The 70,356-nt window shown below is 40.1% G+C and overlaps 2 protein-coding genes and 1 long non-coding RNA gene across 3 annotated transcripts; 1 reads left to right on the top strand and 2 right to left on the bottom strand.

Moving 5' to 3' along the window:
- Window positions 1-11,808: 11,808 nt before the first annotated feature.
- On the bottom strand, window positions 11,809-13,346 carry LOC135463566 (uncharacterized). The gene is made up of 3 exons (XR_010443558.1): window positions 12,990-13,346; window positions 12,183-12,251; window positions 11,809-11,914 (listed from the first exon to the last, which is right to left on the bottom strand). It is a non-coding gene; the product is annotated as an uncharacterized LOC135463566 (long non-coding RNA).
- Window positions 13,347-23,790: 10,444 nt separating this feature from the next.
- Window positions 23,791-26,380, top strand: LOC135463564 (uncharacterized). Its single transcript, XM_064740865.1, has 5 exons — window positions 23,791-23,801; window positions 24,816-24,998; window positions 25,687-25,760; window positions 25,916-25,991; window positions 26,278-26,380. The coding sequence occupies exons 2-4, from the start codon at window positions 24,817-24,819 to the stop codon at window positions 25,966-25,968; spliced, it is 309 nt and encodes a 102-aa protein (XP_064596935.1). The 5' UTR covers window positions 23,791-23,801; window position 24,816; the 3' UTR covers window positions 25,969-25,991; window positions 26,278-26,380.
- Window positions 26,381-27,681: 1,301 nt separating this feature from the next.
- Window positions 27,682-69,270, bottom strand: LOC135463507 (multidrug resistance-associated protein 1-like). Its single transcript, XM_064740766.1, has 30 exons — window positions 69,160-69,270; window positions 67,446-67,622; window positions 66,993-67,121; window positions 65,956-66,084; window positions 63,793-63,918; window positions 62,972-63,033; window positions 60,528-60,665; window positions 58,997-59,275; window positions 57,072-57,264; window positions 56,155-56,475; window positions 55,004-55,141; window positions 54,104-54,250; window positions 53,197-53,281; window positions 52,744-52,810; window positions 52,181-52,307; window positions 49,797-49,973; window positions 49,450-49,617; window positions 48,732-48,921; window positions 42,810-42,903; window positions 40,176-40,281; window positions 39,419-39,653; window positions 38,416-38,726; window positions 37,248-37,447; window positions 36,613-36,739; window positions 35,270-35,371; window positions 33,194-33,340; window positions 32,585-32,743; window positions 31,023-31,189; window positions 30,378-30,572; window positions 27,682-27,930 (listed from the first exon to the last, which is right to left on the bottom strand). The coding sequence occupies exons 1-30, from the start codon at window positions 69,190-69,192 to the stop codon at window positions 27,819-27,821; spliced, it is 4,641 nt and encodes a 1,546-aa protein (XP_064596836.1). The 5' UTR covers window positions 69,193-69,270; the 3' UTR covers window positions 27,682-27,818.
- Between the last annotated feature and the right edge of the window lie 1,086 nt (window positions 69,271-70,356).

The following is a 70,356-nucleotide window of genomic DNA, read 5'->3' as shown; positions in this document are numbered from 1 at the left end:
TGTCTCTCAGATTGATTACGTCTCAGTGATGTTTGATTGTGTTGTGTCTCTCAGATTCATTACGTCTCAGTGATGTTTGATTGTTGTGTGTCTCTCAGATTCATTTATGTCCCATTGATTGTTTTTTCTCTCTCCAAGATTTATTTCCTCTAGTTAACGCCTTATCTTTGTGTCCAATTTAGTCCATTGTGCCCAATTAAGTGTGCTTTATTTTTATCAGATTTATGTATTGTCTTGTTAAGATTTCTGTTAGATTCATTTACTAGTATTTGTCTTGTTAAGCTCTGTCTTATTTGTCTTTTAGCCTCAGATTTATAATGTCTCATTTAGCTGTAATAGTTTTGTTTTGATCGGATTCACCATTTATTTTATCTCAGTGTAACTTTGGTCGTGATCATTAATGTTGTTTCTACTGCCAGAGATTTTTCTTATTTGATTTCTGCTTTTCGTTAATGTTTAGATGATATTTTCTGATTTTTATAAATAAATAATCATGGTATTATTATCTGGTAATGTTAAGAGATTAACACACATAGGTTTTGCTTTCATTTATTGTTGGTGGTTTGAAGAGTGCATGTGTTCCTGTTCAGCTGCAGATGGCACTAGAATTTTCTAAATTCTGGATAATTTCACATGCTACACTTTGTTTATAATAGATGACTTAAATTGCTTTGAGTTGTAGATTCTCAGACCCATAGCGTCTGTTAACTATTGTGATTTAGGACTTTCTTAAGGCCACAAAGAAAACGATGGATATAACTGAGCCTGTAGTTTGAAGTCTTTGTGTGCAGCGTATTCAGCACGGTTTTTGCAATTCCAAGAAAATGGGTATCACAAGCGAGATATTTGGGATTTTGGAAAGGTTATGGAAGCAGCCCTCATGGGAGTAGGCTGTTGCTTTTGAACTGGAGTTCTCCAATGTGCCGGACAATTGCAGTCTAGCCACAGATCCAGTGTTAGAGGTCTTTTGTATCCAGACTGAATACAAAGTCAAAAATCTTTCATCATTTATCGAGATTTACTTCCAAAGACGAAAGCTACATCGTAGATTTGAGATTTGTTTCTTTGGTCTTTTAAAAACTTGCGTTGATAGTTCCTCACCTCTTAGCTGTACTGGACTGGCAGCCATATTGGAGGACATTTGTCACGCAGCCCATGTTACTAACATTGCACCAAGATGACATACAAATAACACTTCCTGTACGGTAATTTTTGCACTATCTGTTTTTTGAATTTGTCAACGTATCTGTCGAGCCGAGGTTATGTTATGTTCTTAAATATGAATCATCGATATAATTTGAGATTGGTAATTGATAGATAAGAAAAGAAAATTGTTTGAAATATCACACTTAATTTGTAATTCATTGTTAGTTCATGAGCTCATGTCAACGCTACGATGACAGAGCCACTGTTCTAAGTGTATGTTATCATGAACAAATTGCCGGTTATTTGCCATTTTGTGTCCTTCCATGCTTCTGGAGCATTGAGGCAACAAATGTGTACATCACTGTTCTTTGTTGTATGTTGACCATATTCTCAGAAAAATATCTACTAATAAAATTAGTGAGCATCCTGTTTTCAAAAATTTTGAGATCTCTTGACTTCTCAGCAGGTCTTCTGACCTATATGTATGTATTGATTAAAGGTGGAAAAAACATAAACAATACATAAAATTCAGAGGAAAGAGCGCGAAAAGTTAGTGAATGGTCTTTAATATGTTTAAGAGAAAAAGACTTTTGAAAATATTTTTTGTAATGTGTGTATTTGGGACCTACGTGTTGGTATACATAGTCTTTGTGTAATAATGTTGTAAAATATATTTTAAAAGAAATACTAAAGACCACATTTTCAAATAAGGTTTGACGCTCTTTCATCTGGCTTTTGGCATAATATTTTTTATTTCTTTTTTAATTTTGATTGTTATTTAAATCTGTGGATGGATCAGTTTTATGGCCGAGGAATTGGCACTCCCCGGGAAAAAACACCAACCTGTGGCAAGTTACTGACGAAGTTCTTAAGAAAGTGTTTATTTTTGCGCGTTTCGAAATTCAAAATGCTCCATATCCTGTAACGCAACTGCAGATGCACCGTTTGTTATCTCAAATATTCTGTAACAGAACTGAGTACACTAGTAGTTGTCCGGATTTGCTCCATAACAGAACTGAGAGTTCATCAGTTGATTTCTGAAATATTCTGTAACAGAACTGAGTACACTAGTTGTTGTCCGGATTTGCTCCATAACAGAACTGAGAGTTCATCAGTTGATTTCTGAAATATTCTGTAACAGAACTGAGTACACTAGTTGTTGTCCGGATTTGCTCCATAACAGAACTGAGAGTTCATCAGTTGATTTCTGAAATATTCTGTAACAGAACTGAGTACACTAGTAGTTGTCCGGATTTGCTCCATAACAGAACTGAGAGTTCATCAGTTGATTTCTGAAATATTCTGTAACAGAACTGAGTACACTAGTAGTTGTCCGGATTTGCTCCATAACAGAACTGAGAGTTCATCAGTTGATTTCTGAAATATTCTGTAACAGAACTGAGTACACTAGTTGTTGTCCGGATTTGCTCCATAACAGAACTGAGAGTTCATCAGTTGATTTCTGAAATATTCTGTAACAGAACTCAGTAGACTAGTTGTTGTCCGGATTTGCTCCATAACAGAACTGAGAGTTCATCAGTTGATTTCTGAAATATTCTGTAACAGAACTGAGTACACTAGTTGTTGTCCGGATTTGCTCCATAACAGAACTGAGAGTTCATCAGTTGATTTCTGAAATATTCTGTAACAGAACTGAGTACACTAGTAGTTGTCCGGATTTGCTCCATAACAGAACTGAGAGTTCATCAGTTGATTTCTAAAATATTCTGTAACAGAACTGAGTACACTAGTTGTTGTCCGGATTTGCTCCATAACAGAACTGAGAGTTCATCAGTTGATTTCTGAAATATTCTGTAACAGAACTCAGTAGACTAGTTGTTGTCCGGATTTGCTCCATAACAGAACTGAGAGTTCATCAGTTGATTTCTGAAATATTCTGTAACAGAACTGAGTACACTAGTTGTTGTCCGGATTTGCTCCATAACAGAACTGAGAGTTCATCAGTTGATTTCTGAAATATTCTGTAACAGAACTGAGTACACTAGTAGTTGTCCGGATTTGCTCCATAACAGAACTGAGAGTTCATCAGTTGATTTCTGAAATATTCTGTAACAGAACTGAGTACACTAGTTGTTGTCCGGATTTGCTCCATAACAGAACTGAGAGTTCATCAGTTGATTTCTGAAATATTCTGTAACAGAACTGAGTACACTAGTTGTTGTCCGGATTTGCTCCATAACAGAACTGAGAGTTCATCAGTTGATTTCTGAAATATTCTGTAACAGAACTGAGTACACTAGTTGTTTTCCGGATTTGCTCCATAACAGAACTGAGAGTTCATCAGTTGATTTCTGAAATATTCTGTAACAGAACTGAGTACACTAGTAGTTGTCCGGATTTGCTCCATAACAGAACTGAGAGTTCATCAGTTGATTTCTGAAATATTCTGTAACAGAACTGAGTACACTAGTTGTTGTCCGGATTTGCTCCATAACAGAACTGAGAGTTCATCAGTTGATTTCTGAAATATTCTGTAACAGAACTCAGTACACTAGTTGTTGTCCGGATTTGCTCCATAGGGACAACTATATGCCGTCGACGGCCTTAGTGCAGCCACTTTCCTGGTCGTTACTCAATCACTATGATGTGACGTGCATATCTGTATGTGGGAAAGTTCATCAGTGACTTGCCGAAGGTCGCTGCTAAACCCTGGGCACACTCTAAATGTCTCCTCCACCCATAAAACTGACCGCCATCGTATGTGAAAAGTTCGTGGGCGTGACGTTAAACAACAGTCAAAGAATGGATACATGAATTAATCAATCAAACAAACAATTAATCAATAACTGATGGTTGCCAGTGATAATCATGGGGTGATTGTGGTAGCCATCTCGAGGGTTATAAGTGCATACAAGTTTTATCTGTAGGAAGGTCTGCCAGCAACTTGAGGATGGTCGAGGATTTTCCCCAAGCTCTGGCCGGCTTCCGCCCACCATAACGCTGTCCACCGTCGCATAAGTGAAATTTTATAAGTATGGCGTAAAACACTAATGAAATAAATGAGTAAGTTTTGCATATTTAACGATTATCTCCATTCTGACTGGTTGTTGCTGTCTAAACGATTAGAAAACCCGAAAGATACTCGCTCAATGACTGCATGCTACAGTGGCAAAACCCCACATTTCAGCTGCCTAGATCGTTAGAAGCACAATGAGTTTGTCGGACAATTCAGCCATACGAATAACTCGCAAATCATTCAATCATGAATTTGTATAAACATTGAATCAGGCTGAAAATGCCTTTTTATGATTAATCTCAGAAGGTGTTTTGGGCAATCACAAAGGACGAAATTCACCAGACGAAAAGACAATCGCAAAAAGATCTGTCAACAATTTTCAACTTCTTGTTATCATTAAGAATTCAGCTTTTTAGACAGTTTTCCTCCTTTTTGAATGTCCATTATATTGAATATTTTGATTTTTCAACTTCAGGTACAATAATCTCTTAATACATAAAGCGACTGATGAAGTACCATCTCACATTCGGCCACTATTCCTAAGTCGTCGGGGTATAGTGTAAAAAAAACATCTGCAAATCCCCAACACTTTTCCCTTTGATGCAAATAATGTAAAACTCATCCTCAGGATCATTCATGTACATTGAATATACAAACGATGACAAATGTTCGCCTAGTCTTTCAACCGTATAGCTAAAATATTCTTGACCAAGAAAATCGTTCTATTTGACAATGCTGGGTTCACACATGGAAACAATGATGTCAGATATTTTCCCACGTGATGATAGTTTCAATATTTGGAAACCTAAGTTATTTCGGACAGCGTGTAATTAAAGGCCCTTGTAAAATCAATAAAAACACGCGCAACTTTACTAGAATTCAGTTAGTAAGAAATAATTGCTAGCTGTACAAATATATTGTCAACAGCAGCCTACTCATGTATTTTCGGAAACCATTCTGTGCTTTTATATACACGTAATTATCTTACGCCTTATATCTGAGACCATTGTACTATATTCGAGCTTAAACAACTTTACTATGGAAAACAATACCCCTTGACTTGTTAATATCTTCTTTTTGCCTTTCTTTTTGAGTAACTACTGCTCCAAAAAGACCACGGAAAAATAATCAGAATGATCCTAAGCGAGTTCATCAGAGATGATTTCACAATAATGATCCATTTTCAAAATGTTCTGTAGTCAAATAAGGGAAATTCTTATGAAGAAAAGGATGTGACGCCACGTCACTTATTCCGAATAGGTCACCATGTTTTATCTCATTTGATAAATGGTTTTATAGCCCAGAAAAAAATCTAAAATAAATGAAATTAGTTTTGTGTTTTAACGGACTAGGAGATTTGCCCCAATGCGACTAGTAGGCCTGCCCCAATGCGGACATACTTGCAACGCGGACAGTGCTGGCTGACTGCAATACTATACGGAAGATACCAGGCATGACAGCCTGTACTCAGTTATGTAACAACTGCCACAAGGATGACCTGTATTTGACTGCTTCTCGGGTGTTTAACGGCAATCTAGCGAAATACCAAGACTTCTGGTTTTCAAGTGTACCTGAAGTCTTTCCTCTCACCACCTCACGAGACGGGCTTACGAGACGTTATTTTCAGTCATCCTGTGCAATTAACTAGGTCCAGCGAGACATCGAACCAATTAAGATAACGAGCCGTAGCACAATAGCTCTACTTTTACTGCTAATTGTCAATGGGCGCGGATAAATGGATTAACCGTTCAACATTTTAACGATCACACTTCTGAACAAAGACAACAATCCATAAAAACGAACGAATCAATCAGAAATGTTCATTCCCATCTGTTCTTACTTCCGTTGGGACTTTACCTGCTGATGTATTCCGCTCGTGAAAATAACGCAATATGCACGGTGACGGGGAAAGATGGCGGACCTCAACAAAGCAAAAGGGCGAATCTTGCTGATAAACCAAAACCAGTTTTCGTCTTCTCGCGAGAGTTTACGACTTTCGGACACTTTAAGGGGAAAGTTGAACTGTTGCCCGGAATTAAAATTTAAATGATCGTAATCGTATTTATGGGCCAAGTGTTTACAGAATTTGTCCAGCAGTACTGATATATAAAACTGGGGGTGTTGGACAGAGGTCAATTCCTACAGGAACATCCAGCAAAGCAGGGACTGACGTGAGTAGAACTTTTATGTACATATAGCCTGTTTACAGTTAGAAAACGATATGGTTTGTGCGATACGGTTTTCCTGCCACACGTTTGCATTCATGGGTCTGAATGCAATTTGTTTGATAGTGTAAACGCTCTCGATACATTTTCAGCATTATATTTTGAGAATCTTGGTCTCCTAAGAATTCATAAATCCGTATATCATTGACTTTTAGCTTTTGGAGTTTCCGACCCACCATGAAGGTTGGAGTTTCTGTGTTTTCTTCTATAGTTCGATTAATTACTACAGTTTCCTTGATTTCTAATTTCAAAATTGTTGATGGCTCACTACGGCATTGGCGCTACGAAATACAAGCTCAACATATATTGAACCCTTTGTACTATCGGCGTGTCCAGTACTAGATTCATATCCACTATTGAATCCTCGCACTATGGGCGTTTCCAGCATGGACCATGGTTCATGGCGATATGGGCGTGCTCAATATTGAACTTTCTAGATATAGGCGTGTCTAACATTGAACCATGGTACTACTGACGTGTCCAGTACTAAATCATGGCGATATGGGCGTGCTCAGTATTGAACTTTCTAGATATAGGCGTGCCTAATAATGAAATTTAGTTGTGTGGGACCTGTTATTGTCTTGATTCTGTACGGTGGGTGTACATGTACTTACTGCAGTAGTGTATGGTATGTAAGAACCATTTTCGAAATGAACTGTCCGTTGTGAAATAAATGCCACATTCCAAATAAAAATTTACAATTTAATAAAATGATGAAAGTGCATTTTTGCTTCAAAATTGATGACATTTTTTTCAAATGTAGTCAGCAGGGTTATTATAAAGCTGGCAGATTTATGTTTCAGATGTAGTCTGCAAAGTTATTGTAAAGCCGACAAATTTATGTTTCAAATGTAGTCAGCAAATTTATTATAAAGCCGCCAAATTTATGTTTTAAAAGTGGAGGTTTAGGTTTAAAATAACGTCAGTTTTGATTTCAAAAGTGGAAATTATTTCAAAATGGTTTCTATAATTTAATCCAAAACTTGCAAATTTTAGTTCCTGGACAAAACAGAATTATGTTCGACGTGATGAAACATTTAAAAGGAGAAATCATTTCTCTACGCTTGCAACAATTTACTTAGTATTCAAGAAATTCTTTTACTGAAGGTTTGAACTTTCAACATGTCTGGAAACAATAGAAATTTCCACTTAATTTTTAACGAAACGGCATTTGATTCTCGCCACACTGGAACAAGACATCTCTGATATCGTGTCTGTTGTTGTCGTTGTTGGTACAGGATGAAGACTTGGCTGATCGGGTTGTTGTTGTCACTGGTGGCAGTGGGCGGCTTGTGTCTGGACCACGTTCCCTGGCTCGTGTGTGACGATCAAACCCTTTACACGCAGCTCCCAAACTGCGCGTGCAGACCAGCTTTCTTTCCTCCATCAACAGACATCGTGGAGTACTGCCTGTAAGTACGGAAGACGGTCAAGTCCATTCGGGTCCTACACTTACAGATGCGTTAACAAACCATTCAGCAGAGTGTGGGTGGAGGAGAGAAAATAAAAAGGATTTTCGGACAATATCACTGACAGCAAGTTTCATACACAAACATATCCACATAATCACGATTAATTCTAGCAATATCACCTACATCAAGTCTCATACACAAACATATCCACATAAACACGAAATCCATTTCTGACAATATCACAGGAACAAAATAAATCCATAAACATGCAAATAAAATCAGAACTTAATTTCATAGTGATATCAGGTGGAACTTGTCGATATTGCACACACAATTTCGCTCACATGCTTAAGGCGCTGGCTCACTGCGATACCCATGACCACTTAAGTTGGATGTTCGAATCCAGATCTCGCTTGTGTGGTTCCGGCTTGAAGTCACCAGGTTTGTTAGATACCTGGTCACATGGCGATGGTTTCTCCCGAGCACTCCAGATCTCGCTTATGTGGTTGCAGCTAGAAGTCACCAGGTTTGTTAGTTACCTGGTCACATGGCGATGGTTTCTCCCGGGCACTCCGGTTTCCTCCACCTATAGATCTGCTTGCCGTCATATGAATGTAAAATTATTGAGCAAGGCGTTAAACATCAGTAAATCAATCAATCAATCAATCAATATATCAATTAATCAATCAATCTTCCAATCCATTCACAGTCTCACATTCTATAAATGAAATCGTTGAAGATTTGAAAATATTATTTGTAGAGGTACTGCAGATCGTGTTATTCCAAAAACAACAGTACACAAAATTTGCCAATACTCACCCTTTGAGGTAAAATTGAAAGATTCATTTATTTAATTAATGATATGTACGGTTACGGTACTTTTATTCCTTTTAATGGTACCTCGTACAGATTCGTCAGGTTATACACGGCCCTGTTCAATTTGCCAAGAGACGCCGACTGCTGCCCTGACTTCACTGTGTAAGTATAAACACCTAAGTATATGAATTAAATATATGAACACCTAAGTATATGGACTAAGTATATAAACACCTAAGTATATGAACTAAGTATATAAACACCTAAGTATATGATTTAAGTATATAAGTATATAAATACCTAAGTATATGAACTAAGTATATAAACAACTAGCGCACTTGTACAACGTAAGCAGGCTAGACAGAGCTATATACTGGAATCCCTATAACTCCGCCTGCTTTGGCTACGGTTTCTCGTGGGCAGGTTTTTCAGCTTGGACAAGGTTTGGAGATAAGTGGTCACGTGAGCCATTTCAATATACCAGTGTAACATTTTGTTATGCACTTTAAATTAGATTTTCATTTCAGACATTTGTCTGTTACAAAGTATACTTTTCTATTTACAGGTTATAGACAGCGTCATTTGGAGTCCCTACTGAAGTTTAACAAAGATGTTTAACTGAAATCTCATCTCAGTATTTAATAAAGGCCGTTTATATTTTTTGTTTACACATTCTAATGGAACGTGTTGTGTGTGCTTATATTTTGCGGAAAAAAGATCGTGTAGCTTAGAGCTGTAAACTGTGCCCTCAATGATACCATATGCACTTAGGTGTTACCAGCGCACTCAAGTATTCCCTATGTAATGGTCTGACTAGCGCACTCAAGTATGCCGTTTGAACGTGTGTAACCAGCTCACCGAAGTATTCCATATCTACTCGTGTTTGAGTTGTGCACAGCTGTGCATGCAGTGTCACTGTTTTGGTACTATGTTAACCACGTGGTACAGTAACCCTGCTGAAACCTGATACTGCTCAATACCGTAACTGTGTTCAGTGCGTGTTTTTCAGTGTAACTGTAAACCTAAGTCTAATCTGTGCACTCAAATATAGCCTATTCACGTTTATGCATCATTTTTAAAGAATCATTTATTTATTTATTTGATTGTTGCTTAACGTCATACACAATAATATTTCACTTATACGTCGGCGGCCTGCATTATGGTGAGAGGAGACATCCGTCATATGGGTGGGTGAAACCAGAAGTGGTCTTCAACGAACGTGGTACGGTACAAACGGCCACAAGAGCATCGTCCACGGCTTATTGTTATCAAAATCCCACGAACATTTCACGAGAGCCTGTGGAGTCTACAAATTCCCTATTCATGGCCAGGTTTGAACCCGCACCTAGTGTTTCCTAGCGATAGAGTGAGTGAGTGCTTGGGGTTTAACGTCGTACTCAACAATTTTTCAGTCATATGACGACGAAGGAATCTTTAGGGTGCATGTACGTGTAACGTGCCTCCTTGTAGCAGGACGGATTTCCACCGCTCTTTTATTTAGTGCTGCTTCACTGAGACGACTTAACGAAGGCAAGTAAGCCGCCCCCGCCCGAGCCATTATACTGATACGGGTCAACCAGTCGTTGCACTATCCCCTTCATGCTGAACGCCAAGCGAGGAAGCTACAACTTCCTCTTTTAAAGTCTTAGGTGTGACTCGATCAAGGATTGATCCTGGATCTACCGGTCCCGAAGCGGACGCTCTACCAACTGTGCTATCCGGGCCGGTCTCCTAGCGATAGAAAGACAAGCGCTGCTGACAACGGTCAGCTCCCCATTTTTCATAGGTTTGTCTTTCAATGGACGTCGCACGGGGGACTTACATGACTGTTTTGTCACGACTACACGTGCACCTCACATGTGGGAAAGTTTACTTGACAAAGGTTAGTGGTTTACTTCGGGTTTTCCCCCGGTTTTCCCCAACCAACAAACTGACTACCCTTGTATTTCGAAAAAGTAAAAAAATTCTTGAGTTAAACAACAATCGATCAGCCGATTAGTAAGAAACAATTTCTGTCGGTGTACAGAGAGCTGGTGTCTCCATCATCAATGCATCTTTTAATCAATCATATATACAAGCTTTAATTCACCTTAGTCGTATGTATAAATCTGCCGATCATACGTAACCACACGACCATACGTAACCACACGACCATACGTAACCACACGACCATACGTAACCACACGACCATACGTAACCACACGATCATACGTAACCACACGACCATACGTAACCACACGATCATACGTAACCACACGATCATACGTAACCACACGACCATACGTAACCACACGATCATACGTAACCACACGATCATACGTAACCACACGACCATACGTAACCACACGACCATACGTAACCACACGACCATACGTAACCACACGATCATACGTAACCACACGACCATACGTAACCACACGACCATACGTAACCACACGACCATACGTAACCACACGATCATACATAACCACACGATCATACGTAACCACACGACCATACGTAACCACACGATCATACGTAACCACACACATGCTTCACTACGTGTAAATCCTTACATGCAATTCCATTTGTTTGCATATATTTATATGACTGGTGTTTAAAACGCCGCACTTAAAAAGGTTTTTCTAGAAGGAATTGACTTTTGAAAAGGAATGAATGATTATGGCTTTTGGACGCCAAGTCGGTGAGAGAATGTAGTGATGTATTTACGATGGATTTTATGAACAGCGCTGTTCATATATTACAGGCGTACATAATACATGTAAAAAAGATAAAGCCTCTTAATTTGCCCGTAGCATACAGGATGGCTTCATTTCTTCTCTTCACTATTCTTCTTCGCATGAGATTCTGTTTCTGTCATTTTGTTTGGGGGGGGTGGGGGCTGGGTTCTTTTCCCCACCCCCGGGTCAACCAGTCCTGTTTCCCTGCTCTAACTGCTGAACGCTGAGCTTCGAGTGAGGCAACAACAAGTACCATTTGTCTTTGGTATGACCCGACCAAGGTTTGATGCCGGGTCGCCCCACTTCGATGCGGACGCTCTAACCATGAGGCCACCGAAGCGGTCCAGGCAGTAAAAGCTGGTGAATCTACCAATTATCTGTCAAAGGCCGGATTTGAACCCGAACCTGGCGTGTCCTTCTGATTGAAAGGCAAAAGGGCTCTAACAAATAGACCACAAATCGCACCCTTGGACTGTTTATGTCTGAACTGAATACACATAACGCCTTCTTTTTAAATGCATAAACAAAATGTATATAAACGGTCTTTATTAAATAACGAGATCAGATTTCAGTCAAACATCTTCTTTACTCTTCGGTCGGGACTCCACATGACGTTATCTGTGTAAACAAATTAATATAATGAGCCAGAGTTTCTATCTCAATGTAGAATAAAATATGACATTTTGAAATAGGTACAAGTATAAAGATTTGGGCGATTTAAGGTAAATGGCATTCGAATATACGAAGGAGGAACCACAGAGAGCTGCTTCAGCCATGTAAATACAACGATGTAGAAAAGTGAGAAGAATTTATTGCCTTTATATAACAATATGTTCTACCTCAAAAAGTTGTACTTTTTACTCGATACGCGTGACAGTATACTTACACAGACACGTCGGGGCAGCAGTCAGCATCTCTTGCTAAACCCACCAGGGTAGTGTATAACCTGACGAATCTGCGGGAAATGCAAAAATCGCAGAAAACAGATAAACTGACCTTTAAAAATCCAGAGCTAAGAAATATAACTGTAAGTAGAACACCCAGGAGAGGGGCCTTGGTGACAATTAACGGTCGGCAACGTGACTCTTGGCGCAGCCTAACGTTCACCGGATACAACTTGTCTACTATCACTATGGTGGGCATTTTGCTAGATAAGTAATATTACAGTGGAATCTAGGACTTTTTCAAGTCTGTGACTTTAGCTAGAGACTATCGTTTTAACGGTTTACTGCAAGCCTTACTGTGAAAACAGCATACCCGCTGAGTAAAAATTTACCGTTAAAACAAATCAGCTGTAACCTATACTTCTGTAGGGTACTAGACAGGACGATTGAAAAGATTTCTTGAAAAAAGTTATAATGGGGTGTAAAGAGAGCAAAGGGGACAAAAAGATTGACTTTGTCAAATAGCGGTGTAGAGCTGGTCAACATTTTTGAGTGGAGATTGACATTATAAGGTCATGCCGTCACGATTGATAGAACAAAGTTTTAATACAGCCTAATCCAATAAGGGCTCTCAAATGACCGTGCCGGTCTACTAACATGGCCTGCGTTCTTAATACGTCAAACCTGTAAAAAAAATCTAAGGTATTCAATATTGCGTTGTTCTTAAACCTACAAAACTCAAAACATTCTTTGAGTTAAATCAGTGTCAGTTTTCCAAGCTGAGTGGTCATAACGCCTTCCATACTTACAGGCAGTACTCTTCCAGGTCAATTTCTGGAGGGAAGAAAGCTGGTCTGCACGCACAGAAGGGGATTTTAGTCTGGAAGGATGCGTCATCACATACCAGAAATGGGGCTTGATTTGAACACAGAACGCCGACTGCCAAATGCGACAACAACAACGCGATCAACCAAGTCTTCATCCTGCAACAACAACGACAACATAAACCGTATCAGAGATGATCCACAGATGAAATGCTTTAATCACCCAAAATCCCGTGATTCTTGGTTTTCAATTAACTAGATTAAAGTCAGATGACATTTCGTCAGAAAACTCTCACAGGTTCCAGAGATAACGGTTTGGGGAAGAGAAGGGCTATATGATTGACCGATTTCTTAACTGATTGATTTGAACTGATATCTATGAAGTCGTGTTAATAAATTATCTTTCCTGTGAACCTGGGTTTGGAAACAGGCAATCGCACATCAGCCGTTAGCCATAATGTGCGTATCTTTATGGACAGAATAGTTATTTGATTAATGTTTTACTCCATACTCCGGGCAGAGCACGGGGAAACCCACAACCATCCGCAGGTTGCTGTCAGACCTTCCCATCCACGATGGAATAGGAAGACAGCATCATGGTGGGAGGAAACCGGGAAGAGCCCGGGAAACCCACAACCATCTGCAGGCTGCTGGCAGACCTTCTCACGTACGATGGGGGAGGAGGACAGCATCAGTTGGACTAACTCACAGCGATTGCATTAGTGAGAGGCTCCTGAGTCATTGTGCTGCTCTACCACGCTAACCACTAGGCAACGGAGGCCAAGGGCATAATGAGACATATCTTTAACAGTATTCGTTTTATCCAATCAATAAACAAGTAATGAATGTCATGCCACCCAGTGTCGAAATTAGGAACATAACGGCAATAGAATTTTACAATTTCAAAACTCTCTTGTGGCCTCCGTGGCCGAAGGGTGTAGCACGCCAGCGACCCAGGAGCCTCCTACCAATGCAGTCACTGTAAGCTCATGCTGGCTTCCTCTAAATAAATTTATAAATGAATCAAAACTCTCCTGGCTAAAACCTGCAGACCTGCATGTCGACGCATCCAAAAGCTCTGTATTTCCTTTATATGAGATTGGCACTCGAGAGTGTTAACAAGTCTCTCCTACTTGTAGCAATAACATGCTCTACTCTACCATCTTTCACCAAAAAAGTATACGAGCAATTCATCCAGTAGTGTTAAGAATATAGTAGCTGTACAAATTATACTCACTTCAAAGTCCTCGTACCTGGGGTTGTGCCACGTAAATTTCCCTCTCAGATTAAGCAACCGTTATTTATATAAGAAAAGTGTGTGTGTGTGTGGGGGGGGGGGGGGGAGTATGTCAATGATATGCCTCTTGGAGTGGGCGTTCAGGTTTTTCCGCGATAATTAAGCACTTAATTTTTCAATTTATCGGTTAATTGTTCAGACTTCACCTTAAATCGTCCGAGAGTCATAACTTTTCGACAGGTGAAGAAAACACGCTGTGGTTTATTGGGAAGGTAGCCACCTATTGCACATTCACAATCGCGTTTATCTTTGGTTCGCTTTTTTGTCAAAACACAAGTTTCTAATTGGAGCCTGCTTTTTCATGTCTATATGTCTTTGTTCAGTAGTGTGGTCGTAAATACAACTGCTCCTTCAAGTCGTCGACTGTCACTTTGCTAACGCCGAATAAATGTTAATTTGGCTCGTTATTTCAATCTAGTTCATCTCTCACTAAAAGCAGCCATTGTCCATGCTGACTGAGGGCATGGAATGTACGTGGTTGATAAGATAAGCTTAAATAGAGACAGGTTGGCTTTTGATGCTGGAAATTATCCGTATAATTCAAAGGATTTTCTCTCATGGATTTTATTTTATGAAGCATTTGTATGAAAACCAGACGTTAGTGCTGGTACAGATAAAGTGTAATGAGTTTTAGTTTGTCACTTGCCAATGGGCCACACCGGGCACTGCACTGCTCTTCCACTAAAACTGACCACCATCAATATGGCATTAAATCACAAACTTACAAATAAAATATATTTGGTAACATGAAATGTCGCTTTCTGAGAACAAAACTGCACAATATATCTTCAAACTTGCCAGCAAGGACATAAGGATTCAACTTTCGAGAAACATAAATTACTTGTGTATGTGCACTTTAGACTAGGTTTGTGTAGCGTGCATTTCCCGAGTTATCATTGTCATGTTTAAATGCTATTATAAACATTTAACTAAGTACTACACCTTCGAAATGAATTTAGTTTGTTATACATGCAACTTATTGTTTTATTTCATTGTTGTTTTACGCCGTACTCAAGAATTCTTCATTTATACGACGGCGCCCAACATGACGGTGGAAGGAAACGGAACATAGCACGCGAGAAAACCACGACCATCCGCAGGTTGGCAGACCTCCCCATGTTCGACGGGAGACGAAGACAGCATGAGCTCACAGCGACCGCATTGGTGAGAGGCTCCAGTGCCATTGCGGCGAGCTCACGTGCTACCCGCCTCGGTGCAACTTGAAGCATAATTACCCTAAACCGTCCTTGAGGAGCAGCCCGACGGCAGACAGTACTTATTATGAAAAATATCAGCGATATTAACGATTGACATAAACTGAACAAAATATTATGTTGTGTGAGGCGAAAACAGATTACATTACTGCTACGTGACATTATGTTGTGTGAGGTCAGAACAGATTACATTACTGCTACACGACATTATGTTGTGTGAGGTCAGGACAGATTACATTACTGCTACATGACATTATGTTGTGTGAGGTCAGAACAGGTTACATTACTGCTACATGACATTATGTTGTGTGAGGCGAAAACAGATTACATTACTGCTACATGACATTATGTTGTGTGAGGCGAGAACAGATTACATTACTGCTACATGACATTATGTTGTGTGAGGTCAGGACAGATTACATTACTGCTACATGACATTATGTTGTGTGAGGTCAGGACAGATTACATTACTGCTACATGACATTATGTTGTGTGGGGCGAAAACAGATTACAGTACATTATGTTGTGTGAGGCCAGAACAGATTACATTACTGCTACATGACATTATGTTGTGAGAGGCGAAAAAGATTACATTGCTGCTACATGACATTATGTTGTGTGAGGCCAGAACAGATTACATTACTGCTACATGACATTATCTTGTGTGTGGTCAGGGCAGATTACATTACTGCTACATGACATTATGTTGTGTGAGGCGAAAACAGATTACATTACTGCTACATGACACTATGTTGTGAGAGTCCAGAACAGATTACAGTACTGCTACATGACATTATGTTTTGTGAGGCGAGAACAGATTACATTACTGCTACATGACATTATGTTGTGTGAGGTCAGAACAGGTTACATTACTGCTACATGACACTATGTTGTGTGAGGCGAGAACAGATTACATTACTGCTACATGACATTATGTTGTGTGAGGTCAGGGCAGATTACATTACTGCTACATGACATTATGTTGTGTGAGGCAAAAACAGATTACATTACTGCTACATGACACTATGTTGTGTGAGTCCAGAACAGATTACAGTACTGCTACATGACATTATGTTTTGTGAGGCGAGAACAGATTACATTACTGCTACATGACATTATGTTGTGTGAGGTCAGAACAGATTACAGTACTGCTACATGACATTATGTTGTGTGAGGTCAGGACAGATTACATTACTGCTACATGACATTATGTTGTGTGAGGCCAGAACAGATTACATTACTGCTACATGACATTATGTTGTGTGAGGTCAGGACAGATTACATTACTGCTACATGACATTATGTTGTGTGAGGCGAAAACAGATTACAGCACTGCTACATGACATTATGTTGTGTGAGGCCAGAACAGATTACATTACTGCTACATGACATTATGTTGTGAGAGGCGAAAAAGATTACATTACTGCTACATGACACTATGTTGTGTTAGGCCAGAACAGATTACATTACTGCTACATGACATTATGTTGTGTGAGGTCAGGACAGATTACATTACTGCTACATGACATTATGTTGTGTGAGGCCAGAACAGATTACATTACTGCTACATGACATTATGTTGTGTGAGGCGAAAACAGATTATATTACTGCTACATGACATTATGTTGTGTGAGGTCAGAACAGATTACATTACTGCTACATGACACTATGTTGTGTTAGGCCAGAACAGATTACAGTACTGCTACATGGCATTATGTTGTGAGAGGCGAAAACAGATTATATTACTGCTACATGACATTATGTTGTGTGAGGTCAGGACAGATTACATTACTGCTACATGACATTATGTTGTGTGAGGCGAGAACAGGTTACATTACTGCTACATGACACTATGTTGTGTAAGGCAAAAACAGATTACATTACTGCTACATGACATTATGTTGTGTGAGGCGAAAACAGATTACATTACTGCTACATGACATTATGTTGTGTGAGGTCAGGACAGATTACATTACTGCTACATGACATTATGTTGTGTTAGGCCAGAACAGATTACATTACTGCTACATGACACTATGTTGTGTGAGGCCAGAACAGATTACTTTACTGTTACATGACATTATGTTGTGTGAGGTCAGAACAGGTTACATTACTGCTACATGACATTATGTTGTGTGAGGCAAAAACAGATTACATTACTGCTACATGACATTATGTTGTGTGAGGCAAAAACAGATTACATTACTGTTACATGACATTATGTTGTGTGAGGCAAAAACAGATTACATTACTGCTACATGACATTATGTTGTGTGAGGCGAGAACAGATTACATTACTGCTACATGACATTATGTTGTGTGAGGTCAGGACAGATTACATTACTGCTACATGACATTATGTTGTGTGAGGTCAGAACAGGTTACATTACTGCTACATGACACTATGTTGTGTGAGGCAAAAACAGATTACATTACTGCTACATGACATTATGTTGTGTGAGTCCAGAACAGATTACATTACTGCTACATGACATTATGTTGTGTGAGGCGAGAACAGATTACATTACTGCTACATGACATTATGTTGTGTGAGGCGAAAACAGATTACAGCACTGCTACATGACATTATGTTGTGTGAGGCCAGAACAGATTACATTACTGCTACATGACATTATGTTGTGAGAGGCGAAAAAGATTACATTACTGCTACATGACACTATGTTGTGTTAGGCCAGAACAGATTACATTACTGCTACATGACATTATGTTGTGTGAGGTCAGGACAGATTACATTACTGCTACATGACATTATGTTGTGTTAGGCCAGAACAGATTACATTACTGCTACATGACATTATGTTGTGTGAGGCGAAAACAGATTATATTACTGCTACATGACATTATGTTGTGTGAGGTCAGAACAGATTACATTACTGCTACATGACACTATGTTGTGTTAGGCCAGAACAGATTACAGTACTGCTACATGGCATTATGTTGTGAGAGGCGAAAACAGATTATATTACTGCTACATGACATTATGTTGTGTGAGGTCAGGACAGATTACATTACTGCTACATGACATTATGTTGTGTGAGGCGAGAACAGGTTACATTACTGCTACATGACACTATGTTGTGTAAGGCAAAAACAGATTACATTACTGCTACATGACATTATGTTGTGTGAGGCGAAAACAGATTACATTACTGCTACATGACATTATGTTGTGTGAGGTCAGGACAGATTACATTACTGCTACATGACATTATGTTGTGTGAGGCCAGAACAGATTACATTACTGCTACATGACATTATGTTGTGTGAGGCGAAAACAGATTATATTACTGCTACATGACATTATGTTGTGTGAGGTCAGAACAGATTACATTACTGCTACATGACACTATGTTGTGTTAGGCCAGAACAGATTACAGTACTGCTACATGGCATTATGTTGTGAGAGGCGAAAACAGATTATATTACTGCTACATGACATTATGTTGTGTGAGGTCAGGACAGATTACATTACTGCTACATGACATTATGTTGTGTGAGGCGAGAACAGGTTACATTACTGCTACATGACACTATGTTGTGTAAGGCAAAAACAGATTACATTACTGCTACATGACATTATGTTGTGTGAGGCGAAAACAGATTACATTACTGCTACATGACATTATGTTGTGTGAGGTCAGGACAGATTACATTACTGCTACATGACATTATGTTGTGTTAGGCCAGAACAGATTACATTACTGCTACATGACACTATGTTGTGTGAGGCCAGAACAGATTACTTTACTGTTACATGACATTATGTTGTGTGAGGTCAGAACAGGTTACATTACTGCTACATGACATTATGTTGTGTGAGGCAAAAACAGATTACATTACTGCTACATGACATTATGTTGTGTGAGGCAAAAACAGATTACATTACTGTTACATGACATTATGTTGTGTGAGGCAAAAACAGATTACATTACTGCTACATGACATTATGTTGTGTGAGGCGAGAACAGATTACATTACTGCTACATGACATTATGTTGTGTGAGGTCAGGACAGATTACATTACTGCTACATGACATTATGTTGTGTGAGGTCAGAACAGGTTACATTACTGCTACATGACACTATGTTGTGTGAGGCAAAAACAGATTACATTACTGCTACATGACATTATGTTGTGTGAGTCCAGAACAGATTACATTACTGCTACATGACATTATGTTGTGTGAGGCGAGAACAGATTACATTACTGCTACATGACATTATGTTGTGTGAGGCGAAAACAGATTACAGCACTGCTACATGACATTATGTTGTGTGAGGCCAGAACAGATTACATTACTGCTACATGACATTATGTTGTGAGAGGCGAAAAAGATTACATTACTGCTACATGACACTATGTTGTGTTAGGCCAGAACAGATTACATTACTGCTACATGACATTATGTTGTGTGAGGTCAGGACAGATTACATTACTGCTACATGACATTATGTTGTGTTAGGCCAGAACAGATTACATTACTGCTACATGACATTATGTTGTGTGAGGCGAAAACAGATTATATTACTGCTACATGACATTATGTTGTGTGAGGTCAGAACAGATTACATTACTGCTACATGACACTATGTTGTGTTAGGCCAGAACAGATTACAGTACTGCTACATGGCATTATGTTGTGAGAGGCGAAAACAGATTATATTACTGCTACATGACATTATGTTGTGTGAGGTCAGGACAGATTACATTACTGCTACATGACATTATGTTGTGTGAGGCGAGAACAGGTTACATTACTGCTACATGACACTATGTTGTGTAAGGCAAAAACAGATTACATTACTGCTACATGACATTATGTTGTGTGAGGCGAAAACAGATTACATTACTGCTACATGACATTATGTTGTGTGAGGTCAGGGCAGATTACATTACTGCTACATGACATTATGTTGTGTTAGGCCAGAACAGATTACATTACTGCTACATGACACTATGTTGTGTGAGGCCAGAACAGATTACTTTACTGTTACATGACATTATGTTGTGTGAGGTCAGAACAGGTTACATTACTGCTACATGACACTATGTTGTGTGAGGCAAAAACAGATTACATTACTGCTACATGACATTATGTTGTGTGAGGCAAAAACAGATTACATTACTGTTACATGACATTATGTTGTGTGAGGCGAAAACAGATTACATTACTGCTACATGACATTATGTTGTGTGAGGCGAGAACAGATTACATTACTGCTACATGACATTATGTTGTGTGAGGTCAGGACAGATTACATTACTGCTACATGACATTATGTTGTGTGAGGTCAGAACAGGTTAGATTACTGCTACATGACACTATGTTGTGTGAGGCAAAAACAGATTACATTACTGCTACATGACATTATGTTGTGTGAGTCCAGAACAGATTACAGCACTGCTACATGACATTATGTTGTGTGAGGCGAGAACAGATTACATTACTGCTACATGACATTATGTTGTGTGAGGCGAAAACAGATCACATTACTGCTACATGACATTATGTTGTGTGAGGCAAAAACAGATTACATTACTGCTACATGACATTATGTTGTGTGAGGCGAGAACAGATCACATTACTGCTACATGACATTATGTTGTGTGAGGCGAAAACAGATTACATTACTGCTACATGACATTATGTTGTGTGAGGCGAAAACAGATTACAGCACTGCTACATGACATTATGTTGTGTGAGGCCAGAACAGATTACATTACTGCTACATGACATTATGTTGTGAGAGGCGAAAAAGATTACATTACTGCTACATGACACTATGTTGTGTTAGGCCAGAACAGATTACATTACTGCTACATGACATTATGTTGTGTGAGGTCAGGACAGATTACATTACTGCTACATGACATTATGTTGTGTTAGGCCAGAACAGATTACATTACTGCTACATGACATTATGTTGTGTGAGGCGAAAACAGATTATATTACTGCTACATGACATTATGTTGTGTGAGGTCAGAACAGATTACATTACTGCTACATGACACTATGTTGTGTTAGGCCAGAACAGATTACAGTACTGCTACATGGCATTATGTTGTGAGAGGCGAAAACAGATTATATTACTGCTACATGACATTATGTTGTGTGAGGTCAGGACAGATTACATTACTGCTACATGACATTATGTTGTGTGAGGCGAGAACAGGTTACATTACTGCTACATGACACTATGTTGTGTAAGGCAAAAACAGATTACATTACTGCTACATGACATTATGTTGTGTGAGGCGAAAACAGATTACATTACTGCTACATGACATTATGTTGTGTGAGGTCAGGGCAGATTACATTACTGCTACATGACATTATGTTGTGTTAGGCCAGAACAGATTACATTACTGCTACATGACACTATGTTGTGTGAGGCCAGAACAGATTACTTTACTGTTACATGACATTATGTTGTGTGAGGTCAGAACAGGTTACATTACTGCTACATGACACTATGTTGTGTGAGGCAAAAACAGATTACATTACTGTTACATGACATTATGTTGTGTGAGGCGAAAACAGATTACATTACTGCTACATGACATTATGTTGTGTGAGGCGAGAACAGATTACATTACTGCTACATGACATTATGTTGTGTGAGGTCAGGACAGATTACATTACTGCTACATGACATTATGTTGTGTGAGGTCAGAACAGGTTAGATTACTGCTACATGACACTATGTTGTGTGAGGCAAAAACAGATTACATTACTGCTACATGACATTATGTTGTGTGAGTCCAGAACAGATTACAGCACTGCTACATGACATTATGTTGTGTGAGGCGAGAACAGATTACATTACTGCTACATGACATTATGTTGTGTGAGGCGAAAACAGATCACATTACTGCTACATGACATTATGTTGTGTGAGGCAAAAACAGATTACATTACTGCTACATGACATTATGTTGTGTGAGGCGAGAACAGATCACATTACTGCTACATGACATTATGTTGTGTGAGGCGAAAACAGATTACATTACTGCTACATGACACTATGTTGTGTGAGGCGAAAACAGATTACATTACTGCTATATGACATTATGTTGTGTGAGGTCAGAACAGATTACATTACTGCTACATGACACTATGTTGTGTGAGGTCAGAACAGATTACATTACTGCTACATGACATTATGTTGTGTGAGGTCAGAACAGATTACATTACTGCTACATGACACTATGTTGTTTGAGGCGAAAACAGATTACATTACTGCTACATGACATTATGTTGTGTGAGGTCAGAACAGATTACATTACTGCTACATGACACTATGTTGTGTGAGGCGAAAACAGATTACATTACTGCTACATGACACTATGTTGTGTGAGGCGAGAACAGGTTACATTACTGCTACATGACATTATGTTGTGTGAGGCGAGAACAGGTTACATTACTGCTACATTTACAATTTCTTTCGATCGCCAGGTAGCAGGCATAGTATGTTTTTTAATCTTGCAAACGTTTTACGAAGTATTTCTGAGGTCATAGTATTTCTATGGTTGATTTAGTAAAGTGTGTATGTGAAGTGTCAGGCAACTGCAGTGATGTAATATATGCGACCGCTACCTACTGTATTACCTTGCAGTCGGAGAAATAAACAACAGATATATTTGGGTTGATATAATTTTGAGGAACATGTGCGCGGAAAGCCGCGCTCAGTCAGCAAACCCGTGACCGCATCAGTCACGAGCTAACGGCTATCACTTGCAGTGCTTAATCAGTGTTGAACCAGAGATTGATTTAAGCGGTACATCGTCACAGAATCTTGTTATCGATTTTATTCCTAGCCGCTCTTTATGGGGTTGGTTATGACTTATGAGTGTGCCATCTTAGAACGGGTGCCATTCTCATACAGAAACTTCGGCTCTTCATCAGATCACTCTGGTAGTTCCGGGGATTTAAAGCGGCACCATTGAGAAATTCATGGTCTCTATCGATTGCCATGAAAACTATTTTGAATAGATATGTATCATCGCAACTAGTTTAGTACCAATTCCGTTTCCGGTTGGAAGTTAAAACGTCAGAAACCGCTTATACCGTTTGTCTTGTCTTAAAAGCAATCTAAAGTACCGCTAGCAATGGGCAAATTAATTATTCATTCCACGTGGTCTTTGTTGTACCATTGTCAGTATAGAAAATCAGAAATCTGTTGTTTGCAAAGTGCGCATCCTTATAAATACCTAGGAACGCCGGAGTCTCAGTAGTTCTCCTGTGGAATCGTTCTGAGGCTAAGGTGGGTGACTGTAACCTGTTACAGTGGTAACAAATTAATCTGTTAATTTTAACAGAAAACCGGTTGTCTTGGTGATATTTTAATGTATTCTGTCATTACAACACAGCATTGTGTCATGTTCAACATAATATCCGGTTAGTCTAATAGAAAGGGTATGTTGAACTGTTTGTTATATTTAACAGAATAATCTGCTGTAAGAGCAGGATACATTCTGGCATCGCTAAGACAATAGACTTTCTGTTAAAATTAACAGATTAATTCCCCGAGTGTACAAGTGATGAAAAACTGTCATACCGGTGGATGGTAAAAGGACTGCGCAAACGGTACAACGAGCGTCGTATGGTCACCAATTCCCCACAAAAAGTGAATTTACGAATTCCCTTTTAAAGGCCGGGTTTGAACCCGTACCTCGTGTGTCCTAAGGATCAGCATCTCCAACCACTAGACCACGACCCGTTCATATAATGTGTCAGAACCTTTATTAGAATGGTAGATGTCTATACAAGGAATCGACGATCTGGTGCAGTTTGTCGAAACGACTCGTCACATGTGACTTGTTGGATAGAGAAAAAATGATCTTATTCTATTGCTTTGGGTTGAGATATTAGACTAAAAGTGAATGTCGATACGATTTTGTTGAGTTTTCTGGCGTGCATGTGAATATGGCGGTTAAAGATGACTGACTGATTATGGCACAACGCCACATTGGCAATATTTCAGCCATATTGCAGCGAACGTTTAAATGTGTGCAAAATATTCTTCATATGCGAGACGTAAAAAACGTACGAGGTAAATAAATAAATCATATTTGACACTCAGCAGTACATTGCGAGAAAGCGGTGGTTTACTTCTAACATACCACTTATTTCTTTATTTATATATTTGTTCATTCATTTACTTTTTTATTTACTTTTTATTTGCATACAGATAAATTGTATATGATTCATATACTTAATCATTTATTTACTTTCTTATTTATACATTTTTTTAATTTCTCTATTTATATATTTTCAGAATGAAGATCACACTGTATTTGCTCGGCCTAATCGTAGCCAGCGTTTTGCTGACCGAGGCTCAAGGCAAAAAACACAAGTGCGTCATTCCGAAGAAAATTTGTAGAAGAGGCTTGTTTGATGAAAAGGCTTGCAAGTGCAAATGTAACGCCATCGGCGATGTGTCTCCAGCTGTATTCTGCTGGTAAGACAACCTTTATTTTCATAATTATCCTATCATTAGACATATTCTGCCGTGACAGTTTTGCATCAAACTGTCCAGTATGGACCTCCCATTTTACTAGTATAATGCAGTTAACTTTTCAAGCACATTGGTATGTTGGGTCCCTCTGAGTGGGGAAGGTGGGGGGTGGGCGGGGATTGGTTTGGGGGCGGGTGATGTAGGCCTACTTGTCATTCACCAATATGGTGTGCATATCCCTGCGTCACCTTTGGGAATGTTCGCCAGTGCAGTAACTGACCAATGGTCAGTGGTTTACCATGCGTATCCCTGCGTCACCTTTGGGAACGTTCTTCAGTGCAGTAACTGACCAATGGTCAGTGGTTTACCATGCTTATCCCTGCGTCACCTTTGGGAACGTTCGTCAGTGCGGTAACTGACCAATGGTCAGTGGTTTACCATGCGTATCCCTGCGTCACCTTTGTGAACGTTCGTCAGTGCAGTAACTGACCAATGGTCAGAGGTTTACCATGCGTATCCCTGCGTCACCTTTGGGAACGTTCGTCAGTGCGGTAACTGACCAATGGCCAGTGGTTTACCATGCGCCTCCCGGGTCCCCATCCATAAAAAGTATGGTGTTAAGCTACAATCAAAATTAAAAACCTTTTTAACATATTATTAGAAAGCTAATTTGGGTTCTGTTTGATTCCAGGCTGAACACCCTGATGTGTAAAACCAAAGGCACTCCAGTGGCAGATGGCTGCTGTACTGACTTTATCGACGAAAGTGAGTACAACACACGGCACATTTGGCGATTTAAAAGATAAAAACACCAATCACAAGGTTTTTTTCAATTAATCAGGGCTCCAAAATGCCTTTCGATTTTAAAATGCGATTTGGTTCAAGTGTACAAATAGAATGATCCTTTTGTTTTGTCTCAGCCAATGTAGTCTCTGACACAACGTCGAGCTCATCGTCCGCGGAGAGTGAGTAATTCAGGCGTTCGTTCTATAACAGGTAACGTCCTCTCCTGATTTCTTACCGCTTCTTGGCTGGCATGAAAAACAGCTTGCGCTTAAGATCTAAGTCGAAAAGTATCTGCATTATGGCTTTCAATATCGGTGGAGATATGCATGCGGCACCTCACCAAACACTATAACATTTCAAAATACAAAAAATAAAACATTAAAAAGAATGGAACTAAATTCGAGAATGAGAACAAATATTAAATTCTGCAATTTATAGGGTTTGCTTTGGATTATTTGCGTTACATTATATCTTGTTTCTCCCTCACACATTTTAGCCAACATTGGACTGGGCAATTTGTAAGGTACGGCGGAAGCACGCGGAGGCTGAGAACGACGAGGACAAGACAATGGCTAAACCCTGGAGGTTACACACGACACATTGTAACATATTTTGTTTCCTTTTGTAGAGAATAAACGGTCTATAGTCATTTTTGTATTCAATCAACTCAAGCGTGTTATCGTTCAGTTCCATTTTTGTATTCAATCAACTCAAACGTGCTATCGTTCAGGTCCACTTTCGTATTCAATCAACTCAAGCGTATTATCGTTCAGTTCCATTTTTGCATTCAGTCATCTCAAGGAGTTATCGTTTAGTTCCACTTTTGTATTCAGTCAACTCAATCGTGTTATCGTTCAGTTTCTTATTTCATAAGCAGAGATTTCTTTCCTTTATAAATCTTTCTGCCGTCATCAAAGTGATGTAATCTTGAAACATTGACTGATTGACTGATTGATTGACACCTGTTTATCGTCACACTCAAGAACAGTTCACACACGATGGTGGCAAGGCTTATAGGTAGTAGAAACCAGAGTACCCAGGCTAAAGCGATCATACAGCCACACTAACGATCTCACAGGAGTACCCAGGCTAAAGCGATCATACAGCCACACTAACGATCTCACAGGAGTACCCAGGCTAAAGCGATCATACAGCCACACTAACGATCTCACAGGAGTACACAGGCTAAAGCGATCATACAGCCACACTAACGATCTCACAGGAGTATCCAGGCTAAAGCAAATACAATTTGACAATGTACTGACCAACTTTCCCTCGAGTGACAAACAAGCTTCCACGCTGTATTGTTGAAAGACATGTGGTCTTGCACGAAGGTTATACTGCGCAAACGGTCAGACGAGTGCGATCGGACGCGTTATTGCCAACGAGGTCTCACGAAGTGTAAAAAAAGTGGGGGCATGCGAAAATTCTCAATCCATGACCAATATTGAACCTGCATCTCGTACGCTTCGTAGTTTGGTGTCACACGCCTCAACCCATGAGCTGCATCTCGCCCCAGGGGTAGAAAAAGGCTGAACTGTTACCTGTACCTGAGAGTTTTGATGGTTAACAGTAATACAATGGGAATACACCGGCGGTTTACTCATTTTTTCTAATACGTCATAGTTGTGCTCGCACACAAAGGAGTAGTTCGTCAGAATTGTAGCATTACAGCAGAAAATCGTGTGTTTTGGCACAGTTTGTAAAGGACTTCTTATGGCTGTAAATGTTCCTCAGTGCAGGACAGCATTCAGTGAATGGCTCTGCATACTAGCAGTTAGCAGATCTGACTGGTCAAGGATTGGCCAAAAATGGTTCCACTTCAGGTTTAAATTTACAATTAATTTGTCATAAAAAACAACGAATCAGCATTCAGTTGATATATTACATACTAGCCTGCGCAGACTGAAGAAATATGTGTTTCAGAAAACATCAAAATATTAAACTTGTAAGTCGTGGAGTGTGCCAAAGAAGTCGATTTTATTGGCCGTCCTCGGTAAATGACACCATAGTACATCTGAGTGTTCCAATCATGCATCACGCCAGACCAGCATTCCTGGCCAAACTGTAGAACAAGCCCACTTTGTTCTGTAGTAAGACAGACGGGGAATCAAACTCGCTGATCATGCCGTTGTCCAGGACGAGGATTCTGGAAAGAAAAGTAGCACAGAAATGTTTGACTGCTTGACTGAGTGGTTAAGTATTTGCTTAAAACACTCAGCTATTGTCATACTGGATGACTATAGGCCTACAATTAGGATGGCTACAGGCCTACAATTAGAATGGAGTTAGGCCTACAATTAGGATGGGAATTGGCCTACATTTAGGATTGCTAGAGGCCTACAATTAGGATGGAGTTAGGCCTACAATTAGGATGGCTAGAGGCCTACAATTAGAATGGAGTTAGGCCTACAATTAGGATGGCTAGAGGCCTACAATTAGGATGGAGTTAGGCCTACAAACAGCATGGGAATTGGCCTACAATTAGGATGGCTAGAGGCCTACAATTAGGAGTGCTAGAGGCCTACAATTAGGATGGCTAGAGGACTACAATTAGGATGGTTAGAGACCTACAATTAGGATGGAGTTATGCCTACAATTAGGATGGCTAGAGGCCTACAATTAGAATGGAGTTAGGCCTACAATTGGGATGGCTAGAGGCCTACAATTAGGATGGAGTTAGGCCTACAATTAGGATGGCTACAGGCCTACAATTAGGATCGAGTTAGGCCTACAAACAGGATGGCTAGAGGCCTACAATTAGGATGGGAACAGGACTACAATTGGCTATAGGACTAACTGGGATAGCGATAGTTAGGCTTTAAAGGGGTACTCCGATTTGGTACACGTCCACCCATGACTGCCGTCTTACAAACATGAAAAATAGAGATCGTACAGTCACACCAACGTACAGTCACACTAACTATCTCACTGCTCACCTATCGTAATCGACTCGGGATCAAACCGATGGTTATAAGATCATACAGCCACACTAACTATCTCACAGCTCACCTATCGTAATCCATGACAGTACTGAGACGATGGGCGATGGTTAAGATCGTACAGCCACACTAACTATCTCACTGCTAACCTATCGTGATCCAGGACAGTACTGAGACGATGGGCGATGGTTAAAATCGTACAGTCACACTAATTATCTCACTGCTCACCTATCGTAATCCATGACAGTATTGGGACGATGGGCGTTGGTTAAGATCGTACAGTCACACTATCTCACTGCTCACCTATCGTAATCCATGACACTATTGAGACAATGGGCGATGGTTATAAGATGATACAGTCACACTACTTATAACTATCTCACCGCTCACCTATCGTAATCCATGACAGTATTGAGGCGATGGGCGATAATTAAGACCGTACAGCCACACTAACTGTCTCACAGTTCACCTATCGTATTCCATGACAGTATTGAGGCGATGGTTAAGATCGTACAGTCACACTTACTATCTCACAGCTCACCTATCGTAATCCATGACAGTATTGAGACGATGGGCAATGGTTAAGATCGTCCAGCCACACTAACTATCTCACAGCTCACCTATCGTAATCCATGACAGTATTGAGGCGATGGGCAATGGTTAAGATCGTACAGCCACACTACATATAAATATCTCACAGCTCACCTATCGTAATCCATGACAGTATTGAGGCGATGGGCAATGGTTAAGATGGTACGGTCACACTAACTGTCTCACAGCTCACCTATCGTAATCCATGACAGTATTGAGGCGATGCGCGATGGTTAAGATCGTACAGCCACACTAACTGTCTCACAGCTCACCTATCGTAATCCATGGCAGCACTGAGGCGATGCGCGATGGTTAAGATCGTACAGCCACGCTACATATAAATATCTCACAGCTCACCTATCGTAATCCATGACAGTATTGAGGCGATGGGCAATGGTTAAGATGGCACGGTCAAACTAACTATCTCACAGCTCACCTATCGTAATCCATGACAGTGCTGAGGCGCTGGCCGATGGTTAAGATGGCACGGTCAAACTAACTATCTCACAGCTCACCTATCGTAATCCATGACAGTGCTGAGGCGCTGGCCGATGGTTAAGATCGTACAGTCACACTAACTGTCTCACAGCTCACCTATCGTAATCCATGACAGTATTGAGGCGATGGGCGATGGTTAAGATCGTACAGTCACACTAACTATCTCACAGCTCTCCTATCGTAATCCAGGACAGTATTGAGGCGATGGGCAATGGTTAAGATCGTACAGTCACACTAACTATCTCACAGCTCACCTATTGTAATCCATGACAGTATTGAGGCGATGGGCGATGGTTAAGATCGTACAGTCACACTAACTATCTCACAGCTCACCTGTTGTAATCCATGGCAGTATTGAGGCGATGGGCGATGGTTAAGATAGTACAGTCACACTAACTATCTCACAGCTCACCTATCGTAATCCATGACAGTATTGAGGCGATGGGCGATGGTTAAGATCGTACAGTCACACTAACTGTCTCACAGCTCACCTATCGTAATCCATGACGTATTGAGGCGATAGGCGATGGTTAAGATCGTACAACACTAACTATCTCACACTCACCTATCGTAATCCATGACAGTATTGAGGCGATGGGCGATGGTTAAGATCGTACAGTCCTTGAACTCCTCACGTATCGTCGCCTGAATGAGATCATCGGTTTCCATGTCGACGGCAGCTGTGGCTTCGTCCAGGACAAGGATTTTAGTTTTCCTGAGCAGAGTTCTTGCCAAGCAAACAAGCTGTTTCTGTCCAACACTGAGAAAAACAAGAATACTACAAGGTTTGTAAGTCATTAATCACTTATTGGTAAAACTTGTTGAATAATGTTTTTATTTGTTTTAATTTTATCTCTATGTCAAATTGCGCTAGCCTGGGGCTAGGGACTGTATTTATTTATTTGATTGGTGTCTTGAAAATTATTGCCTCCTGGTATATATGAGCAGTTGTAATCAAGGTACATCTGGGTTACATATTTATAGATATCTTATAAACTAGCATGGTACACCATTCGAATACTCAGTTTAGTGAAAACTGTTGATTGCTTCTCTTTGCATGAATCCCTTTTAGTTTCTTACTTTGTGTACTTTCTTAGTTCTTTGGTCAAAACGGACACGAATCTGTTTTCAAAATTTTTCGCTAAAGGACATGCGGATGGACGACACACTTGAGCCCCCCTATTCCCACGATCATCTCTTCAAACAATACCTGAGGTTTTGTCCTCCTTCCCCACACTCGTGCTGCAGACGCTCAGGTAATCCCTCCACAAACCCCTTCAGGTGAGCATGCTCCAGCGCCTGCCAAATCCGGTCGTCATGGTAACGATCGAACGGGTCGAGGTTCATCCGCAGAGTTCCGGAGAAGAGAACTGGGTCCTGTACATAGATAAATGGTGGACAAACTTTGCATTCAGTACCGTACTGGATAAATCAAAGGTTCTCAGTGGCAGGCTACCGGCGCCCCACTTGTAGCTGGCTTCTAGCACTCACCACTTAACCAATCCCCAGTCGAGAAACCAACCAATAACTATTGAACTAATCTGGCCCGTTACTTTACCTGTCTACCAGAGCCTCGTAATGTTCATACAAAATTAATTTTAGGCCCCTATTTGACTATATGCTATTTGTGCTATATTCAGAAAGTGTAATCCCTGTTAACGATAATACTGTTACTTAATCCACTTTCTAAATGACATCTATACCTGTCTGATATATTCACCTAAGGGAGTGACGTCGTTTGTGATCATCAGAGGGGTAATGCATGTTCGCTGTAAAGTCTACCGGTCAACTACCTTCTATTTTTGTGGAAGGCCTGTTGGTCGAGTGGTCTAGACGGTTGACATGTATTGCTGGCGGTTTGGTGCCTGACTCTGAGGTCGCTGGCTCGAAACCCACAGTGGTCTCAGCCAAATTTCAGCACTAGAATTTGTGCTATATTCAGAAAGTGTAATCCCTGTTAACGATAATACTGTCCCTATTTGACTGTTTCTCAACCTTATGCTCAAGAAATTTTTACACAGAAGATGGCGGTAAGTTTAAAGTGTGGAAAGAACCATAGTGCCAGGCGTAAACCACCAACCCTTGGCAAGTTACTGAACAACTTTCCCACAGATAATGTACATGTACACGGGTATACACCATATTGGCGGAAAACAGTTAATCTTAAATGGACGTTAGACTAAATCGGAACATACCCGTGTCAAGACTCGCGTTACAAAACCCCACCTTGGACGACACGATTTCAAAGTAAGATGTTATCGCAGGTGTAAAGGCCACAGATTCATTTATGCAGACTATAACAAACTCATGTTAATTGCTTTACCCCTCTGCTTTGAGTGTGTACAGTCCTTTCCATGACTCTCTCGAGCAGATGTTGACAGCAGACGAGATTGCAGCGAAACGGGGGAGGAAGGTATGGCAATTTACCCTTCGTTTGTGTCATTTTCGTGTCAAATAAACGTGTGAAAATTTAAAGTAGGTGTGGTAGAATAGAAATAATGACTCTTTATCGAGTCACTGCTAACTGCGGCGCCTCATTCTAAAATTTCAACTCTTCCACATTTACCGGTCAAAAATCAACAATAATGACTCGATAAAGAGCCATTATTTCTTAAGTTTACTAGGATGATACAGAAATATTACGAAATAAAACATTTAAAAAATAAAACTTTAGTGTGCACAGTTTCAAACCCTTCAAACATAACATAACATTGAAATGTGACATCTACAATATCCCTCAAACACTGGTTCACAGAATTTGGAGAATTTTACCTGAGGCAAGATTGTAATTCTTGATCTTAAGTCATGTAATCCCAGATCAGCGATATTCTGTCCATCGATGACTATAGCACCCCCTTCAGGTTCGATAAGACGAAACAACGAATGAGTCAGCGACGATTTGCCGGCGCCTGTTCTTCCCACAACTCCCACCTACAAACAAATGAGAACGTGAAAAATATTACTGATAAGATATGATTACATTTCAATTTCAATTTTATTCTTTTAATTTGGTTGGTGGGTTTACTATGAAATCTTTTAATGCCAATGGAAAAATTCACAATAGTTAGTTTAATGTTTGGAACTAAAAGTTTGAATTTTCATTGCTGATAAGTAGGCCCAGTTACTTTACATTTCTTGGGTATTCGTAATTTGAACTTCTATTATCCAAGCCTAAGTACATAAATCAGGTTTTAATTCATTCTAAAGTTGATACAAAGCCCTTTCTTTCGCAATGTCTTTGAACTTTTAGAGCGTATTTAGAGTTTTTTCCCAAATATGTACCTGTATTTCGCATAACTTCCAATGCGGTCACGTGTTTAATCCAGTTCGCCATAAAACAGATACATGGCCTATTTATAAAGAGAAGAACGTTCTACTGACCCTCTCTCCAGCCTGAATATCAGCTGTAATCCCTTTCAGCACAAGGCTAAGACCGGGCCTATATCTTGTGGCGTAGTTCTCTAGCCTGATCACCCCTTTGTCTGGCCAGTCATGTGGCGGCTTTCTGTTCTCATCGTACCACTGAGCCTGAAAATGTCGTCAGTCATGTGATGTTGTGACAATCTACAGCGAACACATTTCTTTACACTGATAAGACTTAGAATACCTCCAACAATGGAGAGCTCTACTTGTGTAAGGATTGGGTAATAATAGATTAGACTGCACTGTATGACTTCCTCCAGCCACGAAATTACAGAGGTCAGTTATCTGTTAACAATTACCTGTGTAAATCAGGTTAGATACGTAAGCTGTGAAGTAGGTGATAAAATCTAAACATAGCTAACTTTTATGTTAGTTTACTTATGCATCTTTGGCGCACCTCATGGCGTTTGCGTGTGTATTCACAGACTTGAACCTCATTTACATGAAGTTTATCATACCTCTGTAGGTGTTTAAATGAACATGTTCATAACTCTGTAGGTTTTTACATGAACATGTTCATAACTCTGTAGGTGTTTACATGAACATGTTCATACCTCTGCAAGTGTTTATGGCAAGATGTTCATACCTCTGCAGTTGTTTATGGCAAGATGTTCATACCTCTGCAGTTGTTTATGGCAAGATGTTCATACCTCTGCAGTTGTTTATGGCAAGATGTTCATACCTCTGCAGGTGTTTATGGGAACATGTTCATACCTCTGCAGGTAAATTTGTGGATACCTGTGCAGGCGTTTACATAAACATGTTCATACCTCTGTAGGTGTTTATGGGAACATGTTCATACCTCTGCAGTTGTTTATGGCAAGATGTTCATACCTCTGCAGTTGTTTATGGGAACATGTTCATACCTCTGCAGGTAAATTTGTGGATACCTGTGCAGGCGTTTACATAAACATGTTCATACCTCTGTAGGTGTTCACATGAAGTTACCCATACCTCTGTAAGTGTTTACGTGAACATGTTCATATCTCTGTTGGTGTTAACATTAAGATGTTCACTCCTCTGGATGTGTTTACGTTTACATATTCAAGCCTCTGTAGGTGCTTACGTGCACATGGTTAAACCTCTGTAAGTACCTTGAAGTTGTGCATACTTCTGTAGGTGATTACATGAATACTCTCATGCCTCTGGAAGTGTTAACGTGAACATATTCACACCTCTATTGGTGTTTATCTGAGCATTCATGTCTTAGGTGTTTACATGAACACGTTCATGCTTCTGTAGATGTTAACGTGAACACGCTCATATCTCTATAGGTGTTTACATGAACACGTTCATGCCTCTGTGTCCCAGCAACCTGCGGATGTTTCTGGGTTTCCCCCAGGCTCTACCCGGTTTCCTCCCACCATAATGCTGGCCACCATCGCATAAGTGAAATATTCTTGAGTACGGCGGAAAACACCAAATAAATAAATGAACAAATCATGACTCTGTGGATGTTCATACCTTTATAGGTGTTTTCACGACCACTTTCATACCTCTGTAGGTGTTTAGGTAAACACGTTCATGTCTCTGTAGATGTTAACGTGAATACCTTCATGCCTCTGTAGGTTTAACATGAACACGTTCAGCCTCTGTAGATGTTTACATGAATACCTTCATGCCTCTGGGGATGTTTACATGAACATGTTCATATTTTTATAGGTGTTTACATGAACATTTTCATGCCTTTGTAGATGTTTACGTGAACACATTGATACCCCTGTAGATGTTAACGTGAACATATTCATGTCCTGTAGATGTTTACATAAACATATTCGTACCGCTTTAAGTGTTTACGTGAACACATTGGTACCCCTGTAGATGTTAACGTGAACATATTCATGCCTCTGTAGATGTTTGCATAAACATATTCGTGCCTCTTTAGGTGTTTACGTGAACACATTGATACCTCTGCAGATGTTAACGTGAACATGCTCAGGCCTCTGTAGATGTTTACATGAACATGTCATACCTATGTAGACGTTTACATGAACATGTTCATATCTCAGTTGGTGTTTACATGAACAGTCATACCTCTGTAATTGCTTCCGTGTATTCATTTATCCTTTCTACAGACACAATCTTTGTCTCCACTGCAGAAGCCAGTCGTGCCAGCCAGGTCAACGCCTCTGTGATCTACAAAGGCAGATCACCGTACAACCCTGTACAATTATCCCAACTTTCCAAAAGTTAGCAATGTTTTCAAACACGCACTGTTGTTTACAGTATTAGAACAGAGCTCATTTTCTTTCAAGGTATGGAGTTTTCATTTCACGCTCTGACTTTTTCCGATGTCGGACACAATTCATGTTCTCACATCAGACATTTCTGTCACCATATATTTTCCTCATCAAGACGTTGTCCCCGTCATACATTTTCGCCATCAAGACATTGTCCCCGTCATACATTTTCTCTATCAAGACATTGCCCTCGTCATACATTTTGTCTATCAAGACATTGTCCTCGTCATACATTTTGTCTATCAAGACATTGTCCTCGTCGTACATTTTCTCCATCAAGACATTGTCCTCGTCATTCATTTTCTCCATCAAGACATTGTCCCCGTCATACATTTTCTCTATCAAGACATTGCCCTCGTCATACATTTTGTCTATCAAGACATTGTCCTCGTCATACATTTTGTCTATCAAGATATTGTCCTCGTCATACATTTTCGCCACACAGACATTGTCCCCGTCATACATTTTCTCTATCAAGACTTTGTCCCCGTCATACATTTTCTCCATCAAGACATTGTCCCGGTCGTACATTTTCTCTATCAAGATATTGTCCTCGTCATACATTTTCTCTATCAAGACACTGTCCTCGTCATACATTTTCTCCATCAAGACATTGTCCCCGTCATACATTTTCTCTATCAAGACATTGTCCTCGTCATACATTTTCGCCATTAAGACATTGTTCCCGTCATACATTTTCGCCATTAAGACATTGTCCCCGTCATACATTTTCCCCATCAAGACATCGTTCCCGTCATACATTTTCCCCATCAAGACATCGTTCCCGTCATACATTTTTTCCATCAAGACATCGTTCCCGTCATACATTTTCTCCATCAAGACATCGTTCCCGTCATACATTTTCCCCCTTGTACCCGTCATAAATTTTAAACAACAGACATTCTACACATTAGACAAGTTCCCAAACAGACAGTTCCTTACCATACATTGTCCCCACTAGGCATGTTCCCAAAAAGATATTTCCTTACTGGACATGTCCTCCACCAGATATTTCCTCCACCAGACATTTTCTCCACAACTCATTCTTCACATCACACGTATCTCCTAAGCTTTGCCTTCAGTAGACACTCTATACATAAGACATTATATTCCACAGACCACTGACGTCCTGTTTACCTCTAGAGCGTAGGATACTGAGAGCCCCACCAGGCCTCCCTGAATGACACCTCTCTGTGAGACGGCAAACATGCCGGCGGCCAGCACGATCATGTTGCCCACCATTTCCAGGAAAAAGCACAACCATCTACAACAACAACACCAAAACTTAACAAAGTGTGTCTCCGACAGAACACACTGATTTTATACAGGTAAGCCATCGACACTATACAGAAGATTGATTATCAAACAGGTATTTATTAAGGCTGTGGGAATACAAAGAAAGGCACCTAAATAATCATCACTAAATGCGTCCATGAAAAATATACGCGGAAAACAACTTTTGGTAAGAGCGTTGTAACAAAAAATCTCAGAAACCTATATTAGTATTCGACGTGGAAATTACTCAGAAATTAATTCTGCCTCAAATGCTACCAGCTTTATCCGCTATTTATACAGGATTTCGGACAAACTCCTTTGGGAAATGGTGTTTTAAGTTGTTTTGAAAATTGATCTTGTGACTATTGACTTTTGAACACCCGTTCATGGTCTATCAATACTATACGAATGTATTAAAATATATGGTAGATGTAAAACGTATTACTTTATCACTCAAAACACTTTACATATACACAGGAATTCTAGCTGTAATATACCTATCTGTACCAACTCCGGCGAAATAAAACATGTGGTTATGGTCAACTTGGCTCTGTTGCTCCTCGATGAACCTGCGCTCCGCCCCAAACGCACGAATCACACTGGCGCCGCTGATGGTCTCACTGAAATGGCTAAAGATCGGAGAACGCGTTTTCGACTCCAGGCGCTTTAATTGTCGAGATGTGCTGATATAAAATCTCTGAAAGCAAAGAGAACAGAACAGCAGTTGGTTAAGACAATGGTTTGGTTCATTGATTACCTATAGCTTGGCGCCGCTTTTAACTTTTTTTTTACTTTGCGCTGGAGGGTCCTTGCCCCGCCGTACATCTCCCACACATCACACACAGCTCACTCAGATGTACAGGTGGTCAGTTTAAGATTTTAAGGTGAATGGTTTTACTCCGATATCAATGACCCAACCTGACCATCGTAATGAAAGTGAAATATTGTTGATTAAAACACCAATCAAATAAATAAATACTTCGATCATGTCACGACACTTTCCCTTTGTGGGAGATTAGTTACATTACCGACGAACATCTTTTGTGTCGACATCTATTTGTACACGGACAAATTTAAACATACATGTACTGTTCCAAAGTCACAAGACTTACCGCGCCACAAGTGACGAAATCTGACGCCACGTCCACTCACCAGATAAGATACAAAGACATGAATCTGGCGCCCCGTCCAGGCACGAGATTTCAGGATCCGTCCAGTCTTGAGACAGACATAACCTGAGACGGTATCACAGCTGAGCCTCATGGTTAGAAATAAAAATCTAGCTCTTGCCTACTGTACTAAGAGGCTCCTTTTATTGTCACCGAGGGAGGCTTATTAATTGGGTATCTGAGGTTTATTGTCTAGCAACGGCAGGCTGTTTAATACAGGAACGTTACTTGACTATGAAATAGAAAGGCTACATTTCAAACGTGGGGCTGTTGCTGGACATAATAGAAAAGAGGTGCGTGTTGGTTTTTAAATGGTTACACGTAACCGGTGCAATTCGATTAAGGTTAAGTTATGGTTTTATTCTAACTGTATATGAATACAAATACTTAAAACTCTAGCATCATGGCTTAGATAGAATGAGGGAAAACAACATTCCATGATGTTAAATGTAACATATCAGAAACTCAAAGTACTCAGACTGATTCTGTAGCCTACCTGAATGATGTAGTAAAGCAAACACAACGGCATAATCAGTGAAAGGAAGATAGGCGTGCTGTAGGCAATGATGACGAGGATGCTGAGAACAAAGCACGCCGAGTCTAACCACAGACCTAGCAGATTGGAGAGTTCTTCATCCACCGAGTCGATGTCTTTGGAGAACCGGTTGACAATTCTGCCGATGGGCGTCGTGTCGAAGAACGCCATCGGTGAGCGTAACACGTTCATTAGGAGGTCAGCGTGGAGTTTTGATGCCGCACATGTCATGCGAATGGCCATCAGGAAAGAGAATGTTACCACACAGATACCTGAACAAAAAGACCATAAAACATGTTCCAGGCAGATTTGACTGAAGTCCATCAGATCTGAACTAATCCGGGGTAATGTATCTTTTGAACAAAATCGAGTTTAGCTCAAACAGACAGTAGAGATTGATTGGTTGATTAAGTAATTGATCGCTGTTTAACGCCGTCTACAGCTGGATTCGATCTTTCGATCTTCGTGGTCAACAGCCATTATGTAGCAGTTATAAACTGATCATGCCCCTGTAATGAAGTTAAAAGGTTAGCTATTTCTTCACAAAAAGGACAAGTTCAACACTTTTTTTGTTTTGGTTTGTTTTGCCATAAAATAATATTCCCTTTTACAGGTATAAAAATACATTTATTTATTATTTAACGCCAAGCTCAATAGTTTTTCAGTAAAACCATGCCGATCAGTTTTGTGGGTGTAGGAAAACGGAGTGCGCCGGGTGAACAACCTACTTGACATAGTTATGCACACCGTCCTACCTGACATAGTTTTGCACACTTTCCTACCTGACATAGTTATGCAGGACCGTCCTACCTGACATAGTTATGCACACAAGCCTGGCGCACTAGATTTTATTCACATGTGTGTGTGTATCTATCTATCTATCTATCTATCTATCCATCCACCTGTATTAAAGATGACCCTGGCCACTGACGTGACCACAGTCACCATCATTATACCCACTTACCCTGCCCTATACCTAGTCCCCCATAGATCCCCAAGTAGTAGTCGTTTTTCTCTCTGTACACCGGGCTGTCTGACGGCAGAGAGCGATTGGTCAAGACTGCATCCGTCGTCCAATGGCTGAGCCAGATGTTGCTGAAGATCATGCTGACGTCATACATGACGTAGAGACCACAGAGGAGCAGGGCAAATGGAACGCCCAGCGCGCGAAAATACGTCAGATACACCTTCCAGCTCACCTGGTCAACAGACATATTTCTTATCTCACTTATTTAGTTATTTCTTTTTCGAAGCTTTGCGTTCAGGTATATTTTGCCCACGTAAGGGATTACGACTAATCTGTGCGAAGGGGAACTTCGTCCACATGCACATATTTTTGCTTTATTATTGACAGGTTTCATTTTCGGAGCAAATTTTGAGAAAAAAAACGACAAATTAATACCCCTTGGGAATTTCCCGGAGATGTACACGCACTATTTACACAGGCACAATAATGTTATCGGTTTATTTACTAGATTGATGCTTAACGCCGTGTTCAAAGATTTTCACTTCTAAGACGGCGGCCATGTGATCAAAACCAGAGTACCCGGGGTAACCCATCGCCCACGGCGCAGAATTATTGTGACTGTTCCAAACATATATCAATGCTCATGAATGGCATTTCAGTCATATAATTAACGCGTCTTTTATCAGAAATGTGCTGACGGTTACCCATATCTGTCAGCAATGAGTACATGTAAAAATAATTTCTGGAAACTCACAGCACCAACTTGAGCAGTTTCCTCGTCTATGAGTCGATCCTGGATCCCCGTAGAAGATGGCTCTTTGTCCGTAAGTTTTCCCTCTCGTGACAGGCTTCCCGTGAATCTATGCGTCCAAAGAGACATTCGCACACCACAGGTTAATAATCGCAAGGCCAATTCTCAAAATGACGTTTAACACAAACCACAGAAGAGTTTTTATAGAACTAAATTGGGACGGAATCATGCAACAGTTTTCAATGATGTTAGAAACATGCGATGAACGCTCTAGGCGAATGGGTGAAATCAGCGGTCACATCATGTACCGAGTTAGTATATAAGTTGTAGATAATAAATTATTATACCCCATAGGGTTATTCTCCGTTTCGATTGGTCGAGAGACGATCACATGATATTCTGCAAAACATGATGAACGACGATCACGCGTCTAAGGTATGCAAGGTCAAGCTCACAAAGTAATATCCCACGTTCACGAGCCAATATCCAACGATCTCGTGCTAATATCCAACGATCACGCACGTTGATTCCACAGCCATTATCTCCCTTTGTTAGGTCTCCGATGTCTGCTTGTTCGTAAACAGCGGTTTACGGTTATAGCTGAGTTATCGACGTTTAATTCCGGCGATTTAAACACATCCCGAAAAGGTTCGCTGTTATTTCGATATAAAAAAAACATATGGTGCATGCTGTGGGATAGACTATGAGGATTGCCACCTCTCGACAAGTGATATTCACTCTCTCCTCATATCCCATCCCACAGTAGACACTATCCACGATGAATATACAGCCCCTAGCCCCAGATTCTGGTCGATCTGTCCATAATTACTTACCAGAGAATTATGCCCATTAAAGAACTTAGGAAACTTTGAGTGAAGGCGCTGGGTAGAATAACGGTTTAACATTGAAACTTGTGACTTTGATTGAAATCTTCACAAGGCCAGCTATGTACGTGCCAGATGCTGGACCCTTCGGTATATTGGTATCCAAGAAAAGGTGATTTACAATGTCAAAATTGAAACTGTCACTCTGGGAGACAGGAAACTGTTTTGGTCTTTGTACAAATGTAGGACCAGATAAGATGTACAATCTGGAGACTCTGTGGTTTCCTATAAATCCAGCCAAGTTGGATATACATGTATATCTTTCATAGGGATAGTTTTAAGCTAGAAGATCATCAATAATCCGTTTAGTGAATGAGAATCATGGGGCCTGGTGAGGATTACTCTGTTATAGTTTGTGCATATAATCGCATTCATAAGATTACATGTATCGTTCAGCGTAATCGGGGCAAAATGCATAGCCATGGGAATACCTATACACTGTTGATACATGGTTTCCCCGCAGTTCACATAGATTTTATTAATGGAAAATTCAAGCAATTTGATAAACAACGCAATACGCCAGGGATGGTAACTCCTGTATGTTGTGGAAGTCAAGACGGTTTTGACGGTAACACAGATACAATTAATGATCAAATTATATCAACTACATCTGTCTGAGGAACTAGTGTAGAGAATCAGAAATCCCAAGTGGAGATGTCCATAGAAGGTACGTCTATTTGAGCGCCTAGTTCTTCAGTATGACGTCTAGAACTTTTTAAAAGCCACACACAGTTGACGCCTGAATTTTTTGCAATTGCACAACAACACTTTTTTTTCAAAATGACTGTACTACTTATGGTGTTGTCGTTAAGAGAGTAGATACAAATCTGACGGTACCGCTTCTTAACCCCGCAATAAAACCAGCTTTGGGCAGCGATTTATGCATTTGGAATCCAGTAAAGTTATGGTACATCGGTGTGACGGGAACTCCTCTGTTTAAGAAAGGACTGGTGTGAAATAATGTCTTGTTGACAGTAACCGATTGAAGACGCTCATATAATCGTTTGAGCAGTTTATCCATTTAGACCATTTGTCTGCCAAGTGTATGGCGTCCATGTCTGATTTCCTCCACCCATATAACCGCCATCGTAAAAGTGAAAAACGCTTGATTATCCCGTGACGCAACAATAAAGAAATATCCAAATGCTGTATGTTTAAAACATAAGAGGATGGGGTCTCGCTGATCCACCGACATAAACAATATTCTCGGGGTACGAGCCCCTCACTAAATTTATTTATTTACATATTTATTACGAGGGCGACTGCCTGGGCTATGCCACTGTCAACATTTAAAGATGTATAGCATAGACTGTAAATCCAGAGCTGCACCGACAGTGTGATAGACGTACAGCATAGACAGTAAAAGCAGAGCAGCACCGACAGTGTGATAGACGTACAGCATAGACAGTAAAAGCAGAGCAGCACCGACAGTGTGATAGACGTACAGCATAGACAGTAAACGCAGAGCAGCACCGACAGTGTGATAGACGTACAGCATAGACAGTAAAAGCAGAGCAGCACCGACAGTGTGATAGACGTACAGCATAGACAGTAAAAGCAGAGCAGCGCTGACAGTGTGATAGACGTATGGCATAGACAGTAAAACCAGAGCACCACCGACAGTGTGATAGCTGGCAAAATGGTCACGCGTAACCGGTGAAATACGGCCTCTTGTCAATTTACCTCAGTCACACCACTCTCATAAACAGGAAATTCCAACAGCTACAGTTAATTGGGTCATTGCTGAACTTACTTTCTCTGACCGCGTTCCCTCCTTTCTTCATGTCGATCTTTATCAGAAGTCACAGAATATATCCTGTCTAGCATCTCTGATCGACAAGTGGCTGCTTTGGTGAAAAGAAACGATTTATTACGATTTGACCAAGGCTACATGTATCATGATACAAAATGAAACACGGTTAACATTTTAAATAACAGCTTTGACGTTTCCGCACAGTTGTAATCGGATTTATTGCACAATTAACCGATACGGTAACATTGATGTTTAGCATTTTAGCATTACAAACATTTACATTCCTAGGCTTGCGGAAGCAGGAAAGAGACCCATGTTGCTATTTTAAAAGCAAATCTTTAAGAATTGCAATCTAAGACCTAAGGGATTTTAATTTCACTGTACGGGAGGCGAATCCATTAAATCCCTTGATTCTACAGAATCATAACCACAGTCGTATACTACAGGTCACTACTGAAATCATAACCACAGCTGTCCACTACAGGTCACCACTGAAATCATAACCACAGCCGTCCACTACAGGTCACCACTGAAATCATAACCACAGTCGTCCACTACAGGTCACCACTGAAATCATAACCACAGCCGTCCACTACAGGTCACTACTGAAATCATAACCACAGCCGTCCACTACAGGTCACTACTGAAATCATATAGACAGCTGTCCCCTACAGGTCACTACTGAAATCATAACCACAGCAGTCCACTACAGGTCACTGCTGAAATCATAACCACAGCTGTCCACCACAGGTCACCAGTGAAATCATAACCACAGCAGTCCACTAGAGGTCACTACTGAAATCATAACCACAGCAGTCCACTACAGGTCACCACTGAAATCATAACCACAGCAGCCAACTACAGGTCACCACTAAAATCATAACCACAGCTGTCCACCACAGGTCCCTGCTGAAATCATAACCACAGCTGTCCACTAGAGGTCACTACTGAAATCATAACCACAGCAGTCCACTACAGGTCACTGCTGAAATCATAACCACAGCGGTCCACCACAGGTCCCTGCTGAAATCATAACCACAGCTGTCCACTAGAGGTCACTACTGAAATCATAACCACAGCAGTCCACCACAGGTCACTGCTAAAATCATAACCACAGCGGTCCACTATAGGTCACCACTGAAATCATAACCACAGCTGTCCACCACAGGTCACTACTGAAATCATAACCACAGCTGTCCACCACAGGTCACTACTGAAATCATAACCACAGCTGTCCACCATAGGTCACCACTGAAATCATAACCACAGCAGTCCACTACAGGTCACTACTGAAATCATAACCACAGCTGTTCACTACAGGTCACCACTGAATTCATAACCACATCAGTCCACTACAGGTCACTGCTGAAATCATAACCACAGCGGTCCACTACAGGTCACCACTGAAATCATAACCACAGCGGTCCACTACAGGTCACTGCTGAAATAATAACCACAGCTGTCCACCACAGGTCACCACTGAAATCATAACCACAGCAGTCCACTACAGGTCACTGCTGAAATCATAACCACAGCCGTCCACTACAGGTCACAACTGAAATCATAACCACAGCTGTCCACTAGAGGTCACTACTGAAATCATAACCACAGCAGTCCACTACAGGTCACTACTGAAATCATAACCACAGCTGTCCACCACAGGTCACTACTGAAATCATAACCACAGCAGTCCACTACAGGTCACTACTGAAATCATAACCACAGCAGTCCACTAGAGGTCACCACTGAAATCATAACCACAGCAGTCCACTAGAGGTCACTACTGAAATCATAACCACAGCGGTCCACTACAGGTCACCACTGAAATCATAACCACAGCGGTCCACCACAGGTCACTACTGAAATCATAACCACAGCAGTCCACTACAGGTCACCACTGAAATCATAACCACAGCAGTCCACTACAGGTCACCACTGAAATCATAACCACATCAGTCCACTACAGGTCACTACTGAAATCATAACCACATCAGTCCACTACAGGTCACTACTGAAATCATAACCACATCAGTCCACTACAGGTCACCACTGAAATCATAACCACAGCCGTCCACTACAGGTCACCACTGAAATCATAACCACAGCAGTCCACTACAGGTCACTACTGAAATCATAACCACATCAGTCCACTACAGGTCACTACTGAAATCATAACCACAGCAGTCCACTACAGGTCACTACTGAAATCATAACCACATCAGTCCACTACAGGTCACTACTGAAATCATAACCACAGCTGTCCACTACAGGTCACTACTGAAATCATAACCACAGCTGTCCACCATAGGTCACTACTGAAATCATAACCACAGCCGTCCACCACAGGTCACCACTGAAATCATAACCACAGCCGTCCACTACAGGTCACTACTGAAATCATAACCACATCAGTCCACTAGAGGTCACTACTGAAATCATAACCACAGCAGTCCACTACACGTCACTACTGAAATCTTAACCACAGCAGTCCACTACAGGTCACTACTGAAATCATAACCACATCAGTCCACTACAGGTCACTACTGAAATCATAACCACATCAGTCCACTACAGGTCACTACTGAAATCATAACCACAGCTGTCCACTACAGGTCACCACTGAAATCATAACCACATCAGTCCACTACAGGTCACTACTGAAATCATAACCACATCAGTCCACTACAGGTCACTACTGAAATCATAACCACAGCCGTCCACCACAGGTCACCACTGAAATCATAACCACAGCAGTCCACTAGAAGTCACTACTGAAATCATAACCACAGCAGTCCACTACAGGTCACTACTGAAATCATAACCACAGCAGTCCACTACAGGTCACTACTGAAATCATAACCACATCAGTCCACTACAGGTCACCACTGAAATCATAACCACAGCTGTCCACTACAGGTCACTACTGAAATCATAACCACAGCAGTCCACTACAGGTCACTACTGAAATCATAACCACAGCCGTCCACTACAGGTCACTACTGAAATCATAACCACAGCAGTCCACTACAGGTCACTACTGAAATCATAACCACAGCAGTCCACTACAGGTCACTGCTGAAATCATAACCACAGCTGTCCACTACAGGTCACTACTGAAATCATAACCACAGCCGTCCAATACAGGTCACCACTGAAATCATAAACACAGCTGTCCAATACAGGTCACCACTGAAATCATAACCACAGCTGTCCACCACAGGTCACCACTGAAATCATAACCACAGCCGTCCACCACAGGTCACCACTGAAATCATAACCACATCAGTCCACTACAGGTCACCACTGAAATCATAACCACAGCAGTCCACTACAGGTCACTACTGAAATCATAACCACAGCTGTCCACTACAGGTCACTACTGAAATCATAACCACAGCAGTCCACTACAGGTCACTACTGAAATCATAACCACAGCAGTCCACTAGAGGTCGCTACTGAAATCATAACCACAGCAGTCCACTACAGGTCACCACTGAAATCATAACCACAGCCGTCCACCACAGGTCACCACTGAAATCATAACCACAGCCGTCCACTACAGGTCACCACTGAAATCATAACCACAGCCGTCCACCACAGGTCACCACTGAAATCATAACCACAGCCGTCCACTACAGGTCACCACTGAAATCATAACCACAGCTGTCCACTACAGGTCACTATTGAAATCATAACCACAGCAGTCCACTACAGGTCACTACTGAAATCATAACCACAGCCGTCCACCACAGGTCACCACTGAAATCATAACCACAGCCGTCCACTACAGGTCACCACTGAAATCATAACCACAGCCGTCCACCACAGGTCACCACTGAAATCATAACCACAGCAGTCCACTACAGGTCACCACTGAAATCATAACCACAGCTGTCCACTACAGGTCACCACTGAAATCATAACCACAGCCGTCCACTACAGGTCACCACTGAAATCATAACCACAGCTGTCCACTACAGGTCACTACTGAAATCATAACCACAGCTGTCCACCACAGGTCACTACTGAAATCATAACCACAGCAGTCCACTACAGGTCACTACTGAAATCATAACCACAGCAGTCCACTACAGGTCACTACTGAAATCATAACCACAGCTGTCCACTAGAGGTCACTACTGAAATCATAACCACAGCAGTCCACTACAGGTCATTACTGAAATCATAACCACAGCAGTCCACTACAGGTCACCACTGAAATCATAACCACAGCAGTCCACTACAGGTCACTGCTGAAATCATAACCACAGCAGTCCACTAGAGGTCACTACTGAAATCATAACAACAGCCGTCCACTACAGGTCACCACTGAAATCATAACCACAGCGGTCCACCACAGGTCACCACTGAAATCATAACCACAGCAGTCCACTACAGGTCACCACTGAAATCATAACCACAGCAGTCCACTACAGGTCACTACTGAAATCATAACCACATTAGTCCACTACAGGTCACTACTGAAATCATAACCACAGCAGTCCACTACAGGTCACTACTGAAATCATAACCACAGCAGTCCACTACAGGTCACTACTGAAATCATAACCACAGGAGTCCACTACAGGTCACTACTGAAATCATAACCACAGCAGTCCACTACAGGTCACCACTGAAATCATAACCACAGCAGTCCACTACAGGTCACCACTGAAATCATAACCACAGCCGTCCATCACAGGTCACCACTGAAATCATAACCACAGCCGTCCACCACAGGTCACCACTGAAATCATAACCACAGCCGTCCACCACAGGTCACCACTGAAATCATAACCACAGCCGTCCAATACAGGTCACCACTGAAATCATAACCACAGCAGTCCACTACAGGTCACTACTGAAATCATAACCACAGCAGTCCACTACAGGTCACTCCTGAAATCATAACCACAGCAGTCCAATACAGGTCACCACTGAAATCATAACCACAGCCGTCCAATACAGGTCACTACTGAAATCATAACCACAGCCGTCCAATACAGGTCACCACTGAAATCATAACCACAGCTGTCCACTACAGGTCACTACTGAAATCATAACCACAGCCGTCCAATACAGGTCACCACTGAAATCATAACCACAACCGTCCACTACAGGTCACTACTGAAATCATAACCACAGCTGTCCACTACAGGTCACTACTGAAATCATAACCACAGCTGTCCACTACAGGTCACTGCTGAAATCATAACCACAGCTGTCCACTACAGGTCACCACTGAAATCATAACCACAGCCGTCCACTACAGGTCACTACTGAAATCATAACCACAGCCGTCCACTACAGGTCACTACTGAAATCATAACCACAGCCGTCCAATACAGGTCACCACTGAAATCATAACCACAGCTGTCCACTACAGGTCACTACTGAAATCATAATCACAGCCGTCCACTAGAGGTCACTACTAAAATCATAACCACAGCTGTCCACTACAGGTCACTACTGACCTGGGGACACTTTAGTGGTTCGTTATGTGGTTATTATGAGGTCATGGACTTAACATAAGCTAATGTAGCCCATAGAGAAATTCCTTAATTTTGAGGTCTAAAGTACAGGATACTCATTTAATGTATTGACACTTGGAGGGAAAATATCAAGTGAACAAATATATATATTCAGACGATATATGAATAATATATATTCATACGAAATATATATACTCATAAAACTCATTACACTTTTCGTGTATTTGTCTTCATTAAATGGTGTGCTATGCAATGTTCGATTAGTGACATGAAACGTCCATCACGACTGACAGTTGTCACAGTTCTTCAGAAGTATGATATGTGGTCTATATTACAAAATACTTTTGGTAGGACAAGATTACAAAAAAAGACTGTTCATGATAACATAAAATCGTGTCGTCTTACAAGGGGATCTCCCTGATTCACTCACAATTTTCGTCTTCTTCGCCATCATCTGTGTCTTTCTCCAGATGATAGGCTTTCAAGAACTGAGCAAACGCCCCATCGTGGGTCATCAGCTCATCGTACGACCCGACCTCAGAAATTTCCCCGTCGACCAGTACGACAATCTTGTCCACCAGGGGGAGCCAGTGCACGCCGCTAGTCACGAGAACACGGGTCTGGGGAACACAGAACAAAACAATAGTTGTCCCGGGTAAAAACATTGTTTAACTATGTCTGTAGTATTCAACTGAATTATCATTGACATATAACTTAATCTGCACTATTTGTTTATCTGACTGTTGTTCAAAAATACTTCACTTATGTGACGGCAGTCCGTTGTATGGGTGGAGGAAACCAGAATAGTAAACCACCAACATTTGGTAAGTTACTGATAAACTTTCCCACGCGGGATGTGTATATAGAGACTTGTCCGCCGTATACAGCATCAATTTGGAAAACTTGGCTACAAGCGTACACGAGATACTAATATACATGTGTTTACAAAGAAACGGACACATGGACTTACATGACGTACGCTTATAAAATACCCTGAAGCCCAATTTGGAAGAGGGGTAATAAAGTGAAAACAACTGACAACAATGTATTCTTGAATTAAATGTAAGTATTGGAAGAAATGAATCTGTAAATAACTCTGATACTGCTGACCAATCAAATTGATCACATTATGAAGATGAACTTTGTACCTTTCCCTTCAGCATACCCTGTGAGGACATCACATGATCAAAGATGTGCTTGCCCACATGTGAATCCACGGCACTGAGTGGGTCATCCATCAAGTAGACATCCGCGTCGTTGTAAACGGCACGGGCCAAACTCACCCGCTGCTTCTGACCCCCGCTTAGGTTGATGCCCTTGAGATGAAAAAATAATTTGGTGACTTCTTCGGGGAATTCTTCTGTATACTTTCTTAGTACTTTGTTGTTTGTGTTGAACGTTGCTTTGTGAATTGTCTTTGCGATAATTGACCAGGAATGTCTTTTTCAACTAACGGCTGGTATACGAACGTCTGTTTTGACACTTAGATTCTCACCTTCTCTCCTATTTCTGTCTGGTCTTTAGCAGGCAGTATGTCCAGGTCTGGACCAAGGGCACAAGCCTCTATGATCTGACGGTACACCCCGGGGCGCAGCTCTGCCCCAAACAGGATGTTGTCCTGCACGGTGGCATTCTGTATCCAGGCTTGTTGTGGTACATATGCAAATTTACCCTGACAACATAAATACGTGTATTACTTGTAAATTTTAACACGGAAATACATATATATCCCATGTGAATTTTAGGACACCTTGCAACTAGATGGGGAAGTCGTTCTCCTGTCGCTCAGATCGATTGCCAACCTGCTCACAGTGACAAATCGTCTGCGAAATGACGTAAGGGCTTCCCCGGTATGCGGTTGAAGTCGTTATGTAGCATGTGTATATGTAGCATGTGTATATGTAGCATGTGTATATGTAGCATGTGTATATGAAGCATGTGTATATGTAGCATGTGTATATGTAGCATGTGTATATGTAGCATGTGTATATGAAGCATGTGTATATGTAGCATGTGTATATGTAGCATGTGTATATGTAGCATGTGTATATGAAGCATGTGTATATGTAGCATGTGTATATGTAGCATGTGTATATGTAGCATGTGTATATGTAGCATGTGTAGCCGATTAAATAGATCAAGATGAATTATTAGTTCCTAACACAATCAGTCTACTGTATGCCTTTAAATGCATGGGATAATATCCTTTTCCGCCTAATGTTTGAAATAAGTTTTGTCTTACGAAACATACCGTGAATATATGACAGTGTCTATAATTGACATTTATTACGAAGTTAAACTGATAACCAGATGCCCTCTTTCTCAATGTAATTGTACGATATGCTGTGAGCTGAAGTAAATAGCGTTGAACTTTCACTGGGGAAATACTGTATATAATCTGTATAGATTTAATATATTTAAACTTATCTAACATATATCCTGACAATATGGAGAAATATAAAAAAATCTTGTGTGGTTCAAATTAATCCCTCTCTATTACCCCACTTTGTTAAGCACTAAAAAGTATGCAATTGTAACAATCGAACTCGATATTCTCATGAAAAAAGGGGTGATACAAGCATGTTACCACTGTACTAATGCAGACAATGAGTTGGAATGCATGAAATACTATGGTGAATGTAGCGTTCCTCTGAACTTCCAAATTATTTCTTTTTTTTCCGATTTATAAAAAGATGATAGCGTGAACCAACACGATACATCGTTATAGTTTACCACTCCCTAACTAGACACCAAACATGTGGAAATTATTTTGGTTCACGTAATCATATTTATATATATATTATTTTATATTTTATTATATCGGGTGGGCATAAAAAATGGGCCTTACTTTGACACTCAACATCTCTGAAACCCTCCTACGTCAGCTTCTAAAAAGTTACACACTCAAAAGCCATTATGTTCTAAGTATACAGACCAAATTTCAATTTCATCCTTTACGATCAACCTTTCTGTTCATGGGACCAAAATCAAAATAGAGTCAAAAACGCATGTTCCGGGCATTTCAAAGTGATGTTCTACCTTGTTTTACTTGAAAAGGTGATCGACTCCTTGTCCGCCGCAGACAAAACCATCTTGATTCAGCAAAACTTGCGCCTATCTAGCAGAAGGGTTTCTCTGACACTAGAGCCAGACAATCTTTCCAGACAACACTTGACTGACGCGTGTCACACAGGTGCAGCGCGCGTTCCACTCATGGCACATGACAGGTGATGCAATGTGGGTCACCGGAACGTGCCTTTGGAAGCAATGCAGCATCAAAGTACGGCCCATTTTTTATGCCCACCCGATACATATAAAACGCCTTAAACTAGCAAAATCTGCTTTTGACCCTACTTTTTTCTTGCGATAAAAGAAAAAGTATAAATGGCATCATTCCAATTTTTCACACACATGTTCTCCAGTAACTGTACTTCATATTCAAGTAAGTTTTATTTGTTTTTCTGCATGAAAAAATTACACCTCACTGCTGCACCGAAGTGGGGCGATTTCCTATCTTGTTGTAAGGGGTCCTTTGTACGACTTCCACAGTCGCATGACAGAATGTACACCCTACCACTAGTACATGGTTCCCTTATTAGAAAAGCAGACAACAGTGAGAATTCCCAGCACCCACCTGTCCTACCACAGCCATCAATCCGCCCTTCTCCAAATGGGCATTGATATTATCCAAACCTAAAGTATTTGACCTTGAACTCACCTTGACATTGATCCGTCTTGACAGTTTATTCATCTCTCCCAGCATGGCAGACAACAGTGAGGACTTCCGAGTACCCACCTGCCCTACCACAGCCACTAGTCCACCCTCCTCTATATGGACATTGTTACTATCCAAACATATAGCATTGACCTTGAACTCACCTTGACATTGATCCGTCCTGACACTTTATTCATCTCTCCCAGCATGGCAGACAACAGTGAGGACTTCCCAGCACCCACCTGCCCTACCACAGCCACTAGTCCACCCTCCTCTATATGGACATTGATACTATCCAAACATAAAGCATTTCATATGGTTTTGTTCATTTATTGATAGATTGATCTCTGTTTAACGACGTGCCCAGGGAATTCTCACTTATATGAGTGGAGTCAGGTTTATGGGTGAGAGAAACCACCGACCTTCGCCAGTTACCTAACAAAACTTCCTACACAAAAACGCACCCGAAACAGCGAGAAATGCAATTTAACCCGCGATCTCGCAGCCCATGTATACGTTCTTGAGAACGGCCAAGAAACGCATATTTCGAACGACCTATTCGAAATCCATTTGTTACAATGAAATTCAAATTACAAGTGCAGTGCGTGCTTAAGACGTCATTGTTACCTACTTTGCACAGCAAGCGGTAACGTACGTTAAATGACATAAAACGGAATGAGTGTATTGAGAATTTACCATACAACAGGCATGCAGTAGATCAACTCACCCCTTGAGGCAAGCTCCCATTGTATGGTCCCAAGAAAAGGTTCCATTCTCTATAACAACGGCATCATCTGAAGAAGAAAAAACCGTCGCAGAGTTATGTATCACAATATTTATTAGAGCACATGACAGGTTAAATGTTCATCACAAGAAATCCAGTTGCCATACTTTATCCTACTATCATTTTACCTGAGGTGGAACATTTGTTTAAATGGAATTTAATATGTCATATGCTAATGAACTTTAGCAAAAGCTCGCTGCTCAATGTGAGTTTTGTGAATGATAGGACTGACTCGTGAACACAAGTCTCTAACATGCAAATTTATAACCGTAAGACCTGTTTTCGTCCTACATGAATGTCATGCCCCAAACTGCAAGTGAATGGTTTCTGAACGCTATAAGCCTGTTTTATGTGTGGTAAAGGTGAGTCATTAGCCCGTACTTGATTGGTACAAACCTTCCAGAGAACTCTTCTGCACAGCATCCAAGTCCAGATCTTCATGACATAAAAACTTCGTGATTCTTCTCAAAGACACAAGCGACTTGAAATCAAAGAGGACAGAAAGACACATGTCAATCCACTTAAAAACGGCAATACTCATTTTTGTGTGTGTGTGAAATTACCCTCTGTTTAAGATCTAATATTTACCGCAATGAGGTTAACAATAGCTTTAACACTACTGTGTTTGTGTTTGCTCCGATCTCCAATGTTTACTTTCTCACTACATACGCCTCCGGTATGCAAACATAAAAAAGAATTTAATTACTTGAATTTAATTACCATTCACAACATAAATCAGCCTTGTCTATGCACGTGGTACTGTTCAAAGTTCATAAAAAATATAAGATGGATTGCAATATACCTTTTTCAAACTTTAGAATCATTTTATCACTATTTGTAATACAGGTGCGGTTTTGATATTTACTGAAACGCAGTAATTTGCGCTATTCTTAGTAAATACAGAAACCCTTATTTCATTAGGGAATATGTATTCAGTCAAAACATATCCGGCATAGCTTTTTTAATGAATGGTAACACTTGTTACGATGACGGAAGGAGAAAAAGACATGCGATAACTGTGTCAGACAGGCAGACTGAAGGAGAAAAAGACATGCAATAACTGCGTCAGACAGGCAGACTGAAGGAGAAAAAACATGCGATAACTGAAGGAGAAAAAGACATGTGATAACTGAGTCAGACAGGCAGACTGATGGAGAAAAAGACATGCGATAACTGTGTCAGACAGGCAGGCGGAAGGACAAAAAAATATGCGATAACTGCGTCAGACAGGCAGGTGGAAGCACACACCGACATTACACACTCACGTGCCTAGGTCTTCGTCGGGGCTACTATACGAACTTACCCTGACGAAGTCTGTCAGGACAGTGGGAGTGAGGTTGATGGCAAATCTCAAAATGTTGAGCAGCGAGATGGCCACAAATGCTGTCTGTGCGTCAAGGAAGTGGTCTGATGATGCGTAGATGTAAGTGGCAAAGGTTGCCAAGGAAACCTGAAAGAAATCAATGGTCGCATTTGCCGGGCTGTTAGAATGTCGGAATCTCGGTTGTCGGAAGTCAACGGTTTTGAATATGTAAAATAATAAATGAAATAAAACATTATTATACACTTGATGCAATTGAATACTGTAAATACATATTGTGATTAGAATCACCGACATCTTGTCAGCTTACAAGCCAAATTACCTTAACAAGTGTCCCCATCTTCAGACAGGACGACTGCACAAGTATTTCAATTTTCATATAAGTGGGTTTATTTCAGAATGCTAAGATATATAATACTGAAGAGTGCATGTAGATTTTAACCAAGATCTCCGCAAGTGTAATTCTTCAATCTACTTACAAGTCTACAAGATCCTTATTTCAGTGATTCATGATGCTGTACTTGGAGAAATTTTTCTAAACTGACGATTTAGCAGATTTAAGGGTTATATTGTGTACGCAACAGCAACCTATGTACATTTTTTCGAGAGATCCACGTCCTCTTTTGTTTAACGCAGTTGTGTGGTTTTCAGTAAACACATCTGATATCATGTATGTTATGGTGTTATCAAATATTAAGCACATCAACTGGTATATGTACTTCCATCTCATACTTAGAACATCAAGCAAAAAACAAACGACTTTGAATCATCTTTTATAGACGCTGTGGCATGTTCAACGCACGAGAGGCGTTGCTGAGTAGTATAAACCAAATATACTGAATCTACAACATTGGCACGTGTGAATCGTACAAACCGCTTTACCAAATAAGGAGCGAGAGTCCAGGAGAAAATGCCGAATCCCTGGAGAAGCCCCGCCTTTCGGATGACCTTCAGCTCTTCGTTCCGAATTGCCAGAATCTTCTCTCGGAAGGACAATTCCCAGGCGTAGAGTTTCAGCATCTGACATGATGAGACAGTAGACACACTAATGTAACAAGCTCATACAGTAGCTAACAAACTGCTAATATGTGCTAACCTGTTAAAGAGATAGCACTAATTTAACGATGCCATACAGTAGCTAACAGGTACCCGCCAGGGTGGTAACATGGGACAAATTGCTATTCTCAGTATGCGTTATCTTTCTAAAGAGAAAGACGTAAAAGCCAGAAAAAGAGACAAATTCAATGTCAACGGTCGACTCGTTATCAGCAAGCGATTGTGCAGGTATGAGCTTGATTGGTTTAAATTTGTCAGGACAACTTGATCATACATCAGCAGGAGTGACAGGCGGATCAACGAACGGACACAAGGAGAGCATTTTCATGTCAATGAAGATCAAAACAAAGCGTTTCATAGTAAAAAACAACTGGAAATATTTTAAGTATTGTACAGTTGGTTAGCGCGCTAGCGCAGTGTAATGACCCAGGAGACTTTCACCAATGCGATCGCTGTGAGTTCAAGTCCAGCTCATGCTGGCTTCCTTTTCGGCCGTACGTGGGAAGGTCTGCCAGCAAACTGCGGATGATCGTTGGTTTCGTCCGGGCTATGCCCGGTTTCCTCCCACCATAATGTTGGCCACCATCGCATAAGTGAAATATTCTTGATTACGGCGTAAAACACCATTCAAATAAATAAATAAATAAGTATTGTACATGTACTGAATAGATTTTCCGATATTGTTAACTCCAAGTCATTTCAGCTGAAAAATTCAGAATGGTATAAGCTTTGCATGCACCGTGATCATTAAACTGAAGCCTTCTGATAGACGACAAGTTAAGACTAAGTTCGTGGTAAGCTTATGTCATGCACATTGGTGGATACATGTTATCTGTCTTGGATGGTTCCACAGATGCTTACCAAAGGCCATAGGTTCACTCCTGGCACCCAGAATTAAATCTCATCACCTCCATATAAATGAAAATATTCTAAATTATATCGTTATACCCCAATCAAATCTCAAAAAATCTGAATACCTTTATTCCGTTCAGCACTTCATTCATCAGTTTTATTCGTCCATCTTTGAGCGTCATCTGTTTCTCTTGATACGACTGCGCCTTAGCCATGATTAAGGCGTTTATCGGAAACAGAACGACGATGATCCCGACTCCCGCGAATACTGACGGGCCGACAGTTTGATACAGGAAGTAAATAGAGAGAATGATGAGAAGCGGCCCGGACCATATGGCCCAGAGGTTTTCTAGCAACTCCTCGAATCTGTATGCATCCACGGACATAAGGTTGACGATCTCACCTACCGAGGATTCCTTCCGCGCCAGATTGTTCATAGAGAGAGCCTGGCAAAGAGGAAATTTTGTACGAAATATTGTCAAATTAATTCAGAGAAAAGACAGCAAATAGTATAACCTTTAAAGAGTGGTGGAAACAAACCTATTATATATAAAAGGGCCACAGATATTTTTCTGATGTAACCACGGTAACCGAACAAATTTACTTTAAGCTGGAATGCTTACGAGGCCATGGGATACTTCATACTGGAGAAGCCCAAAACGCGATATCTCGTCACCAGTACCACCCCTCATCTCCCAACTCCACCATTCATATGACTAAAAGGGCAAAAACAGGGTTCGAGTTCTTGGGTTATAGAAATAACTCGCACCTGATTGGTTAAAATTGATAACATGGTAGCGCTTTCGATTTTCCCAGCATGCGCAGTTTTTCTTACTTTGAACGGCTTTTTCGGTTATCTAACATTACAAAAATAGACGTGTTTGCTTTCTTAACTTTATTTCCCATAACTTAACGATGCCTATATGTGTTTGCTTTAAATTAGTGTTGTCTTTTCTTGTTTTTATTGTACTGATGAGCTTATAAACATCAAGTGAAAATTTTATTTCTGCAGTAACACAGTTTTGATATGTAGTTTCCTTACCTTCTTGTATATGGCTGAAATAAGAGCAGCTCGAATGCGCATGCCAATTCGAAAGCTACGATAAAAACACTGCTGTTCAAGAATTATCAAGATAGCGGTAACCATGGTGATGGCGACGGCGTAGGTATATCCCCGCCATGTTTGCTGTCTGACTTTTCCCGGTTTGACGCTGTCCGTGAATTCAATCAGCATTCTGTCGAACAAGGGGGGATACACAGATACATACAGTACATGACACGTGAGAAATATTGACTTGTTACACTGATAAATCCAGTTATTTTAACATTTAACATGACATAGAGAGCTGCATTTACGTTGGACTTATTTGTCAGTGATGATTTCCAGACCATAAATAAATGACAAACTAATTACCTTTGACCCTAGGACTAACATACATGTATAAAGACGAATATAAGAAAATACGAAAAGTACTTACGGCAATCAGTGTATAAAGTAATTCTTTTGTTACAAGTGGGTTATTTGGTTATTCTTGACTAAAATACTGTTCATTGTGGGGACCTCAGACCTGGTGTACATGTAAATGAGGATTTATTCTGAAGTTAACAACAATGACAGACTTACTTAGTTTTGATCTCAGCTCACGTGCTAGTAAGTCAAGAGTCAATTATAGAACTATGTGTACAGGTACCAAAGGCATGGATATGAATCAGACATCAGTGGAGAAACCTCTTCCGCCTAAGGTAATTCAGGCCCTAAGCTGTGTAGTCCAATGTTCAGGCCTGCTTTTGTGATGAGGTTTTTAGGGCAAACTGGTGACGTATTACACAGACATTGTGTGATGACGTTTTTGCACAAGTTATGACTGCAAAAACTAGTGTGTCAAGGTTACTCCATCAAAAGGTTCCACTCAGAGTTTCTTAAGTTTTACAATGAGTATAATTCTTTTGGAAGTTAGTATGGATACAGCGTCCAGAGTCTCTTGCGCTCTGCTTCATGACTGTGTTTAATTCCGCTTAACTCGGAACTAGTGGGTGTGCATTGATCGAGCTGAATTAGATCGCCACGTTGGATATATGGACAGTTGCAATGAAAGCGCAAATGAGACACATACCTTACTACTGACAACTTATACACTATCATGGTACAAAATTTAAATACTGATTTCCCTCATTCGCCTGGAGCAATCCTTGCATCTTTCCAACATAATTGAGAACTGTTGGCTTCTTTTTACATGATTCGGTCCTGATTTCTTACTTTTTATGCTTTCTTAGCTCTTGGGTGGTTTTTGCTAAACGCCGTTTTGGAATGGGTCTTGTGATTATTGACCTGGAACGTCCATTTTGGTTGACGACTGGGATAGGAATATCTGTTTTGACACAAAGATTATTTGTGTTTAAACATTGGTTGAATACAAACAGAAATAACAACTCTGCAGAGTCATTTCTGTTTTCGGGGGGTGGGGGGGGGGGGGGGGTAGTCTAGAGTTTTGTACTTTTTTCCCTTCCACAAATTACACACATACGTCCACACTGAACGCGTTGAGCAGGTGAACATCATTGTGTCATTTGTGAAAAAGCTGGTCAGCTGGTTGCCACGGGCACATTGTTTAATCTGAGCATTACGGTTTCCCCCATTCATGAAACGGATCTCTGTCGTATCTAGGTAAAATATTCTTGAATACTGGTCTAAACAATAATCAATCAATCTATTTTCAGCTCTGCTAGATATGCTAGGCCGGAAACATTTGTATGCTGTCCACATGAAATATGACCTCTGCTAAAATGGCGAAAGGAAAAGCGCTCTGGTTTATAGAAACGATTGTTTTGTTATTTAGGTGGCAAAACTACGACACAGATGACTTTACTACGGGTGATTAGTTCATTCTTTATACGGGATACAGCATACAGGATATCCTGTATGAATGTTAAGTGCCCTAACCATCAGTATCAGTTAATTTCCATTACCTAAGCAGTATTGGGTTGACAAACGTCAGAAGATCTTTGATGAGTTTCAGAAAGTGTGCAATACAAACATCTTTTCCGTAAACTTTGGCGAGCACTTTCAGTAGTGAAGGCTGTCGTTGTTTCCTCTCTGAAATGGTCCCCCCTGTCGGAGTTCTCCCGTTTAGGAGGTGAGTTCTATCATCGAAATCGTCCTGACTGATGTTGATTTCGGGTTGTACCTGGTTAATACCAGAAACTGGCTGAATTCTTCTCACTTTTTCACTCAAACCTGATTTCACCCTGGCAAAATAAACACGCATTTAATGTTACAAGTAAACAAAAGTAGGCTTAACCTGAAAACAACACCCTATTTATAATATTTTTAATGTATGAAAATTTAATTGGTAAAAATTTACATGCTCAGAATATTGAAAAGTTCTCACAGGTAGTTAATGATTTTTTTTTTCATTTCACACTGAATTAAAGAATTTGCATGAAAGACCACGATCAGCTTCACAATTATCCAGGTTGCTGAATCTGGAAGACAAATCTCTGAGCGCGTCCATATGAACTGAGCAGAACTAGGACATGGGGATTGTGTTCAGTACAGTTCCAGTAGCGCGCTACTAAAACCTTTCACCAAGTGAAAATGGTGACAGTGGAAATGTATTGATGTGATCTTTGAAGGATTGGAACAAGAACAGTTCTTCATTGTGCCGTCTATGTTCACAAGAGCACCAAAGGCAAACCACGGACATATTACGGGCTGACCACTGGAATGGGCGAGAAGACTTCCACAGTGTCGAAAAAGCTGTTCAGAGATTCAGACAAAGATAATCAGAAGTTAAGGTAAAAGGAGGTTGAGACAAAAGTTCAACAATTCAGACAAAAGGAGTTTAACAATTCAGGCAAAATATGTTCAACGGTTCAGGTAAAAGAGTTTCAGAATTTGAGGCAAAGTGGCCAAAGGTTGAGACAAAAGTTCAACAATTCAGACAAAAGATGTTCAACGATGTAGACAATAGATTTTCTCAACTTGAGACAAAAGGTGTTCAAAAGTTGAGACAAAAGGTGTTCAGAGATTCAGACAAAGACAAAGATGTTCAAAAACAAAAGGTTGTCAGAGGTTGAGACAAAAGTTCAACGATTCAGACAAAAGGGATTCAAAAGTTGAGACTAAATGTGTTCAGACGTTGATACAAAAGACGGTGAGAATTTCAGAAAAAGATGTTGAAAATTCTGAAAAAAATATGTTTATTCTTTGAAAAATGTTGGTCATATTTATTTATTTATTTATTTATTTCGTTGGTGTTTCACGGCATAGCCTGAGGAAAACCAAGGACCATCCGCTGGTTACGGAAAGACCTCTTCACGTATGACCAAAGAGAAATTGGTGAGAGGCTCTTAAAGTCGTTCTTCTGCGCTAACATGCTAGCCACTCGGCCAATAAGGCCCCAGCGGTAGCCTGAGGTTCGGCCACACAGCAGCCTTCTGTTTACAAACATCCTCTTCAAGGACTGGACAATGTGTTTAAATTCATTGAATAATCTACCTTATATCCTTACACTTGTCCAATTCTCGATACCAAACTCTTTCAAACTTGGGGACAACTTGATGGCATTTGTCAGAGTCTACTAGATCCCATACATCGTCTTCTTCTAACGTCTTTTTATACCCTTTCACAATAAATCTGAAACAGTGCGATGTTTAAGTATATAAAAAAAAATAAAATTTAAATTTAAGTTCACCATATAGTAAAACAAATGTACAAGAACAACACTGTGTATGGAACACCTTTAATTCTGAAGATTTATTAACAAAATTAAAATTAACGCATTTTTTTCGGTTGGTTTTCTTTTCCTTCTGAAAGTTAATGTAAAGTGCTTCAATAAGATTAACTACTGATTGCAAAACGCTGTCACTAATCTATACTAGCTTGTGTTATAGGATTAGGATTAAGTCGTGGTAATCGATCGACATTCTTATAGCAATCGTTCCAGATAAATAAACGCAAGACCAATTTCCAAGAGGGCGTTCTACACAAGATTCCGAAGAACTTAGAAGTGAGTCTATATAATACAATATTAGGATGGTATTATATAAATAGAAAATGTCGACAGTTTTCAATGATGCCTAAAATGGAGGTACACTTTAGCCGCGGAAATTTGATGTACAATGCTAATTTATACCTTATCGTCAACCAAAAATAAACTTTGACTGCGACTGTTCGTGTATCAAGCGTGACGATGATATTCAACAAGATGCATACACACTCCATAGCCCTAAATTAAGCGGAACTAGACACAATTATGAAGCGGAACACAAGAGTTTCTGGACAAACCATTCATATTTACACACAAAGAGAATTACACCCATTGCAAAACTTTCAAAAATCTCAGAACGAACTGGTTTGGTGTAAATGTTATTCTAGTTTTCGCTGTAACCACGTGACCTGTGATCGATGGCTGAAATTGTCACACAACACATGGTATATCTAATGAATGTTATAAGACATGTACGATACAGCTACACGCCATGCGCACAACCCGTCGGTATATTGCTATTCAAGTAAGGATAATTGACAATAAAGCCCTTTAGTTAAAAGTTACAATTGTAACCTGTAATTTGTGACTTCAAATTTGAATTAATTTACGATTCTAGTTTGAAATTACAAGATTAACTTCTAACTAAAAGTCTCTAATGTGAAAGTTGAAACTAACCCTCTGGTTGTAAAAACGGCAGTATGTAGGAATAATTGGATACTGGATTACAAACCTCTGGATCATCTAATCAAAATGTCTGGCATGTTATAGTGGAGTCAATGGCTGTAATCCTAGATACATACGTTATTTACCGATCACTAGCATCTTACATGATTTGGATACTGATTACGTTCATTCCCCTAGAACATAACTCTTTCCGGTATCATCGATTTACTAGTATTTGATTTTATTGGTGTTTTACGCCGTATTTCAGATTATTTCACTTACACGACGGTGACCACCATTATGGTGATAGGGAAACCGGTCATTAGCTGGACTTTAACTCACAGCGACTGCATTGGTGAGAAGCTTCTGTGAGATTGTGCATTGCTAGCACGTTAAACACTCGGTCACGGAGTTCCCCTGCCTTCAACATCGATAAAAATTGTTGACTGCTTCTCTTAAAACTCAACAGCCTATTTTCTTACTTTTTATACTTTCTTCTATTTACGTTGTTTTTGGAAATTGATCAAGAGATTATTGATCTGGGATACCCATCACGTTCGACGATTTATTTATTTCATTGGTGTTTTACGTCGAAACAGACATTCAAATAGCAGCCGTCAACCAAAATGGACGTTCCAGGTCAATAATCGCAAGCCAATTCCCAACACGACGTTTCACACAAACCACCAAAGAACTAAAAAAGTAAGAAAGTAAAAAATTGAGAAGGCATCATGCAAAGAGAAGCAGTTAACAGTTTGCAATGTTGAAAAAACCGCAGAGGTATATTCCAGGCGAATGAGTCACACGAGTATTCAAATCGTGTACAATGCTAGTATATAAGTTGTCGATAATAAAATATGTATTTCCGTTACGCTTTGAAACTTCATATATCCAATGTGGTGATTAAATTCAACACGACGAATATAGTGCCCTAGTTCCGGGTTGAGCGGAATTAGAAACAAACATGAAGTGGTGTGCAAGAGATTCTGCATGGACGATCTATCCGTATGTACTTACAAGAGAATTATACTCATCGTAAAACTTAAGAAACTTAGAGTGAAGGGGTTTGCGGGAAAACATACTAGTTTTTACAGTAATAACTAACAGCGACTGCATTAGTGAGAGGCTCCTGTGTCATCGCGTCGCGCTGGCGTATGCGAATGTCTGTTTCTACACCTGAGCTCTTATTCTTATTTCGAGAAGGGGGACATAATGAATAAGAGGAGGATAACAAAAGGAGAAAAAATGTGACCTTCACGAGGTAATAACAATATCTTATTGTACTTACGGAGTTACCCAAGAAAATGAGAATAATGATGAAAACGAAGCACTTGTTTCCGGTGACTGTTTCTGACAAATACAACAAAAAAGAAAATGGATAAATAAACATTACTTATCTAAATGATTGATCCATCAAATCTATAGAGTTGCCTCACAGCTACAATGTAGGTGATATCTGAAAACATATCAAGATAGTCTGTTTTGTGAAAACGCACCAAAATAGCCTAGTTTGTGAAAGCGCAGCAACATTGCCTATTTTGTACCAAGATAACTCACTTTGTGAAGACGTACGTACATGTATTATGTGTATATTATGTACCAGGGTTGTAACCAACCAAGATTGCTTATTTTGTGATAATGTATCAATATTGCCTGTTTTGTGGCCATGTATCAATATTGCCTGTTTTGTGACAATGTATCAATATTGCCTGTTTTGTGACAATGTATCAATATTGCCTGTTTTGTGACAATGTATCAATATTGCCTATTTTGTGATATTCTACGACAGAGTGCCTATTATAAATCCTTGCACACCTAGTGGTTGAGAACTGATTATAGGAGCTAACCCTAAACAGTAAGGTAAAACTCTACACTCCCACCCATGCCAATCGATAAAATTATCCAGTTTAAGCTTAGGCAAAATTAATTGACTTAAACTAAACACCTTAACAGCCTAAAGAGAGAATGCATATTGTTTAAAACATAATCTAATGTATAAGTCTACCGTAAGTCACCAATCAAACAAAAAATAAACATCCTGTTGACATTGGTTAGGAGCGAGGACATCAACAATAATATGATATATTTGATACCAGCAAAGATACTTACCCGTCTCGTGGGCCGTAAAAATCGTGGTTTTTCAGCAAAACAATGTAATACAAACTGTACAACAACAAAAGCGTAGTCAATATAGAAAATCACAAAATTCACTAACTCATTCTTGTCTTCATATTTCTGGAAAGAGAAGTAAAAATAAGCGAGATTGAAAAATTTCTTTTCAACATATATGTACATAGATCGAAAATAATATACAAGAATGGATTTATTTGTTTGATTGGTGTTTTACGCCGCACTCAAGAATATTTCACGTATGCAACGGCGGTCAGCATTGTGAAGGGAGGAAACCGATTAGAGCCCGGGGTAAGCCACGACCATCCACAGGTTACTGAGAGACCTTCCCACGTATGGCCTGAGAGGAAGCCAGCATGAGCTGGACATAGCAATCGCACTGGCGGGAGGCTCTTGGGTAATTGCACTACAAGAATGGACGCTATGCTATGCTTTGCGAATTTGAGAAGCACGGCATTAAACATCACTCAAAAAAATATATCAATATACAAACAAAACTCACCAGTAGTACGATGGATGTATAAAATGGTACAACTCACCTGTTGTATTATGTCTGTATAAATTGATATAAATCACCTGTTCTATTATGTCTGTATAAAATGGTATAACTCACAAAATTGTATAACTCACCTTTTGTATAATGTCAATATACAAACAAAACTCACCAGTAGTACGATGGATGTATAAAATGATATAAATCACCTGTTGTATTATGTCTGTATAAAATGGTACAACTCACCTGTTGCATTATATCTGTATAAAATGCTATAACTCGCCTGTTGTATTTTGTCTTTGTAAAATGGTATACCTCACCTGTTGTATAATGTCTGTATTAAATGGAACAACTCACCTGCTGTATTATGTCTGTATAAAATGGTATAACTCACCTGCTGTAATATGTCTGTATAAAATGGTACAACTCATCTGTTGTATTATGTCTTCATAAAATGGTATAAGTCTCCCGTTGTGTTATGTCTGTATAAGATGTTATAGCTCACCTGTTGAATTATGTCTGTATAAAATGTCATAGCTCACCTGCTGTATTATGTCTGTATAAAATGGTATAACTCACCTGTTGTATTATGTCTGCATAAAATGGTACAACTCACCTGCTGTAATATGTCTGTATAAAATGGAACAACTTACCTGCTGTATTATGTCTGTATATAATGGTATAACTAACCTGTTGTGTTATGTCTGTATTAAATGGTATAACTCACCTGTTGTATTATGTCTGTATAAAACAGTATTACTCACCTGTTTTATTATGTCTGCATAAAATGGCATAGCTTACCTGTTGTGTTATGTCTGTATAAAATGGCACAACTGACCTGATGTATTATGTCTGTATAAAATGGCATAGCTCACCTGTTGTGTTATGTCTGTATAAAATGGTACAACTCACCTGCTGTATAATGTCTGTATAAAATGGCATAGCTCACCTGTTGTGTTATGTCTGTATAAAATGGTACAACTCACCTGCTGTATAATGTCTGTATAAAATGGTATAACTCTTCCGTTGTGCTATGTCTGTATAAAATGGTATACCTCACCTGCAGTATTATGTCTGTATAAAATGGTATAACTCACCTGTTGTGTTATGTCTGTATAAACTGGCAAAACTGACCTGCTGTATTATGTCTGTATGAATGGTACAACTCACCTGCTGTATTATGTCTGTATAAAATGGTACAACTCACCTGCTGTATTATGTCTGTATGAAATAGTGCAACTCACCTGTTGTATTATGTCTGTATAAAATGTATAACTCACCTGCTGTAATATGTCTGTATAAAATGGCATAGCTCACCTGCTGTATTATGTCTGTATAAAATGATACAACTCACCTGTTGTATTATGTCTGTATAAAATGGAACAACTCACCTGCTTTAATATGTCTGTATAAGATGACATAGCGCACCTATTGTATTATGTCTGTATAAAATGGTATAACTCATCTGCTGTATTATGTCTGTATAAAATGGTAAAGCTCACCTGCTGTATTATGTCTGTATAAAATAGTACAACTCACCTGTTGTATTATGTCTGTATAAAATGGTATAACTCATCTGCTGTATTATGTCTATATAAAATGGTATAGCTCACCTGCTGTATTATGTCTGTATGAATGGTACAACTCACCTGCTGTATTATGTCTGTATAAAATGGACTAATTCCTGCCACTACTTCCAGGAACCAAAAAATCCACAACATTCCTGAAGTGAGAGAGCCTCTCTTAAGATCTATGAGAACTAAGAGAGCAGCAAATATCTGAAATCAACACAAAAACACAAAAAAACAAAACAAAAACAATCAACACGAAAATAAATATTACTATTATAAATAATTTATCGTTTGTACACAAGCAAAATATAAGGATATTACATATTTAATTTTATGAGATTGAGCCAAATCAGGTGTTCTATTGTGGCTAAACGACAAGCAACCAGTCAACCACGACAAGCACCTTGACCAGCAGGCCACGACAAGTACCTTAACCGGTAGGCCACGACAAGCCCCTTAACCAGTTGGCCACAACAAACACCTTAACCGGTAGGCCATGACCACCGACCAATGGTCAGTGTTTTGTTGTCGGCTGGACGTCTTGACAGGGGCAGTTTACCGACCTCCTTTTGTGGTCAGTGATTTGTTGTCTGTTGGACGTCTTGACAGGGGCAGTAGATGGACGTCCTTTTGTGGTCAGTGTTTTGCCGTCTGTTGGACGTCTTGACAGGGGCAGTATATGGACGTACTTCTGCGATCAGTGTTTTGTCGTCGTCTGGACGTCTTGACAGGGGCAGTATATGGACGTCCTTCTTCGATCAGTGCTTTGTCGTCGGCCGGACGTCTTCACAGGGGCAGTATATGGACGTCCTTTTGTGGTCAGTGTTTTTTTGTCTGATGCACGTCTTGACAGGGGCAGTATATGGACGTACTTCTGTGGTCAGTGTTTTAATAGGGGCACTAAAAACACGTCCAGTTTTTGCTAGTCAGTTGGTTGGACGACATTTATGGGATGGGAATGGGATATCCCATAATAGTCTGGTACTTGACGGTACTATCGACCGCTTACGACGTTAAACCGACGGTATAGACGATATTTGGACGTTGACCCGACATCATTGTGCTGTCTGGGATAAATCAATGGTATTAGAAGGTAAACAATAAAGAAATCTCACCATAGTAGCTGCTCTTATGAAAGGAGAGATAATGTCGGCTGTTCCTTCATACTCGCCCAAAGCTGTGTGCCGGGATAATGCCTGTACAGCTTTTACTACGGAGAAAATTGCCACAACAATGCCCAATACCTATCCAGAAAGACAAAAAATTACAGGTTATGGTCGAATATTGAAGAGAGAAGACATGCACAGTTTACATTTCCATGTTACTTAGATTTCTGGCTCTAAATTTATGTGCACATTTTTCAACACTGACATGTTTCGTATTTCCCAAGGCTTGACTGTATTCCCACACATTTGAATCTTCTGTTACATTCACCAAAACCTCTGATCACACTTTTTATTCAGCTTACACCTTAGCACCACACCTTAATTTGCTACACATTTTGAATCTGCTCACACAATTTGGTCTGCTCACACAATTTGGTCTGCGCACATTTATTCTTTACTCACACATTTGGCAACACTCAGTCTACTGATGCGCAAAGGGGGACGACTGCGGGTGTAAATGTAGCATAAGTAGAAAGGGGAGGTAACCCATAGCCAGCCACAGGGAACAAGAACAAGGACTGTATTCTGGAAACACTCAGTGAATTCGGGGTAAGAACTGTTCCAGGTTAGGGAGCCATCCTGAATAAAACGAAAGAATCCCACGCTTAACATAATTTATCCTCTAGAGAATAAGCAAGTGTATCAGATCAGCAATGCATTATACAGATAAATGTAGAATTATACAAACTTTATCTGCCTATTATCTTTGCATATTAAGTTCTAGTTTTTAACACTGTTGGAGTTTTTTCATCTATACCATCGGAATAATATTATCTTTCCGCATCGTAATTAATTAAACTTAATAAGATAAAATGCCCTAATTAAGGTCATATACATACATTTATTATTAACTGTTGCATTAAAGATGGAGAAAACATAAAAAATGACAAAGTTCAGATGAAAGAGTGCGAAAAGTTACTCCTAAATGTGGTTTTCAATACTTTTTCCGATTCTCCCTTAAGGAGAAAAAGACACTTGAAAATAATTTTGTATGGTGGGTATTTGTGACCGCCTTTTGGTATTTATAGTTGTTGTTTAATAATTTCATAAGTAAGGATGTAACACAGGTTTGATAAATATTTTTGCACTAGAATTTGTTCTTTTCAGCTTGCAAATGTATTAAACCTCAGTTTGGATCATATTTATATTTTTAATATATTCATAAATATTATCATAATTTAGGTTAAATGTATATGTTTCGATATAAACAACAAATTTGCATTCAAATAACTTTATTAGACAAGCATTACCTCCTTATGAACATTATTATGCAAAAATGATAAATACCAAAAGTTGGTCCCAAATACCCACCATCGAAAAATATTTTCAAATACCCTGTTAGCTTGAAAAAAAAAATCCCCTAAAATTTTAAAGATCATATTTGCAAATAAGTCTTCATGCTCTTTCATCTGATTTTGGCATCATTTTTATATTTTCTTCTCCTTTGAAGAGCAAAACCCCAGTTATTTTGATTGTATGCATGCATGGATGCATGGATGGGTGGATGTATGTATGTATGTATGTATGTATGTATGTCTGTTTGTTTGTAGGTAGGTATGTGTGTATGTGCGTTTGCGTGTGTGTGTGCGTGTGTGTATGCGTGTATGTGGGGTTTAACGTCGTTCACTTTTTCAGTCATATGACGACGAGGAGTTAATAGGTGTGTGTACATATAATGTGCCTTCATGTGGCAGAGCAGGTCCATGCCGCCAAATATTAATATCTGTCTGTTATTATTTGTTTATTATATTATGTTTATATGTGAAGAAATCATCACATGGACATGTAAAAAGACAAGTGAATGGATGAGTGCTTGGGTTTATACATCGTATTGATAACTTTTTCAGTTATATAACAACATGACTTTATTGTTCAAAAATGTTTTATGACAACGGCCTGGTTGATGTGTGGAGGAAACCAGAGTGCCCGGATGTAAACCTCCGGCCTTCGACAGGCCACTGATTCAAGGCCGCAACCGAAACAGCGAGGGCTGGATTCGAACACACAGCCTCAGTGTTCAAAGGCCTGATATGTTCAGCGAGCCAGCGCTATACTTATTCTTAACCTGCGAGATCCCCTACAAGTAAACGAACATGTGATAACAAATACAACTCACCCACAGAGCATGCGCACAAAACGACCACGGCATGGCTGGTCTATGCTGTTGATCATCGAGATTCCTGGGTATAATGATCACTGGATGTCAGTAACGATTCTCCTTCGTCTATAGTGGACAGCCGTACATGTATCACCGAGTGCGTAACCGGAGCATTTCTATGCTGACAAACATGGGCTAGCGAGATTGTATACAAACCTTTACTTACTACACAAGCTTACCTGTCTTATGCATACCACATGTTTTTCTTATCAGCCGTGGAAGACATAAATACGCCAAAAATATACAAAATCGAAAATCCATCTCAATTCTAATACGAGTTCACAGGATGGCTAAAACACGTCATTAACATAATTTTAAATAAATTCAGAGCCCGGTTTTATGAAAGCTGTTCACATTTTGGGGCTTTTAATGGGATAATTTTAGCTCTGTGATGGGGTGTTTTACGGGTGAGTACGGTACTCGACCTGGTTTCGATATTTCACCACTACAGTAGCATTCTCCGCACAGTGGTGTTGAAGATGACAGATAACGTTCACAGTATTGAAAATATATCCTCTGTGCAGGAGACAACACGCAGAAGAAAACATAATGAACGGTCATCTGGGTCCATGAACAAACAGCCGCGTGTAATATAATTACAACCAGTCAAAACTAACTGTTGTATCTTGTATCTGTAAAATTTCTGTTCTTCCCTCTTAAATAAAACCAGAAATAATTAATATCACCTTTGAATCTCGGTTTTAGCCCGCTTAAAGTGAATGTACTAATTTTCGATCTTACGAAATGCATTAATTAGGCCTACGCCTGTGTATGTTTCAACCAAATTAGACGGTTATCTTGAAGAAAATCAGGCTTTCTCTCAGTCTTTGACGGAAGAGTAGGTTATTTATTTTTTCCTTTGATTGTTGTTTAACGCGAGAATTTTTCATTTTTTATACAACAGAATTTTTGGGCAAGGGGTGGGTGGTGGCAATCGGAATGCCTGTGATAAACCATCAGCATTATACTGATGCACCTTTCCACGTGTGACGTAAATCTATATGTCTACTCTACTAGGAGACTTGTCGACCACTTCTTTTTTTTTGATCATAGGCCCATATAACGCACAGTGCGAGCCTAGGAATCTACAAATTCCAGGTATAAGACCAGGTTTGCGCTAGGGATTAAAAGGAGAGGAGTTTTAACCACCAAACC

The sequence above is a fragment of the Liolophura sinensis genome, chromosome 3 (genome assembly GCF_032854445.1).
Source record: "Liolophura sinensis isolate JHLJ2023 chromosome 3, CUHK_Ljap_v2, whole genome shotgun sequence".
In the NCBI taxonomy this organism is placed as follows: Eukaryota; Metazoa; Mollusca; class Polyplacophora; order Chitonida; family Chitonidae; genus Liolophura; species Liolophura sinensis.
This window is presented reverse-complemented; position numbering and strand designations above follow the sequence as displayed.

Coding starts and splice junctions, on each gene's coding strand:
- LOC135463564 (XM_064740865.1), top strand. CDS start 24,817: ATGAAGATCACACTGTATTTGCTCGGCCTAATCGTAGCCAGCGTTTTG. Junction 24,999..25,686: donor TCTCCAGCTGTATTCTGCTG/GTAAGACAACCT, acceptor GTTTGATTCCAG/GCTGAACACCCTGATGTGTA. Junction 25,761..25,915: donor TACTGACTTTATCGACGAAA/GTGAGTACAACA, acceptor GTTTTGTCTCAG/CCAATGTAGTCTCTGACACA.
- LOC135463507 (XM_064740766.1), bottom strand. CDS start 69,192: ATGCCGTGGTCGTTTTGTGCGCATGCTCTGTGG. Junction 39,654..40,175: donor AAACTGCTCAAGTTGGTGCT/GTGAGTTTCCAG, acceptor TCTGTTGACCAG/GTGAGCTGGAAGGTGTATCT. Junction 37,448..38,415: donor TGCTTTACTACATCATTCAG/GTAGGCTACAGA, acceptor CTTTGCTTTCAG/AGATTTTATATCAGCACATC.